Source organism: Stomoxys calcitrans, chromosome 3 (assembly GCF_963082655.1).
Source record: "Stomoxys calcitrans chromosome 3, idStoCalc2.1, whole genome shotgun sequence".
Lineage (NCBI taxonomy): Eukaryota > Metazoa > Arthropoda > Insecta > Diptera > Muscidae > Stomoxys > Stomoxys calcitrans.
The window spans coordinates 76,718,659-76,790,747 of record NC_081554.1 but is presented as its reverse complement, the minus strand read 5'-3'; the positions used below and the strand labels follow the sequence as shown (position 1 = coordinate 76,790,747).

At 37.9% G+C, this 72,089-nt stretch overlaps 3 protein-coding genes across 7 annotated transcripts; 1 reads left to right on the top strand and 2 right to left on the bottom strand.

Moving 5' to 3' along the window:
* Window positions 1–41,945: 41,945 nt before the first annotated feature.
* On the top strand, window positions 41,946–50,402 carry LOC106094708 (uncharacterized). Of its 5 annotated transcripts, none has more exons than XM_059365287.1 (4): window positions 41,946–42,047; window positions 42,577–42,668; window positions 47,953–48,051; window positions 48,182–50,402. In XM_059365287.1, the coding sequence occupies exons 1-4, from the start codon at window positions 42,030–42,032 to the stop codon at window positions 49,452–49,454; spliced, it is 1,482 nt and encodes a 493-aa protein (XP_059221270.1). In that variant the 5' UTR covers window positions 41,946–42,029; the 3' UTR covers window positions 49,455–50,402. The 5 variants fall into 5 exon arrangements, with proteins under 5 accessions (XP_059221270.1, XP_059221272.1, XP_059221273.1 ...); XM_059365290.1 differs by lacking the exon at window positions 41,946–42,047 and adding an exon at window positions 42,184–42,266; XM_059365289.1 differs by lacking the exon at window positions 47,953–48,051.
* A 5,843-nt stretch (window positions 50,403–56,245) lies between these two features.
* Window positions 56,246–57,232, bottom strand: LOC106094706 (probable RNA methyltransferase CG11342). Its single transcript, XM_013261939.2, has 2 exons — window positions 57,168–57,232; window positions 56,246–56,966 (listed from the first exon to the last, which is right to left on the bottom strand). Exons 1-2 carry the CDS (start codon window positions 57,184–57,186, stop codon window positions 56,281–56,283), a joined length of 705 nt encoding a protein of 234 aa, XP_013117393.1. The 5' UTR covers window positions 57,187–57,232; the 3' UTR covers window positions 56,246–56,280.
* A 6,737-nt stretch (window positions 57,233–63,969) lies between these two features.
* LOC106094707 (uncharacterized) lies at window positions 63,970–65,142 on the bottom strand. The gene is made up of 2 exons (XM_013261942.2): window positions 64,175–65,142; window positions 63,970–64,109 (listed from the first exon to the last, which is right to left on the bottom strand). The coding sequence occupies exons 1-2, from the start codon at window positions 64,921–64,923 to the stop codon at window positions 64,001–64,003; spliced, it is 858 nt and encodes a 285-aa protein (XP_013117396.1). The 5' UTR covers window positions 64,924–65,142; the 3' UTR covers window positions 63,970–64,000.
* Window positions 65,143–72,089: the final 6,947 nt, after the last annotated feature.

Below are 72,089 nucleotides of genomic sequence, written 5' to 3'. Positions count from 1 at the left end.
TTACATTAAAATAGTAAACAAATTTGATTTTCATATATGTGTATTAAATGCAACGGTACATTCTATAATTCGAAATAATTCCTGTTCTACATCATCACCCAGCAAAAAATCTTGCTAAATTTTCCGCAGCTTTGTAAAGTTCGAGCCACTCAACGCTACATCCAGAGAAAAGTTGATAGCAAACGTGCTCATTTCAGTACCATACAGTATTGACACCGTATGATACAAAAACAATGCCGAATGGTATGGATGAATCATAAAATGATTAGTACCGTTTGGTACTAGCCTTAATGCCGCGCCATACCTTTTTAATACCAATCTTGTATTTTAATATGAATGAAATTTTAGCAGCTTTGAAAAGTTCAAGCCACTCAGCGCTACATCCACGGAAAAATTGATTCAAAACGTGCTCATTTCAGTACCATACGGTATTGATGGTAATACAACACCGTATGGTACAAAAAGTGATAAGTACCGTTTGGTACTAGCCTTAAAACCGTACTGATATTGGTTTTAATTCCAATCTTGTGTTTTAATATGATTGAATTTGTAGCTGCTTTGTAAAGTTCAAGCTACTCAGCGCTACACCCAGAGAAAAGTTGATACCGAACGTGCTCATTCCAGTACCATACAGTATTGATAGTAAAGCAACACCGAAGTGTACAAAAACAATACCGGATGGTATGTATGATTACTACCGTTTGGTACTAGCCTTAATACCGCACTGGTATTGGTTTTAATACCAATCTGTTATTGCTTTTAATACCAATTGGTTATTGGTTTGAGCACCAGACCTTTATTGATGGTGCATTAAATTCACTGGTGAAATTACCAGGCAAAGCCACAAATGAATCAATCCACTTCTATGCATGCATTTCAGCGCTTGAAGAAGCACAAAATGGAGATTGTTAGAATCATTACCATTCCGAAGTTTGTTTAAAATCGTCACAAATTCTTTCATTGAAGGTCGTGCCAAAACATAAAATCAATGTTTCTACATGGGAGTTCCATTTTCCTATGCAGGGGAGTAATGCAAATGCAATGCAAGTTTACCCATGAACATTCCACTAAGGAACATGGGAAAACTTCTCATATATTAATGAGTGCAGTCCGAATCAAATTTAAGCTTAATGATAAGAGGCCTCCTTTTTATAGCCGGGTCCAAACGGCTTTGAAAGCCCCGTCCGAACGGCTATGGAAAAAGTTTTACATCACAAATGTTGCCAGCATTAGGAGGGGAAACTTCCGCTGAAATTTTTTTCTGATGGTCTCGCAAGGATTCGAAGCCAGGCGTTCGGCGTCATAGGCAGCCATGGTAACGTCTGCGCTACGTTGGCCTCCTGCAGGGGAGTAAGCACCTGCTTACGCTAGTGCACCAAAAATGCGCTAATTTCAGCAGTAATTTTTTTTTGTATCAGAATGATCCAGGCATTAGAATTAGTACTTTCTTCCTTTTACCAATTGCTAAAAGTAGCGCTGAATTCAGCGCAAGAAACTTTACTTTACATTATTGCTACAAGCAATTTTAAGAATGCTTCCAATTTTAAGAAAATTTTTTGCTGGCCTTTGTCTCGTCGTTTACAATTTTGGTTTCTACAGCAAACTTGCACTCGATATACAGAACCATTGTGACTGTGGTTTTCAGTTTGGATTCCAACTAGACTTTTATATTCAACAAAACCTTGGGTTTCCAAAGTAAACATTCATTAGGGAGAAATACATGCTAGGTTTGCCAAGAAATGCCTTTAGTGTTTACATGCCTGCTAGTGTAATGCTGTGCAAATTTGCATTACTATAGCAGGCATGTAAATTTTGTATTTGTCTCTAATGAATGTTTACTTTGGAAACCTAAGGTTTTGTTGAATATAAAAGTCTAGTTGGAATCCAAACTGAAAACCACAGTCACAATGGTTCTGTATATCGAGTGCAAGTTTGCTGTAGAAACTGAAATTGTTTACGCCGAGATAAAGGCCAACAAAAAATTTTCTTCAACTTGGAAGCACTAACATTTCTGTGTGCATACTGTAGGCACTACCCTGAAGCTTATAGTAATTAGGAAGGAAAAGTTTCTTGCGCTGAATTCAGCGCTACTTTTAGTAATTGGTAATAGGAAGAATATACTAATACTAATGCGTGGATCATTCCGATGCAAAAAAAAGGTACTGCCGAAAAAAGTGAATTTTTGGTGCACTTGCGTAAGCAGGTGCTTACTCCCCTGCAGGAGGCCATCGTAGCGCAGAGGTTAGCATGTCCGTCTACAAGTTTGCTGTAGAAACTGAAATTGTAGTCGCCGAGACAAAGCCCAGCGTAAAACATTCCGATTCAAGTTTAAGCTTAATGATAAGAGGCCTGTTTTTTATACCCGAGTGCGAATGGCGTGCCGCAGTGCGACACCTCTTTGGGGTAAAGTTATTACATGGCAAAGTACCTCACTTTAGCATTAGGAGGGTATAATCACCGCTGAAAATTGTTTTTTGACGGCAAGAAGGTTTCGAACCCAGGCGTTCGGCGTTGTAGGGGACATGCTAACCTCTGCGCTACGCTGGCTTCCACCTGCTATTGTAGCAGTTGTTATTCGCCAAACATTTTCTACACTGCTACACATGCTGCAATTTAAGTTTCTATGACTTTAACCCAAAAAATTTAAATTTTAAGGATTTTTCATGTTTTCTTTTAGGGCCAAAGCTCCGACTCCAAAAACTACCACTTCAGTCAAAACCTGCAGATTTACTCCATAATGTCAAAACGCTACAATTTTATAGACTGTAAAAAATCAACACCATATGGCAACACCAGGGCGATGCGGTTTAATATTGTTTAAATATTTAAGAGAAATTATTTATTTTATTTATTATTTTTTTTTTTTTTAAGAATTTTGTTTTATTATATTCAATATGAATCGAAGTCAGTTAGCTCAGCTTTTAGTTTTTCACACCCTCCACAAACATAAGCATCATTCTTTTTTTGTTGAATTTCCCTTCTCTTCCATCCTAGCAGGAAAGCAATGAATATAATTCTAACAAAACATTGAATTAAAACAAATTTATATCAAAAATTCTTACAATAGCAACAACAATAACACCAACAACCATAACAACAACCAAATAGTATTAAATCAATAGGACTAATAATGAGACAAAATGAATGAAACCAAAAGACAAAACAACAACAAACACTGCAATAGTAACTAAACTACCTCAGAAGAAAAAAAACAAAAAGAAATGCAATGCAATAGTTGAGACTAAAACAACAAAACAAATATACGATTTTTCTCAAAAAAAACAAAATTAAATGTTAAAACAAAGTAAACAACAAAATCACTAAAAAATAGGATTAAAATCAAGAAAATTAAAAAAATATATTTCTTTAAATGTTTACATCAATTTGGTATTTTTGTTTAGTTTTTTGTTTTTTATATAATTTTAATTTGATAACAAAAAAAAAATCAATAAAAAACACTAAACACAAACACATACAAAATTTTAAGTTTTGTAAAACAATTTATTTCTTGTTAAAAGAAAATCATTTATTTTGGGCCTAGGAAAAAATGCAAATTTTGAAAAAAAGACAAAAACAACCATAGACCCTTTCCCCCCATACCCTATTATGAGAACCTACAGAAAATTCAACCGAATGGCACAACCCAACACTTTTAGGCTTGACATTAACAACAATATTTACCAAGAACTTATGTAAAAAATCGCTAAGAACAACAAAAACTCTTTTTGGATTTTATACAAAATTATTAAAAAAAAAAAAAACAAAAAACAAAAAAGAAGCATAAACTCTTTAAAACAAAAAAAACTTTAAAGGAACTCCCAAATATAAAACTTTTTGGCTAAAAAATAAACAAAAACATACAAAATATTTAGGCATACAAAAAAAAAAGAAAATTAAAAAAAAACACACAAAATCTAAATTATGGTAAAATTTCAATGTAAAATTTAAAAATATAAACTTAATTTCGGCTAAAACAAAAATTAAAAAAAAAAAACTAATGTTTCGACTTAAACCCATAGGCAGGCGTTTTATTTAGATAGGTTTTTGTAAATATTTTTGGCAAAATTTTTAATTTCCCCCATACAAAAAAAAAAAACAAAACCTCCACAGGAAAGTTATATGATATGAAAATACGAAATTAATTTTTAAAACCCCCAAACCTAACCCCTCTCCTAAAAATGAAAAATACAATACCAGAGCGTTTAATAACAACAACATACGCCATTTATATATACTATATGAAGAAGAAAAAAAATATATACAAAGAAATTATTTAAGCATACACAAAAACAAAATTGTAAAATATTTTATGATATATGATACTATACGAGAGTAAAAAACCAAGTATACTATTGCTACACATTAAAAAGAAAACAAAAAAGTTTAGTAAGGTTTTTATTTTTTACAAAAAACAAAAACAAATACTGGCCAGAGTGGTGGTGTTCTTTTTTAATTTTTGGCTATTTAAGAGAACCCTAAATTATTAAAAAAAAAATAAAACAAATAAAGGTTGAAAATCTATTGAAATAAAAACAAAACCATAGTGAAATTTTAAAAAGAATTCAAAAGAAAACTTGAATGCTATACAACATCAAAGGACACAAAAAAAACAACCCCCCAAGAATTTTTGGCTTTAGGATTTTATAAACTTTCCAAAAGAGGGCCTTTGAAAAACAGTCTCTGTCCATTAAAGGCTTTCTCCGGAAGGTTTATAACAAAATTTTTATTGAAAGTAAACAAAAATAATAATTAAATAAATAAATAATAGTTAAAATCTTAAAATAATTTAAATGTTTAGGCTCTAAACCTTAGTAAACATAAACAAAAAACTAACCTAAATTGGTTAAAAATCAACAGCAACAACAACAACACACTTTTGGCAAACAAAAAACATGTGTAAGAAAATTTCGAAAACAACAAAAAAAAAAGATTGAAGAAAAAACCAGAAGAAAAAATAAATACTTAAAGAAACTTACAAACAAACAAATATATATATACGTATAACACAAAAAGAAAAATTATAAATTTAGGCATTAAATGTAAAATTTAAAAACCAAAAAAGAAAATCGAAAAAACTTCTACCCCTTCAAAAAACAAAACCACAACAAAAATTATGGTGAAATTTCAACAACAATACAAAAAAAGAAAAGAAAACAAAAGCATACAATTTCTTCAATGTGTTTACAACCTTACTTTTTTAAGGCTTAACAAATAATTTCTTTGTAAAATGTTTAATAAAACAAAACCAAACCAAATTCAAAACAACACAACAAATATTCCACAAAATGTCCCCATTTTGGTTTCAAATGCAAGAAAAAGGCCCCAAAACCCCCAAAGGCGTAATGTTACTATGCCCAAAAATATTTTCGCCCAAAACGAAAAATGCCTCAATACCTCAAATCGGCCAGAAAGCCCAAAAACTAACGAAACGAAAAATAAAATCGAGTGAACGATTTTTGCAGTAAGAAATCGTTATGCACGAATTGTTTACTTTAAAGCAGTGTTGGGCAACTACACACATACTATTTCTCGTTGTTGTGTACGTGAACAACAACATAAGTGCATGCCCTGCAAACATTTTTGATTGCCAAACAATCGTACGCGAATCTTGTAGATGAAGGTAATGATCGCCGTCAAAATAAGTGGAGGCCACCGTAGCGCAGAGGTTAGCATGTCCGCCTATGACGCTGAACGCCTGCGTTCGAATCCTGGCGAGACCATCAGAAACAATGTTCAGCGGTGGTTTTCCCTTCCTTATGCTGGCAACATTTCTGAGGTACTATGCCATGTAAAACTTCTCTTCAAAGAGGTGTCGCACTGCGGCACGCCGTTCGAACTCGACTATAAAAAGGAGGCCCCTTATCATTGAGTTTAAAACTTGAATCGGACTGCACTCATTGATATGTGAAAAGTTTGCCCCTGTTCCTTAGTGGAATATTCATGGACAAAATTTGCAAAAAATTTTGGAAATAAGTCTGCAATTTTCGAACTGATAGAGATATCTGAAATTGTACAAGGTTATAGCTAAGGTTTTAAACAGTTTATATGGAAAATTTCAGGACCCTAGAATTTCCAGGGGCCCATTAGTGGGCCTTCAAATTTCAGCCCTAAAAAATTTCGTTTGGGCTGTCAAAAGCGCATTGGCGGTCCGATTTTCAACATTTTTTTTTGGAAAGTGATTAAAAAGCCCTATAAAAAACAGGCCAAAATGTGCGGAATATCTTTTATAGTTTCCAAGAAATTTGACAAACAATTTTTTTTTTGAAATTTTCCCTGGTATGGTCTCTTATTTTGCTGCTTGTAAAAGCATTTCCGAACCGATTTAAAATTTTTTAACTGATTTGGAAAGCTAATAAAATGAACTATTTTTCCTCGCGATATATGCTAAGGTCCGATTCTTCAGTCAGTTATGGGAGTTACAAATCAAAAAATGTGAAAAGTAAATTTTTTTTATTTTTTTTTCTACCCTCCTCCATAGGGTGGGGGTATACTAATTTCGTCATTGTGTTTGTAACACCTCGAAATATGCGTCCGAGACCACATAAAGTATATATATTGTTGATCCTTATGTCATTTTGAGTCGATCTAGCGATGTCCGTGCGTCTGTCTGTCGAAAGCACGCTAACTTTCGAAGGAGTAAAGCTAGTCTCTTGAAATTTTGCACAAATACTTCTTATTAGTGTAGGTCGGTTGGGATTGTAAATGGGCTATATCGGTTCATGTTTTTATATAGCTGCCATATAAACCGATCGTGGGTCTTGACTTCTTGATTTGGCTGAAATATTGCATGAGGTGTTTTGTTACGACTTCTAATAACTATGTCAAATATGGTTCAAATCGATCTATATCCTGATATACAATACAATAGCTGCCATTTAAACCGATCTGGGATCTGAACTTCTTGAGCCTCCAGAGGTCGTAATTATTATCCGATTTGGCTGAAATTTTGTTCAACGGCTTCTCCCATGACCTTCAACATACGTTTCAAATATGGTCCGAATCGGTATATAGCCTGATACAGCTCCCACATGAACCGATCTCTCTATGTTACTTCTTGAGCCCCTAAAGGGCGTAATTCTTACTCGAATTGGCTGAAATTTTACACAATGCCTTCTACTACTACTAAGGTCTCTAACATTCAATTCAATATTAAATCAATTCTTTTCATTCATCCCTTGTTTGCTTAATATAGATATAGGAAAAAGAAGTCGACAAATGGGATCTATGGTGGAGGGTATATAAGGCCGGGCCGCTTTTACTTGTTTGTTTTACTCGTCATATTCTTCATACTAAATACCAAACGTCATATATAACAAATGAGAATACTTTTTGGTGTTGTGGAAGTTGTCTACTCAAAACAAGACATCGAATAACATAATTCAATACAAGTGCGGTTAGGCACCAGTCATGAAAAAAAATGGCGAAAACTTAACTCAGGCGATTTAAAAACAAATCTTCTGGAAGATTATAACACAATGGGTTGCGTAATAATCGTCGCGAAGGGTTGGTAAAACTTTCGCACACGCAATGGATTGCCCAATGATAACCTAGAAGAGTGTTTCACAAGTCATACGGACGATTATAACGCAATAGGTTGTAAGAGAATCATTGCAAAGAGTTGCATAAACATCCGCACATGCAATGGATTGTCCAATGATATGGTAGAAGAGTGTTTCGCGACTCATACGGAAGAACAATTGAGTAAAAATCTTCCAGAAGATTGTTTAAAGCATCGCGGGGACGAACGTTCTTTCAAAAATTTGAAAAATGTTTGTAGGATGGAAACAGTGTACGCATGTATTAGCGTACCCAACACAACTTTAAAGTCGCATTTGGAGAATGGATTCTTGCAAAATTCATTCATAAAAATTTCGTTTTTGGGCCTTTTTACATTTCTACATTCATATAATGCCCAAGAGCCTATGATATTGCCCAAGTTTGTGTAACAAAATTAACATAGACCGTATTTGACACTAAAGATATGGGCGAAAATGTTTTGGACGAAATTTTTTTGGGCGAAATAACACTACACCCTACCTATTATACCCTACCCATTATAATTTTACCAAACAAAAAAATCCTAACCACCAAATCATTTCAAATTAAACACATGCATACATACAAAAAACACCATGTGAACTCCCCCTTTCAAAATAAAATATATTAAGTCAAAAAAAAGTATATGTATTTTTATTTCTGTTTTCTTGCTCTTTGTTCATCTAAAAATTAAACTCCACTCCCAGAAAAACACACTTTATGATCATTTAATTTTATGTTAAATTGTCTTTGTAAATGTTCTTTTTTTAAGTAATTTTTTGTTTATATTATTTTTAATTATTAATTGTTTATGTCTATATGAATATATGTTTATATGTTGTAAAAATTAGTTTTTAATTAAATTTACTCTATCTACTACATATATACACAAGGACTACAGAAAACTTTATTTGCTTTTACTATTATTATTATTATGTATTTTTTTTAATTTTAAGTAATAAAACAATTTTGTTAAAACTCTAAAATAAAATAAAAACAAAGCTAAATATAAACAACATGAATATACGTACAAAAGAAATAAAAAATTCAAAAATTATAGTAATTAAACAAAAACACTAAAATCTATGCAAAAACAAGATTAAATAAAATTTAAAACATTTTTGTTAAATTAAAGTGTAAACATGATAACAACCCATCATGATGTACTTTGTTAAAAAAAGAATGAAAAAAAAACCCCAACCTCTATTATTTTTTGTTTATTTTTTAATAAATTTTCATAGAAAAAAAAATTCACCAACAAGAGCCTTGTCTAATTTTTTTCGCTAGGATCCATATACATAACGATTTTCGCAAACAATAGAATAATTGGCGACATGTATTGATTGATAAGCATGAAAGTCAAATATTTGATGGAACCATCTAATAGCCGGTGGGATGTTCAAATTGAAAATTTGGAAAAATTAACGAACTGATATTATTTGGAGTGTCATATTCATACCTGCTTTTCGTTTTTGTATCCACAACCTAAGTTTGGGGGTATATTCATTTTGTCTTAGTGTTTGCGACCCTATAAAGTATATATACTAGCTGACCAGTGTTCTACGCTGCAAGCTTAAGTTTGCGGTCCCCTTTTGATTCAAATTTGAATATAACTTACATATATTCATATGTAACTCTCAAATTCCTTTCATTAGAATCCAATATTGTTTCTTTTGGTATACATGTCCATTTGGGGCATGATTTTGGGGTGGGGCGTCCCGCCTGGGAATAGATCCCAAGATTATATAAATGATTCCTATTCTACTTTCAATTACCTTTCGTATTAGTCCCATATTGTTCCACACGGTGTACATATTCATTTGGGGCATAATTTTGGGGTGGGGCGAACCCACATGTTTATATAAGCTTCGTATTCTACTGTCAAATACCTTTGGTTTATATCCCATACTGTCCCGATTGGCTTACATGTCCGTTCCACGTGGTTTTTGAAGTGGGCAGAAACCGGATCCCAAATTTTTATATAACTTTTGTATTCTACTTTCATTTACCTTTCTTTTGGTACCCATTTCGCCCCAATTGGTAAACATGTCAGTTTTGGCGGTTTTTGAGGGTGGGACGGTCCCCTGACACTTGGAGTCAAATTGTTATAAGTTTGTACTCTACTCTTAAATACCTTTCATTTGATACCCATATTGTCCCAATCGGTACACTCAACGAAATTTTTATTCAAAGCAGCAAAAACGTTTGCTTTAACAACAGTTTTTGTTTGCTGAAAAAGGAAAAACATACATTACATCTGTTTCAGCAAACATAATGCTGCTATTTTAGGAAACAAAATTCGCTGTTTTAAGTACAAAAATCTACTGAACTATAAAAAAATATGCTGAAAAGCCAATAGAAAGGCCAATACTTTTTTTGGACTACCTACGTATTGTCCCTTCTTACTCTCCGTTTCTCCGAGGAAACCCATTTGTTTAATTTTTCTGATATTTCGGCTTTAAACACAACAACAACAATCCATCTTTCATGTTAAGTAAAGTAGAACAATAACAGTGCAAAGATATTTTAAACAGGGAAATGCCGCATACGTTCTATATACCTTTATACAACACGTGACGAACACGTGTTGTGTATTATTTTCAATAACGATGACCCTTCTTGCTTTGTAATAAAACGCAGCGCACATGAGCCTGAGCTCAACATTTTTATACAACCAGTGTGTACAATAAACAACAACAACAAAAGGATAACATTAGTGTGTTCTGAAAACGAAGAATTACTGCTGTAATAGTAACAAAATTAAAAACCAACAGTCAGCAGACAGTGTTTGCTATTTTCAGCTGACTTTTTTCTATGAGTGTAAACGTTTTCGCTTGGGTGGATTTTAGGATTGGGTGGCTCGGTTATTTGGCCCCTAATTTTGTGTTTTTGCGTTACCTTAACGGGGCATACAAAAATGAAATCTAAATATTACCCGATTTGGCTTAACTTTGGAACTATAATTTCGGTCTGTAGCTTAATATAGTCCCCATTTAGACCGACCTCCTGATTTACGGTCTTAGATCCATAAAAGCCGTATTTAACATAAAATTCAACACAGTGAGCTGTAGTTTACATCAAACCATTTTTGGGTGTAGCCCCCATATAGACCGATCTCCCGATTAAAGCTTTTCATCCATAAATAACGAATCTATTACACATCCTTTTTGAATAAGATGCAGATTGGATCATATTTGAATATAGCTGGTATACGTATACATGGATCTCCCGTTTAGATCTCATTTATTACCCGATTTGGCTAAATTTGGATCAGTGAATTGGGCCGAGTTTAGTCCATTTCAGATCATTTTTCGATATAGCTGCAAAAGGTTCCGAATCGTGAATATACCCAAACTGGTGGGTATCGAAAGTTTGCCCCGGCCGAAGTAAATACCTTTTTACTTATTAAAATAAGTGGTTCGCCATAAGTGGGCTTCACAGAATTTGTGATTTCCAAGCTAAACCAATAAAAAATCTCCCGTGGTATTTCAAGGTTCTGTATAATGGGCATCTTCTTCAATTTTTCACACCAAATTTCAAGATCTGCATAGAAGAAATGTATAGAAGTTTTGATCTTCCCTTTCTTTCTCACAAAATCTGAAGTTTCTTCTTCATATAACAGCACGTGTGGTGTTAATATCTCATGGATTGTGATTTTAGTCTATCAAGTTGCTTGTAAGCCCAGAGAACTGCAAGCGGTATTGTTGTTGTTGTGTAGCAGTGTGTTGTACACTGGGGCGGCAGCTCTTACCGATGAAATACTTCATCGGTACCTTCTACCGGCTCCCATGGGATTGAGCGGTGGTGTTATTCTGATTTGCGGTACACTAATAAAAAATGACGTGTTAGTATCTATAGCCACCGCAATTGATGCGGTGTACTCGTACATATATTTTCATGCTTCGAGTACCATCGATTTTAACATCGTATATGTCCATGGCGGTGTTATGAGTAAATGTAAGACGAGAATAGAAACGCCGCATCAACACAACACATTGAATGGAATCCTAATTGTGGCATTGCTTTTGCAACGATGAGAAATCCTATTTATTTTGACAAATATATATATTACGATTGGTAATATTTACCAATCTACCCTCTACCATAGGATGGGGTTGTACTAGTTTAGTCATTCCTTTTGTAGCACATTGATCTGCAACCCAAAAAAGTATATAAAGGGGAATATTTTAAGATTTTTTACATTGCTCACAAAAAGTAGTCTAAAGGCGTTAAATCGCACAATCTAGGCGGCCAATTGAGCGGTCCCGAATGTGAAATAAAATGTTTACCGAATTCGGCTCTCAATAAATCCATTGTTACGCGTGCTGTGTGGCATGTAGTCTTGTTGAAACCACATGTTATGCAAGTCAACCTCTTGCATTTTGAGCAAAAAAAAGTTTGATATCATCTCACGGTAGCACTCACCATTCACTGTTACGTTAGGATTCGTATCATCTTTGAAGAAGTACGGTCCAATGATGCCACCAGCCCATAAACCGCACCAACCTGACTTTTTCTGCTTGCATTGGAAGCTCTTGCTATGCTTCTGGCTGATCTTCACTCCAAAATCGACAATTCTGCTTATTTCGCTGAACACGATGAAGCTATGAATTTTCTTAACAAAGCACGCATTTTGATAATAAATTTCAATAATTTGCAGGCGTTGTTCGTTTGTAAGACGATTCATGGTTAAATTATAGATCAAACTGAAGATGTTTGACAGTGAAACAAAACACGAAACGTGCGTTTGCTGTCCAAAAAATCACCCTCTATTTGATATCACTGAATAACTTTCTTTCTTAAAAAAATTGGTTCAGATTTAGATATAGCTCCCAAATATATGTTCGTTCGATTTAGACTAACAATGCAATAACATCGTCATTGCAAACCGATTCTCACGAAATTTTGCACGCGGGATTCTCTTATGACTCTCTACATTAATGATGAATTTGTTAGAAATCGGTCCATATTTAGATATATCTCCAATAAAAAGTATCGCGCAATTTTCACTTCTCGCCCCGTTGTCGGCGCATTTAACAACTGATCTTATCAAAATTTTGCATAAGGGTTTCCTTTCCAAATCCCGAAATACCCATGGATTTTGGTACAAATCGGCTCGGTTTGGGATATAGCTCTCATATATAAGAGTGTCCGATTTCGACCAATATTGCAATAATGCGGCCATTTGTTAAATGATTTGTCTGAAATTTCGCAAACCGATTTCTAAAATAAATTTCTTGTCAAATATATACCGATCTCCCGATTGTACTCTTTGAACCCTAGGTGTCCTATAGACCAAGTATAGTTCGATTTGGCTGAAATATTTCTCCTGAATCCGAATCCGACTCTATTGCTCCCATACAAACTGATCTTACGACGTTATTTTTTATAACAAACAACAAGTAAACGCATTATGTTCGGCCGTGCTGAACTATGGATACCCACCCCAATGGATTTATTTATTATCCTATTTTGTTAAAAATCACTATATCTATACAAAATGTCCCCGTATATGCCGATTTTGATAATATTCAGTTCAGGTGCCGAGAAGCCGTATACAAATCACAGTTTCAAATTTCAGGGAAATCAGGTTATTAATGAGGACCTTATGGCTATGATCACAGATCGATCCATTTGCCAGCTATATGCAAATAAGGACCGTACGCGGTTCGGATGCCGCATGATTCAGTGCAACTCCATGTTCCAAATTTATAGCAAAATATGGTCTGATCTGGAATACATTTGGTTCGACCAAATGGGAAATTTAGTTGAACTCACTGTTCTAAATTTCCGCGAAATAGGGAAATGTGGCTGTTTATGAGATGAAGACCCCAAAATCGACATATCGGGCTATATGGCAACTATATATAAATGTAGCCCGATCTGGAACATGTTCAATTCAGACAACGAGAGGCTTAGACAAAATGGGGCTTTTATCCTAACATGTACCGACCTGGACCATATTCGGTTTGGATGTCGACGATCATAATAAAACTCACTGTTCCAAATTTAATCGAAACCGGGTAATAAATGGTTTTAGGACCTTTAATTGGTATATTGGTCTAAAAGCCAAATATATCTTAAAACAGTCCAACCTCGTCCATATTCGTTCCGTATGTCGACAGGTCAAATAAAACTCACTGTTCTAAATTTCAATAAAATCGGGTGTTAAGCGCGCCTGTTATGGGTCTATGTGACAGCTATTTCTAGTTATGGCCCGACATGTACCATGTTCCGTTCAGTTATCTGGAAACCTAGTGCAATTCGCGGTCTTAAATTTCAACGAAATCAGATAATCGGAAAGCGGCTTTTTTAAGCTTAAGACCCTAAACCGGGAGATCGGTCTAAATGGCAGCTATATCTTAACATAGTTCGATTTTGCTCATTCAAGATCTTAACCTGAGAATAGACAAAATACGAATCCTTGCCGAACTTCAGCTCAAAATCTAAAATTTTGAATGCCGTAGCGTGATTACAGCAGATGGACGGACAGACACATGGACATTGTTAAATCGTCTTAGAATTTTACGATTATTAAAACATAGGGGAGTGGTATTGAAAACAATTAAGGATTTTGTAAGTAGCACGGTATTCTTAAATTAAAATTTTCCTTTTAGAGATTACTATATAGTTTTTAGAGCGCACAACAAGCCGATTACTGGCTTATGTGTATGTCCATAGTGGCATGGGGCTGATTAATATCTGCACCCTCTTTTCAACCTAACCTAACCTACGATGATCCAGAATATACATATATACTTTGTAGGGTCAGAAATGAATATTCCAATCTGTTGCAAACAAAATGAATAAATGAATATACCCCGTAATCGTATGGTGGCGAGTAAAAAATCCATGGAGTTTGTTGCTTGATCCTTCTTAGTTTCTGCCTAGAAAGAGAAACCGTGCCAAGAATTTGATAAATGCAATCAATGGTGGATGGTATACAAGATTCGGCCCGACCCAACTTTTCTCGTTTTGACTTTAAGACGATACAATTTAAAATTGGTTGAAATCGGTTCTCTTATATGTTTTCGAAGACGGTTTTACGAAAATTATTTTTTTCCAATTCGAAAATAAGTTTGTTAAACAAAAAAGTGTATTTAGAAGGTTTTTATTTTATCGGAGCGGATTTTGAGATTGGAAACCGCTCCGCGGGTTCTAAAAATGACGCTCCCACTCCGGCAAAATTACACTACACTCAACTTCGCTCAGTTCCGTATAACTCATCCCGATTCTGCTTATAACGCATCCCGATTCCATAAAACTTTCTTAGAATTGAAATCAACATACAAAACCGATTAAGAAAAAAATTCCATTGAATTCCAAGAAAGTCTTAATAGTCGTTTCCTAACCTAACCTACATACCTACATGTAGTTATACAGTTTCTTCTACTTTCTATGAAAAGCGTTAAAAATTAGACATGGCTCATCTTACTTAACCAAACACCACAAATCTCATTCACACCATAAATAATAGTCTGTTGTAAAATAAAATAAATGCATTGCATACAGAACAATTACGCTAAATTTCAAGAAGCCTACGGCAAAAAAAGCCCGAATCTAATTTAACTGCTCTTGGCTCGAAAAAGTATATAAATTGGAAACCAAACAATGTATGGTTACTGAAAATCGATATTTTTACCTTGCTTCTAATCTTCTATTCCAACTTATTAATACATATATATATTATTCAACATGTTACATCTTCAATGTAATCTTCTAAGTATTCATAAGTAACAACTCTTCTAAAATCAGTATGTAGTTCCAAAAAAGATCTAAAATACTTTTTCTTATAAAATTGATAATTCCTTAACATTTGACGATTAAAAATTCAACTGTGAATGAAAAAATAAATAACAAATTTATATTTTCAATCATTTTCCTTACCAAACCTGTTAAGGATCACTTTACTTTCCGCTCATTTTTAAAATTTTAAATTTTCAGTTAACAACTTTACCATGAACTTGAGCAGTTAATGTAAAATCAAATCTCACACCAATGAATATTAATGTAAAAATTAAATTATATTAATAAAAAAAAACCCAACAAATCTCAGGTATGCCATAGAGTAAAGTTAAAAAATCTATAATAATAAAAAACCAACCATAAGAATAAGGAAACAAAAACACACACATACACATAGACATTTTTAAGTACCAAAATTCTTCATATTCAAATAAAATAACCCAAATGTTACAACATATGTTTTCGTTGATTATTATTTTATTATTATACCCAATTATTTATTTTTATTTTATATTCATTTGAACCCTTTTGCTTGTTTCTGATTTCAGTTAGTTATTTAAAATAACTATAAAATTTCCTAATAATTTTTAGTATGTACTATTATCCATTGAAAACAAAAATAAAATAATACAAATAAATTTTTGCAAAAGAAAACAAAAAACAATAGTTAAAAGAAATATATATTTCACAATTTTCACTTCTCGCCCCGTTGTCGGCGCATTTAACAACTGATCTTATCAAAATTTTGCATAAGGGTTTCCTTTCCAAATCCCGAAATACCCATGGATTTTGGTACAAATCGGCTCGGTTTGGGATATAGCTCTCATATATAAGAGTGTCCGATTTCGACCAATATTGCAATAATGCGGCCATTTGTTAAATGATTTGTCTGAAATTTCGCAAACCGATTTCTAAAATAAATTTCTTGTCAAATATATACCGATCTCCCGATTGTACTCTTTGAACCCTAGGTGTCCTATAGACCAAGTATAGTTCGATTTGGCTGAAATATTTCTCCTGAATCCGAATCCGACTCTATTGCTCCCATACAAACTGATCTTACGACGTTATTTTTTATAACAAACAACAAGTAAACGCATTATGTTCGGCCGTGCTGAACTATGGATACCCACCCCAATGGATTTATTTATTATCCTATTTTGTTAAAAATCACTATATCTATACAAAATGTCCCCGTATATGCCGATTTTGATAATATTCAGTTCAGGTGCCGAGAAGCCGTATACAAATCACAGTTTCAAATTTCAGGGAAATCAGGTTATTAATGAGGACCTTATGGCTATGATCACAGATCGATCCATTTGCCAGCTATATGCAAATAAGGACCGTACGCGGTTCGGATGCCGCATGATTCAGTGCAACTCCATGTTCCAAATTTATAGCAAAATATGGTCTGATCTGGAATACATTTGGTTCGACCAAATGGGAAATTTAGTTGAACTCACTGTTCTAAATTTCCGCGAAATAGGGAAATGTGGCTGTTTATGAGATGAAGACCCCAAAATCGACATATCGGGCTATATGGCAACTATATATAAATGTAGCCCGATCTGGAACATGTTCAATTCAGACAACGAGAGGCTTAGACAAAATGGGGCTTTTATCCTAACATGTACCGACCTGGACCATATTCGGTTTGGATGTCGACGATCATAATAAAACTCACTGTTCCAAATTTAATCGAAACCGGGTAATAAATGGTTTTAGGACCTTTAATTGGTATATTGGTCTAAAAGCCAAATATATCTTAAAACAGTCCAACCTCGTCCATATTCGTTCCGTATGTCGACAGGTCAAATAAAACTCACTGTTCTAAATTTCAATAAAATCGGGTGTTAAGCGCGCCTGTTATGGGTCTATGTGACAGCTATTTCTAGTTATGGCCCGACATGTACCATGTTCCGTTCAGTTATCTGGAAACCTAGTGCAATTCGCGGTCTTAAATTTCAACGAAATCAGATAATCGGAAAGCGGCTTTTTTAAGCTTAAGACCCTAAACCGGGAGATCGGTCTAAATGGCAGCTATATCTTAACATAGTTCGATTTTGCTCATTCAAGATCTTAACCTGAGAATAGACAAAATACGAATCCTTGCCGAACTTCAGCTCAAAATCTAAAATTTTGAATGCCGTAGCGTGATTACAGCAGATGGACGGACAGACACATGGACATTGTTAAATCGTCTTAGAATTTTACGATTATTAAAACATAGGGGAGTGGTATTGAAAACAATTAAGGATTTTGTAAGTAGCACGGTATTCTTAAATTAAAATTTTCCTTTTAGAGATTACTATATAGTTTTTAGAGCGCACAACAAGCCGATTACTGGCTTATGTGTATGTCCATAGTGGCATGGGGCTGATTAATATCTGCACCCTCTTTTCAACCTAACCTAACCTACGATGATCCAGAATATACATATATACTTTGTAGGGTCAGAAATGAATATTCCAATCTGTTGCAAACAAAATGAATAAATGAATATACCCCGTAATCGTATGGTGGCGAGTAAAAAATCCATGGAGTTTGTTGCTTGATCCTTCTTAGTTTCTGCCTAGAAAGAGAAACCGTGCCAAGAATTTGATAAATGCAATCAATGGTGGATGGTATACAAGATTCGGCCCGACCCAACTTTTCTCGTTTTGACTTTAAGACGATACAATTTAAAATTGGTTGAAATCGGTTCTCTTATATGTTTTCGAAGACGGTTTTACGAAAATTATTTTTTTCCAATTCGAAAATAAGTTTGTTAAACAAAAAAGTGTATTTAGAAGGTTTTTATTTTATCGGAGCGGATTTTGAGATTGGAAACCGCTCCGCGGGTTCTAAAAATGACGCTCCCACTCCGGCAAAATTACACTACACTCAACTTCGCTCAGTTCCGTATAACTCATCCCGATTCTGCTTATAACGCATCCCGATTCCATAAAACTTTCTTAGAATTGAAATCAACATACAAAACCGATTAAGAAAAAAATTCCATTGAATTCCAAGAAAGTCTTAATAGTCGTTTCCTAACCTAACCTACATACCTACATGTAGTTATACAGTTTCTTCTACTTTCTATGAAAAGCGTTAAAAATTAGACATGGCTCATCTTACTTAACCAAACACCACAAATCTCATTCACACCATAAATAATAGTCTGTTGTAAAATAAAATAAATGCATTGCATACAGAACAATTACGCTAAATTTCAAGAAGCCTACGGCAAAAAAAGCCCGAATCTAATTTAACTGCTCTTGGCTCGAAAAAGTATATAAATTGGAAACCAAACAATGTATGGTTACTGAAAATCGATATTTTTACCTTGCTTCTAATCTTCTATTCCAACTTATTAATACATATATATATTATTCAACATGTTACATCTTCAATGTAATCTTCTAAGTATTCATAAGTAACAACTCTTCTAAAATCAGTATGTAGTTCCAAAAAAGATCTAAAATACTTTTTCTTATAAAATTGATAATTCCTTAACATTTGACGATTAAAAATTCAACTGTGAATGAAAAAATAAATAACAAATTTATATTTTCAATCATTTTCCTTACCAAACCTGTTAAGGATCACTTTACTTTCCGCTCATTTTTAAAATTTTAAATTTTCAGTTAACAACTTTACCATGAACTTGAGCAGTTAATGTAAAATCAAATCTCACACCAATGAATATTAATGTAAAAATTAAATTATATTAATAAAAAAAAACCCAACAAATCTCAGGTATGCCATAGAGTAAAGTTAAAAAATCTATAATAATAAAAAACCAACCATAAGAATAAGGAAACAAAAACACACACATACACATAGACATTTTTAAGTACCAAAATTCTTCATATTCAAATAAAATAACCCAAATGTTACAACATATGTTTTCGTTGATTATTATTTTATTATTATACCCAATTATTTATTTTTATTTTATATTCATTTGAACCCTTTTGCTTGTTTCTGATTTCAGTTAGTTATTTAAAATAACTATAAAATTTCCTAATAATTTTTAGTATGTACTATTATCCATTGAAAACAAAAATAAAATAATACAAATAAATTTTTGCAAAAGAAAACAAAAAACAATAGTTAAAAGAAATATATATTATATACAAATATAAATGGAATGACTTTTTCTGATCGATCACATTATTGACTGTACGTTTTATACAACGGTTTTAATTTCATAATCGTATACATTTTTGTTTAGTTCAAATATGTATGTAATTAAATTAATCTAAAATGAATGAAAATAAAACAAAATTATATTTACCCAAAAATATAACCAATTGGCATTTAATTTATTTATTTTTCAAAATTCAATTCAATTTATTGAATGATTTTTCCAAATTCATCTCCCTTCCTTAAAAATAGGAATTACAAAATTTAACAAATCTTCTAACAGAACTAACCATAAAAATAAATTACAGAATATTATGTAATTGCTTATGGTAAAATTGGAACTAATATATATACTTAACGAATTCCGTCTCAATTAAATGATACCAAATGATGTCCAAAACGAAATTCATTGGTAAAAAACTTCGAAACTTTTAGAGATATGAATAAATAATTGAGTAATGCGATATTCAAAGAACATGGATTAAATATTCTTTCTAAGGATATGGCTGCTTATTCTGGTGTTTCACAGGGCAGCCACTTACTACAATACATATTTTTGGAGTATTCACAACTCCCACTTTGTGACCATCTCTCTTTCGTTGCCCATGTCGCTAGAGACAACCTCACGGATTCCAGTTTTTCTAGAATGTGTAAGGTAATTCGTAATCTCACAAGCTCGTCTGCTCTATAATTCCCTGGGATATATCTTTGGCCGGCACCCAGACCAGATAAATATTGAACTATTCAACCATCTCGTTGAGAGATCTGCGACAGTCGAAGGCTGTTTTTGAATTTAATGGCTGTATGAGAAGATATTCGTGCCAATCATCGCTATGACATTATATCATGCCACTCCCACACTTTCCAATTGAAAGGATATACGCTTGATACACACTTCAGTGGTCGGGTAACCTTCTCGAAATGAACAGTCATAGTTGTACAGAGTACACCCCAAAGCCCATCTGGTCGTCTAGTTTGAAACCATCCGTATAGAAGTCTATGTAATCCGTGTAAAAGTCTATGTAATCTGTGTAGAAGACTATGTAACTTCTATCGTAGTTCAAGTATACTGTACTACTATTCCTGATCTGCAGGTGCCTGCATGGGTGCACTTTTGGTGTCACATGCAGGCACCTGCCGAGTTGGCTCAGTGCAGGGCTCCAGGTTAATACAATGCGTCTACCAACGCCCCAACATATTTGGACGTGTTCTCCCCCTTGGTTAGGAGCTTATCACTATCTTAAACTTCTTTCTTATCTATCGGTCACAACACTTGGTTGCAATGCAACTCCATACATCGAGCTTGCCCTCTACCCGTGATTTGGGTCCAAACCATAGTCACTACGTTATCGCCCCCTGGGGCCCACTATAGTCAGGCTGGGATCGAAATCCAGCCTAATAGGACTTTGGTACTTTTTATCAAAAAGCGGTCCAGGTAATGTACAATAAACATTGCATGAAACATCGGGCATTGTATCAAGGATAACACAGTGTTCGTTGCCGCCACATGAGAGAAAGCCCCCTTAGTGATCGCAGTGTTCGCAGCAATTTGTCTAGCCACAATGTCCGAAGGCATTACATGTTGACCTCATTGAGGCTGTGATGCACTAACAAGTCATCATTTAGATCCGGCTGAGTATTGAACAGTAGGTGGACTTTGGATCGCTACAACACCATGAAGCATTATAGACCTGACAACTGCAGTATACACCCAGCGCATAACACGCGGTTTTAACTCTCAACTTTTGCCAATGGCCCTATTGCAGGTGTATGTATATGGATTTCAATTTCCCGTCTCTCACAACACCCAGGCATTTTGCGCTTTCAGTAGATGAAACATTCTCTTCTCCCAAGTAAACAAATGTCACTGTGCGTTACTTGTATTATTTACGCCTAGACCACTTTCGGTAGCCCACTTTGCTGTTGCACGTAGAGCTTCCTGAAGTATATCTCTTAGAGTTCTAGGAAACTTTCCTCTAACCGCAATTGCCACGTCGTGAGCATATGAGACCTCTTTTTAATCTTTTTACTCCAGAGACAATAATATATTGTTAATTACTATATTCCAAAGTAGTACAGTACACCTCCTTAAAGCGTTCCTCTGCTAACCCATTTTCGTTGACCTATAGATCCTTAGCATGCCGCAATGCATCTTTGAGTTAGTAAGTTACTAAAAAACCTTCTTACTGCAGTGTTGATGCCTAGAAACACCAGCTTCTTTGTAATTGACGTCGTCTACAGATTATTGAAACCACCTTCAATGTTAAGAAATACTACCATTGTATATTCCTTGACAGCGAGAGGCATATATAGGCAGCTAGGTCGTGAAGGGATCTTTCAGTAGACTTGCCCTTGCTATATGGAAGCTGTTGCCGTGACGGGCAAACTTCAGGAAAAAGGATGAGTCTTCAGCATAAAGGATGAGAGACTAAAAAATGACAGACGAAAATCTTTTACCTTCGTGTGGTAAGGTTTTCCTGCTTTCGACATGCTGATACAAGCAGAGTATACCTACGTTATTTTCGCCTCGGACACAATTTCTTAACAACGTCCGACGAATGCATTTCAGTGGCAACCTCTTCACGCGCCACGTTTTTCATATTGGAGAGTATCCGGAGGAAATATGTGTCTACGAGTAGTTCCATTATTTCCTCGGTAAACATTGTCCATACATCCTCTGACTTCTGAATGTATCCTGTAATAGGTTTCGAGGATATAATCTTCCTTAGCCTAGAGGCCGCAGATATATCCTCCCAAAGCTGCAGAATTCCACCCAAGATTTCTTTTCAGACATTTACAGCTCGCCTTTGTATTTTCTTACTCAGCCTTATAATCGTTCCAGCCGTGGGGAGCCCTTGTGGTTTTCGCTCTGTTGATGAGTCTTCTCCAATCCTTCTTTAGACCAATCAGTTATGTGGTCCATCATGGCGGTCGCTAAATGATTAAAATTAGGAAAAGATACACGTGATGTTGGTAGTAGGTTGCAAATTGCAAAATTCTCCCATGAACATTCCACTAAGGAACAGGTGCAAACTTCTCACATATTAATGAGTGCAGTCCGAATGGCGTGCCGCAGTGGGACACTTCTTTGGGGAGAAATTTGGAGGGGAAAACCACCGGTAAAAAATTTTTTCTGATGGTCTTGCCAGGATTCGAACCTAGGCGTTCAGCGTCATAGGCGAACATGCTAACCTCTGCGCTACGGTAGCTCCGCTGGTAGTAGGTTAGGTTACCAAAATGTCGTCTTGATATCCGCTGAAACCCTTGTATGGCCCATAGTATTGCCTCAATCTTCTTTCCCCTTCAGCAGCAGCTTATACACAGAAATCCATCTCTTCTACTTTAAAACGGTCCATCAACGGACTTCTCATACATTTTGAGGCTAGCATAAAATCCTTGGGTCTACCCGGATTCTTGCAACCGCAGTGGAGCATGGAAAGAAAGACTTCAATGTCGACGACACAATAAGTAGGCCAAGTAGTCTAAAAAACGTACTTTCTGCCTTATCCTTAATGTACACATCGATGGACTGGATTCCCAACACCTCAAAGCCTAGTGCGGCGGTGCTCATGGCACTGGGAATGAATCTTAGGGCCATTCGGTTAACCCTGTCCATATCTATCACATGCGTCACGTACTCTGTCACCAGACATGGCAGCCATGCGTAAGCGCCAGCCACATCACCGCTGAGTGCAACCAATGCATTAATGTAGGTTTCATAACCAACATATTACCCACGAGCACCGAATGGAGTAAAAGGTCGCAAATGTCTTTAAATCTAAGATTCCCTATTAAGATACCAATTGAACTCACTATTCAGAACACACAAAGGAATTTGGCAGTTTCTGACACTTCTGTGCCACCCCTACAGAGAGGAAATTCTAAACTGGAAAATTCTTCTCCTCCATGTAAACAATACTAACTCCGACTTCCTAGGGTCCTCAGCTCAGGAGCCCGTACATCCGAGAGCCCTAGGTTAGGTTAGGTTGGACATACACATAAGCCAGTTTAAAGTTAGGAATTCCGTGCTACTTACAAAATCCTTAATTGTTTTCCATGCCACTCGCCTAAGTTGGTTCATGGCTGGTATTGTGTCCCCTCGTAAGTACCGGTGTCTTTTAGCCGCGAAAGCCGGGCAATGGCATAGGAAATGCTCAAACGTCTCATTATCTTCCCCACATGCCCTACAAATGCCGCACCTATTTTGCATAAGTAATCTCAAAGCTATACTGACCTCCTTCTTACCTCCTTTCAGTAATACCCATAGACATGCAGATTAAGAATGAGGCCGCCACTGCGGCTATGAGACTTAAGGCGATGGGAGAGTGGAAAGAGAATAGGAGCAGGTCACACCATCGCCGTTAATCGTGGTAACGATAGGCCGCCTGGAAGGAGTGGAAGGGGTTTCCGATGGGATACCTGAGAGACACTTGAGGTCAAGGGCGGTGCACAGCTGCCAGCGGTACAGTCTTGGATTGACGGAACTCTGTTATTGCCATCTAGAAATTCATGTTACACAGATGGGTCATAGCTAGCGGACAGAGTAGGCCTACACTGTAAACCCACGAACTGAGATCTGTTTTCAACTGCCTGACCATAATACGGTCCTGCAGGCGGAGATCAGGGTGATGACGGAAAGCGTCAGGTGATGTGATGTTAACGCTAGGATGTCAAGTATTAACATCTTTATGGATAGTAAACTGACCATCAGGGCAATAGCAACAAGGACAGTATAGTCACGAACGGTCTTGAAGTCTAAAAAAGAGATTCAGGCCTTCTCTGAGGATGGCACGGTTGGTTGGCATGGTTGTCGGGTCATAGGGGAGTAAGGGGGAATGAAAGAGCATACGAATTGGAATGAAGGCCAGAGAATTGGGTCGACGCAGTCCGAGTGAGGTGAGGAACACTGTATGTAACACTGTGGAGCAGCGACAGTATGTAGGGCATTTGAGGAAGACGATGAGACGTTGCACAGTGGGATAGAATCGAATGAAAGATGATCTCGATAACACTTCATATCGGAATATATTGAGATATAGCCGCCTTATAGACCGATCTACCGGTTAAGGCTCTGAAGACCATAAGCCCATTTTTATCCGATTTCGTTGAAATATGAAATAGAGAGTTGTTTTAAGCCTCCCCAATCAGACGCAAATATGGTTCAGATCGGACTATATTTAGATACTCGTATAGACCGATATGCCGAATAAGGGTCTGTAGCCCATTAAAGCTTTTTTTATTACCCGATTTCGCTGAAATTGGAAATAGTGAGTTGTTTTAAGCCTCCTGATATCCAACCCAAAAATAATTCAGATCGGACGATATTTAGATATAGCTGCCATATAGACCGGTCTGCCGACATAGTGTAAAAATCCCGTAAAAGGCACATTTATTACCCGATTTTGCTGGAACTTAACACAGTTACTTATATTAAGCCTCCCGTTATCCTACCAGACTTGAGTCAGATAAGACTATATTTAGATAAAGCTGCCATATAGACCTATCTTCCAATTTAAAGTCTATCTTCCAAAACAAAAAGCGGATTTATTGTCTGATTTCGCTGAAACTGTGTCTTGTATAGGAGTTCTCGGGACCTGAATCAAATATGATCCAGACCAACACTTATATAGATATAACTATGGATATGGTAGTTGAGTTGTAATAAAATAGGATGATTTATATATCCATGGTGGTAGGTATTCAAAGTCACCCGATTTCGGAGAAATTTTAAATAGTGAGTTGTTTTAAGGCTCTTTACATCCGACCCGTATATGGTTTAGATCAGACGATATTTAGATATAGCTGCCATATAGAACGATCTGCCGACATAGTGTCAAAATCCCATAAAAGATGCATTTATTATCTGATTTCGCTGAATTTTGACACAGTTACGTGTATTATGTCATCCGACTAGAATATGATCCAGATCAGCCCATATTTAGTTGTATATATAGACCGATCTTCCAATTTAAAGCCTTGATCAAATAAAAAGCGGAACTATTGCCGGATTTCGCCGAAACTGTGAGTTGTATAAGAGGTTTCGGGACCTGAATCGGCTTTGATCTAGATCAACCCTTATTTAGATATAACTTTGGATATGGTAGTGGAGTTGTAAGTTGGATATGGTAGTGGAGTTGTAAGTTTTTACTTGTTTTTATACCCTCCACCATAGGATGGGGGGTATACTAATTTCGTCATTCTGTTTGTAACTACTCGAAATATTCGTCAGAGACCCCATAAAGTATATATATTCTTGATCGTCGTGACATTTTATGTCGATCTAGAAATGTCCGTCCGTCTGTCCGTCCGTCTGTCCGTCCGTCCGTCTGTCTGTCGAAAGCACGCTAACTTCCGAAGAAGTAAAGCCAGCCGCTTGAAATTTTGCACAAATACTTCTAATCAGTGTAGGTCGGTTGGTATTGTAAATGGGCCATATCGGTCCATGTTTTGATAAAGCTGCCATATAAACCGATCTTGGGTCTTGACTTCTTGAGCCTCTAGAGTGCGCAATTCATATCCGATTGGAATGAAATTTTGCACGATATGTTTTGTTATGATATCCAACAACTGTGCCAAGTATGGTTCATATCGGTTCATAACCTGATATAGCTGCCATATAAACCGATCTTGGGTCTTGACTTCATGAGCCTCTATATTGTGCAATTCTTATCCGATTGGAATGAATTTTTGTACGAAGTATTTTGTTATGATATACAACAACTGTGCCAAGTATGGTTTAAATTTGTTCATAACCTGATATAGCTGTCATATAAACAGATCTGGGGACTTGACTTCTTGAGCTTCTGGAGGGCGCAATTCCCATCCGATTTGGCTGAAATTTAAATGCATGACGTATTTTATTCTTACTTTCAACAACTGTGCCAAATAAGGTTCAAATCGGTTCATAACCTGATATAGCTGCCATATAAACCGATCTGGGATCTTTACTTTTTGAGCCTCTAGAGGTCGCAATTATTATCCGATTTGACTGGAATTTTGTACGACGGATCTTCTCATGACCATCAACACACGTGTTTAATATGGTCTGAATCGGTCTATAGCCAGATACAGCTCCCATATAAATCGATCTCCCTATTTTACTCTTGAGCCCCCAAAAGGCGCAATTCTTATTCGAATTGGCTGACATCTTACACAGGTCTCTAACATATAATTTAATTGTGGTCCAAACCGGATCATATCTTGATATCGCTCTAATAGCAGAGCAAATCTTTTTTTATATCCTTTTTTGCTTCAGAAGAGTTGCCGGGAAAAGAACTCGACAAATGCGATCCATGGTGGAGGGTATATAAGATTCGGCCCGGCCGAACTTAGCACGCTTGTTGTTTTTTCCTATGCCATTGTCTGGCTTTCGCTGCTAACAGACACCGGCACTTAGTTGGGGACACAATACCAAACATAAACTATCTTAGGGGCGTGGTATGGAAAACAATTAGGGATTTTATAAGTACCACTGAATTCCTGACTTATTGTACATTTTCTTTTTCGAGGTTACTTTTTAGTATTTTGGTGGACTTCTGAAGTTCGGAATAGACTTTTTCTATTGCAAGCTATTCCATACCGCAACCTGGAATAGCTTGCAAAATTATTTGATCATTCATTCTGACTGCTTAAGCACGCATGTGGACTTCCCCCTTTTTTCCTTTAACTACTTCATTCAAACACAGAATTATTGAATTCTATGGTTCAATACCACATTACTACTATTTTTTCTTGCATAGCTGTACAAACAACATTCTTCAATAAAAATCCTGATTGTATTACATGTGGTTTTCAATACGAAATCGCTTATATTAAACATTACCCCTTACAAGAAAAAAATCAGTTTGTATAAATACTAAAACCAAATCCAAAAAACTGCAACTTTTAGGCACACACATTTACGAAGAGTTCAGAACAATTAGTCCAAAAACAAAAATATTTCTAATATCTTTATAAATATCTTAATTTGTCAGTGTTTAAGATAGCAGCTAAATTCCAATATTGATAAGTAACAAAAAAAACCCACTAATTATAGATGTGTAAATCAAGTTGTGCGTAAGCTACAAAAAAACGAAATATTTTTAATGATACTCCCCTAGAAAAGTACAAATTTTTTATTTATTTTATATATATATAAATATTGGCTAAAGTGGAAAAAAATTGCATTATCTTAAATTATATAAACTACTCGTTTAGTTTAAAATATTGCCATAATCGCATTACAAAAATTACAACTTAGAAGACAATGACAACAAAACTCTTTCGGATATAACGAGTACAAAATTTCAGGACAACCAAACATCAATTCTTTTTAAGTGTTTCAAAATGTATACTAAAACTTCTTTTTGAGTGTATATACATTTGTAAGAATCAAAATGAGAAATTAATTTATATCAATCACAAGCGTTCTGTTCATATTTAATTATTTAACTCTTTTTTATTTGTTCTTTTATATTTTTGTTTCTGAATGGTGTCTAATCTGCAAAAATGGCAAATGCAATTATGTTAGATTTATCCCTACAATAAATGATCTCAAATGATATATCGTGGCTTCAATTAGCAATATTGGAATATATTTTTTTACATCATAATGAACTCGCCGGGGTTATTAGAATACATAAATTACTTAAAAATTTTCACGTAACCAACACGCAGGGGAAGTCCCCTATATATGCAGTGCATTGCGTTGGCAATAGGAAAAGTTAAGGATTGAAGTGGGGAAGATGTAGGAGTGTTTATTGATATTCGTCTTAAATTTCTGAACGTCAATGTCGGTAGAAAAACATTGGCCGGAAGTCGATTTCAGATACGAATGGTTAAGGCGATAAATGATTTTCCTCTGAAATGTATGGTTTGGTCAACTGACCAATCAATTACAAACGAGTGTGTGTCTTGCATTCCTGGTAAACTTTCTAACGTCAGGGATAAGAAGACGAATAACCCGGGAACACACGCCATGAAAGTAAAAATAGAGCAACACAACGCTACCCGCATTCCTACGATGTTTAAGATAAACAATAAAGTGGGATACTCTACTGTCCCCAAACAACTCAATTTTCTAGAACAGCTCCACAAATAATGTTGGAGCATTCTCTTTGTAACCATCTGTCATTCGTAGCTTTTCTGGCCTAATCCTGAAGACTTGCTTGCAGTTCCCCTGGAATATGTATGATAGATGCTAGCCTCACAAGCTCATATGCTCTACACTCGATTCCACATACGAATGGTTCGGACGAATGAATTTACTCGGAAATGCATGGTTTGGTCGACTGGCCAATCATTTACAAACGGGTGTGAGTTCCTGGCAAGTCTTGTATTCCTGGTGAACATCCTTACGTCAGGGATAAAAAGACGAATAACCCTGAAACAAACGGCATGAAAATAACGATAGAGCAGTAAAACGATACCCACGTTGCAACGATGTTTAAGAGAAGCAATAAAGTTGAATACTATACTGTCCCCAATCAACTCCATCGCCCTCCGTTGAACCCGGTCAAGTAGCTCCAAGGATGTTTTGGAGCTCCTGCCCATATATGGGAGTTATATTCCACCCTTGGCCTGATGTAGTATATATACTACATATTGAGAAGATCAGATCTATATTACATATTGAGAAGACCAGAAGAGGTGAAACACTTCCTACACCGCTTAAGAAAGCCCAAACACTTGAATGCTTCTTTCGACACTTCGAATGTGTGTTTTGATCAACGGACATAACATTGTATCTCCATATCCAGTATATCAAGAGCATCTGACTGCTCAATATCTATACTGTCGATAGATATCGACGTTTGTAGTGGGTCAGTGAATCGCTTGTGAGACAAGAAACAGCACTGCGTCTTCTTTGCGTTAAAGTTTACTCTGTTCATTCTACTCCACTCGTCTCATCCATAATTCGTCTCCTGTCCACATTTTCTTGAGGACTGAGCCTATGGTTGCATGAAGATGAATGACACAGACTACTGTCATTGGCAAATGAGTAGACAGTTTTCGAAGTCTCACCCAATAGATCTTCAATGAATATAAGAAAAAGGGAAGGGGAAAGAGAAAGGACAGAGCCTTGTGGCACACCTGCGATCAATGTATGCTCACTATTCCTCAGGACACTGGACACATGCGGTATGGACGATTCTTTCTTAGATGCTTCACTAGCTGCTGTTGCCATAGTACCTTTTGAGTTCCGTTCTGTCCCGCTGGCGCCCACCTTCAACCCAATCCAATTAGACGACACACCGGGTTCCGTTTCTACCCCTTCTCTTCCTGTTTGATTCGTGGTAGGGCGATTTCCCGTCCGCCCCAATCCACCAAATTTTAAAGATGTGGTTGACAGTTTCTCAGATAGGTGTTGAACAACAACTGCTGAGTCTTTTCCTGATTCCCCAGCTCAACGCTTCTTTTCACCTTCAACTGAATCCGTAGGATACAACTCCTTCAGACTTGTTGAGATCTGCGAGACAGCCTGAGTTAAGTACGGTCGCAAACTGAAGGAGGCTTAAGCAATTCCGCAAGGACCTCGGAGTATAAAGATGACAGTCCATTGACTATCCCACTTCAATTGTTCCTAGGTATGCAGCCTGTTCTTTTCCCTCGTCGATAACCCCATCACCAAGCTGTCCTTAGTGGCATTGCAAAATTTTTTTGGACCAATATTATTGTTCGCTTTAGTTCCTTTGGGGATGGGATGCCCTCCAACTGACCGCAGCCGTTTGGCTGACTGCTGTGGGTTTTCCGAATCTAAACGTGTATCCTTTGGGGTAGCCTGTGCAGCGAATCTTCAAGCCCAATTAAGGGAGCCTCTCTCCTTATCATCCGCACCAAGCCTCTCAATAAACTTGAGAGCTGTGCGCCTTTTATTATTCCATTATCCCGGCACGGTACAGCTGTAAGTACCACACAGGCTAAAACATTGAGTTCTGATCTGTGTGGTGTTCATTATTGTAACGAGAAACTTAGCTGCGAGCTACAGGGCGCTTCCACAGGTTGCGGATAGTGAAATACTCCATACGGACTAGCTGCAACGGCAGTCGCGGACATTCAGCGGTGTCGAGCAGAGTTAAAGGTCGGGCGGAACCAGCTCCTTCATAAATACTGAGTGCCTATGATGCTCGATATGACAGTTATTGGCGCCTAAATAACTAATGGTCAACCTGTTGCTGCGGCGATCGGTCCTTTGGACCGAAACGAGCTTGCCCACCTACAGGATCTTGACGAGGATCGCCACCTCCATATGAAAATGTGCGTACAACAACATTATTGCAACCTCTTAGAGAACGTTATGTTTTGCCAGAGATGGCCTAGACAAATTAAAGGCATGCGAAGATAAAATAGGTTTGACCTCGAACCAGGTATCTTCGTCGATCCAGGTATCTGCTGACCAGTCGTTTACCGACTAGTGGAGCATGGCGCAGCCGCACACTATCGCCGATTACACTATCGCAGCTATTATTGAGTAAACGAGTAATTTAAAATTGTTTCCGAAATAACTACCTATTGCGAGTTAAGGCTGGTACTATGTTCGTTTTTCACTGTTGAAAACTCAAGTTTTTCGCGATTACTTTATTGATACACTTCAAAAGCCTTAAGGCCTGGTTGTGCTCTCGTAAACATACCGTAAAAGTAGGAAAACGTGTCAGCTGTTTTGTTAAGCTTTATGAAAACGCATGCAAACGACTACCGAACAATGACAAATGACAATGACAACAAATTACAAGAAGAGAGTAGGGGTAAGCACCAATACGGCGCTGTCGTATCCGCTAATCCATGTTATCACTATGTCGTGAAACTGAGGTCTATTCAGGGATTCCACACACTCCTCCACGCACTTCAACCTCACTATACTAGATCCCACGGCCTTAAGGGCCGCCATATACAAATACTGATTTCGACCCCGCACTCGATGATTATAAGCACCACATCAGTTGAAACTCTGAGCTCCAATTTGTTTGGTGTTCATCATTATTACGAGAAGCTCAGCTGAGAGCTACCGGACGAGTCCATAGGTTGCGATTAGTGAATGGCTTTGTATACAGAATCGCGGACAATCAGCGGTATCGAAGGGAGTGTCTCCGTGAGAGGCCGGGCGGCAACGGCTCTTGCTTAAATACTGAGTGCCTGTAATACTCGATGTAGCAAGGCGATCTATTGGCGTCTCACAAAAATGTGGCTACACATCATCAACCAAAACTGATTTCGAAAACTGTATATCCCTTCCTAAAATTTCTTTGCGTCTATCGTTATGGCACATATGGCACATGTTGTGTGTGTCACAGTATAGTCCCAAACCAGTCTCTGTCTCATGAAACCCCTCCTCAGTCTGCCCACCACATCCATAGTTCGGCTCAGGGCGGTGACTGTCGACCAATCTCCTCGTTGTTAAATGCCCTCTCAATATTCGAGAAGGCCGCCATTGCGTACTCCTTCAGTTAGAGAGAGTCTCACATTCAAGCAACACAGCGTGGAGGTCTTCTCCATACTGCCCTAGAGTTATGTCGAAGTATTTTACTTCATAATCTATTATCTGGAAAAAGTAATCGCAAAAAGCGAACTTTGCAGAATATTCATGCTGAGAAAAATAACAAAACGTCCCAGCCCCTCAACGGTTCAAACAAGGATCATGCAGTAGGGAAGACCTGGTCCTTTGTTCAAAGTCCGCATATAGGAAAACCATCACAAAGTTTCGTGGGCTATGGCTGTATTATCTAGGCGTTTCAACTCCTAAATAGGGCCCCTGGCAGTTTCATTCATTCTGCCGACCTCGTCGTTCGATTTCACTGGAATAGTTGTTGTTGTAGCAGTGTGTTATACACTGAGGCGGCAGCCCTTGCCGAAGAAGATCTCCATTGGGTCAATCCGGTACGTACAACCGGCTGCCATGGGACTGTCGCCGGAATAGTAGTCAGAGTTAGTTGAGCAACTGGACTCAAAGGCTAACGTTGAATTATGCATTTCCTTGTAGAAAAGAAATATGGCAGCTTATAAATCGACTTTATCAAATTTGAGATCATTAACTTTTGATTTGGAAAAACATTTTTTTATGATGCTAAGAGTATTGAAAAAAACAGTAATATAGAAAAACTTGAATTACACATTGCGATCAAAAAATAAAAATAATTGGCTCTGTATTACGTGAATGTTCTGAACTGCTGAGTAAACCAAAATTTACGAAAAGAAAGTTGGCTATATAAAAAAAAAATTTTTTGTATTTGTATAAAAAACAAATTAAATTAGAATTTACTTTTCATCCCATTCTTAGTTGTTATAGTTCTCTGATTTTATGTCATATAATCTAATATTGAAAACTCAGGGCATATTAAAGACTTGTAATTGTAGAAATAGCATATAACCACAAGTAAATAAAACTAAGTCTAGGCTTACAACAACCATCAACAAGTATACACATGCATTTAAAATTCAATTTTGCATTAAATTCTTATGATTTATTATCTTATTCTTAATTTTAATTTATTATTTTTTTGATTTTTTAAAACAATAATAAATAAATAAAGAAAAACGAATATGAACTTCTCAGGAATTATTTAATAGAACAAACAAAAATAAAAATATTAAATATAACAAAATAGAAATACAATTTCTATAAAACCATAAAAAACAACTTTTCGATAATTGTGCAATATATTAACAAACAACCCTAAAAAGGAAACAAGAATATACGTAAATAGCAACTACAGTTTATAAAAGCAGCAAACATCAGCCTTGGTGTCGAACGTTTTAACAGGAAGTATTGAAAGTTCATATGTATGTAAAAAAAAAGCAAAAACAAAATTCATTGAAAGGCAAATGTATGGTAATATGAGTAAAAACAACAACAACAACATTGTGAGTCAGCCATAAGTAGTGAGTTTTAATTTAGAATTACTTTAATTTTCTTTTCTTTTTCATGTAACAAACAATACATATAAAGAAAATTTATATTAAGCTGTGATTTTTTTAAAAGAAATAGTAAAAGAAGAAGAAAAAAAACCAAAGGTTTATAAACCAACCATGTAAAAAAAAAACATAAATGCAAGAATACTTTAAACAAAACTTATGTTTTTCTTTAATTAATTAATTTTCCTTAAATAAAGTCTGATTGTAAGCAAAATAAAATCGAGAAAAACTTAAACCCATACATTTTTACACATTTTCTAAGTTATAAATGTTTTATGATAATTTAAAGAATATTTTGTTTCCAACAACAAAAATGTATAAAAACAAATTCCAAATACTTTGGGATTGGAAGTATTTAACCTTTTTTTTAAATACAAGATACTAATATGTTATCTTCCGACAAACACACACACACACACACCCTAAAGTATGTATTTGGAAAATATATGTAAAATTGAAGAATGATTAAGAAAGTATATAGAAAAAACCACCCCAACCTTACACCTATCAAAACAAAACTCACCACATACATAGAAATATGTTTAATAAAGAAGCAAAAGAATACTAATTGGTCTTGAATGGATGTAATGGCATAAAAACAGAAAAAATTATATTGGAATAAAAGGAAACTTCAATAAACTTGTTGCTATGAAAATAACAAAAACTCAAAACTGTGTTTAAATTCTTTATGCAAAACCAGTAGAAAGACAGTAAGTGAATCCACGACAAACTTTGAGTACCATATCATGTATGAGTAGCATAAAGACTACAATAATGACAATAAGCAAAAACGCATTTGGTTTGTGTTGGCCATCTTATATTCTATTATATAACAAGTAAAAATGTGTTAAGTTCGGCCGGGCGGAACTTTGGATACCCACCACCTTGGATATATATGTAAACCACTTTTCATCAAAATCCTGTGAAAATTGCATAGCTTATGTCCCAAATCATTGTTCTATTGTGTGTAACAAAATATTGGTCTTTTTAGTAGCTATATCTAAAAACAAACCGATCTGAACTGTATAAGACACGGATGTCGAAAAGCCTAATATAAGTCACTGTGTCAAATTTCAGTGACATCGGATTATAAATGCGCCTTTTATGGGGCCAAGACTTTATATCGAGATATCGGTCTACATGGCAGCTATACCCAAATCTGGACCAATTTGGGCCAAGTTGCAGAAAAATGTCGAAGAACCTAACACAACGCACTGTCTCAAATTTCAGCGACATCGGACAATAAATGCGTTTTTTATGGCCCCAAAACCTAAAACCGAGAGATCGGTCAATATGGCAGCTATATCAAAATCTGGGCCGATCTTACAGAAGTACGTCAAGGGGCTTATCTTAACTCACTGTCCCAAATTTCGGCAACATCGGACAATAAATGCACCTTTTATGGGCCATAAACCTTAAATCGAGAGATCGGTCTATATTGCAGCTATATCCAAATCTGAACCAATCAGGGCCAAATTGAAGAAAGAAAGTGACAATTTCAGCAAAATCGGATAACACCCTAAATCTGAGTATCGGTCTATATGGCGGCTATATTTAAATCGGGACCGATCTGGGCCAAATTGACGAAGAGTGTCGAAGGGCCTAACACCACTCACTGTCTCAAATTTCAGCAAAATCGAATAATAAATGTGTGTAATAACACCCTAAATCTGAGGATCGGTCTATTTGGCAGCTATATTCAAATCGGGACCGATCTGGGCCAAATTGACGAAGAGTGTCGAAGGGCCTAACACAACTCACTGTCTCAAATTTCAGCAAAATCGGATAATAAATGTGGCTTTTATGGGCCTAAGACCCTAAATCGGAGGATCGGTCTATATGGCAGCTATATCCAAATCTGGACCGATCTGGGTCATATTGAAGAAGAATGTTTAATGGCCTAACACAACTCACTGTCCCAAATTTCAGCAAAATCAGATAATAAATGTGGCTTTTATGGGCCTGAGACCCTAAATCGGAGGATCGGTCTATATGGGGGCTATATCAAGATATAGTCCGATATAGCCCATCTTCGAACTTGCTAATGGACAAAAAAAGAATCTGTGCAAGATATCAGCTCAACATCTCTATTTTTAAAGACTGTAGCGTAATTTCAACAGACAGACGGACGGATATGGCTAGATCGTCTTAGATTTTTACGCTGATCAAGAATATATATACTTTATAGGGTCGGAAATAGATGTTTCGATGTGTTGCAAACGGAATGACAAAATGAATATACATCCATCCTTCGGAGGTGGGTATAAAAATGAAATTGTTGCACTTTGTTTGTTTCTTAGTTCCGTATAGACTCAAAAACAGCTGAACCAATTTTCATGAAATTTTCACAGATGGTAGAGTTTGGGCTCCCGGTGAAAATAGGGTACTACATTTTTTTATATCCAAAGGGGGGGCGGACCCTCACCCATACCCCAATTTTCAAAAACGTCAGATCTCGGAGATATGTGCACCGATTTAAACGAAATTTCGTCTGCCACCTTATGGTATCACAAAAACACGAAATTGGTATAAAATTTTTGGGTCCATCCCAAAACCCACCCGGGCGGACATGTTTACCGATTGGGACAATATGGGTATTTAATAAAAGGTATTTAAGACTAGATAACGAACTTGATATACAAATTTCACCCAAAATGTACGGGGCGGTACCCCACTCAAAAAAAAACCCCAACAGGGCTCTTCCACTACTTTGGACAATATGGATATCAAATGAAAGTTGTTTAAAGTAGAGTACAAATCTGACATAAAAATTTATCCTTTCGAGTCTGAGGGGCCTCCCCAACCCTCAAAACCCACCCATCATCTGTTATAAGAATTTGGTCCATGGTGTCTACGTGGCCTCCTTAACCCCCTTAAAAGGACGTGAATGTCCAACGTCACACAATGGGTATCAAATGAAAGGTCTTTGGGAGTTGACTTGATATCTGGTATATATATTAGGGATAGAGTCTGGGACTGGCCCACCCACTAGCTACCCTTCAATAGGACGTGTAGTTCGAGCGGGTTAATATGTGAGTTAAAAGAAAGGTCTATGTCAGTAGAGTTCCAATCTAATTTTGATATAACGATTCAACTGTCTGGGTCGCGCTCTGCCGTTCAGCCGGACATGTAGATCTCTAGAGCGACCGTCTCCTCCCAATAAAAACAACACCAAACTATCATTTAGGACGACCGAGAATATATTGTATTCAAATGAAAAGATGTGTCAGAAGACAATCGCCCTCCATACATCCTACCCAAAACAAGGAATTAAAAATAAAATATTAAGCCGATCAGTATAGAATTGGACACCAATAAAAGGTCTTTGGCTGGAGAGTACACTTTTTATCCTGAAATTGGGATAGACACTACGGATCTTTAAAAATGTGGTATCGCAGTGGTAGCTTTGAAATATTATTTTGAATATAGATAACTAAAACAAACAAAAAATAAATTAGGTTAGGTTAGGTTGAAAAGAGGGTGCAGATATTAATCCGCCCCATGCCACTATGGACATACACCTAAGCCAGTTATCGGCTTGTTGTGCGCTCTAAAAACTATAAAGTAACCTCTAAAAAGAAAAATTTAAGTTAGGAATTCTGTGCTACTTACAAAATTCTTAATTGTTTCCATGCCACGCCCCTATCTGTTGGACGCGAAAGCCGGGCAATAGCAAAGGAAATGCTCCAACGTCTCATCATTTTCCCCGCATTCCCTACACATGCTTTCTAAAATAGATCTCAATCCCTGGGTTCTTACTGTAGACCCCCAGCCCCACTCTGTCCTCTAGCTTTGATCCATTCGTGTAACATGATGGTAATACTAGGGTTCCGTCAATCCAAGTGTGTACCGCTGGCAGCAGTGCCTCGCACTCGGCTTCAAGGCTCATTTCAGGTATCCGATCGGAAGCCTCGTCCATTACTTCTAAGGTTCCTAGCGTCACCTCTATTATACCGCGAAAGTATGACCTGCTCCTATCCTCAATCCATTCTCCCATCGCCTTAAGTCTCATAGTCGCAGAGGCTGCATCGCACTTAATCTGTATGTCTACGGGTAGGATATCTAGAATAGACTCTAGTGCCCTAGTGGGCGTGGTTCTCATCGCTTCTCCTATGCCAAGACAATGGTCTGTAAGTTGCACTTTTTCTCCATAGCAGTCCGCCAAACTACTGAGGCATAAGTAAGTATTGGTCTAATCACACTCCTGTAGAGCCAGTAGACTATCCTCAGATTCAGGCCCAATTTCTCGCCTACGGCCCAAGAGAATGTTCCATTTACTGAAAGCGCAAAATACATTGGTGTTTCGCAGGATAGGAAATAAGATATCCAGGAATTATAGCTTACGGGACTAGAAACTACCCTACTCATTCCAGGGGAACTGGAATCTGTGGGTATGCTTCTAGCGACATGTAAGCCAAGATTTCAGGATCAGGCCCGAAGGGCAACGAATGACAGTTGGAAGTTACGGTTGTGAACACTCCAAAATTATGTAGCCAAATCTAGACTTGACCGCTAGACTCTATCGCTTTGCTGTCGCTGGCTAGTACAGATGTCTCAGTAATTGTATTCGTCATGACAGGTCACTGACTGGTCGGACAACAGCTGACAGACTGAAAGTTGCAAGTAACGAATTTTGCAGATGCTGTGGGGACGTCGAGAAAGAAGAGACTATAGAACATCTGCTGTGTGCGTATGTCCCTCACTGGCAGTCAGAAGGAGCAAGTTCGTTCTGGTCCATAGGACTATCGCTGCCAAAAGATGATGGCCATTGGCTTTTTAAAGGCGCCAATAATAACTCGCCTTTTCATATCGAGCATCGTAGGTACTCAGTATCTAAGCAAAAGCGTATGAAGCATTCCAGCTAAACTTGCAAGGATAACGATGAACACCTTGCAGATCGGAGCTCAAAGTTTCAGCCCTTGCCGGGTTTGGCGATGAACCCTACCCTTGCTCCTACCATGCCTTCGGGATATATGGGCGTCTGTGCTTAATGCGTTTTCATCAAAAGCTTTCATACATCTTTCGTCGTATCTACTCTTAAGATGGAGCTACATGCTATGGGCGCACATTAAAAATTCAAATTCCACAAGATCAACGCGCAAAAGTTAAACAGCTTTTAACTTTGACGAATGAACTCGAGGGGCAATCTGTGTTGCCATACGTGAAACAACAAAATTCTACCCCCAACGAAACTACCTTAAGTAGCAGCAAATGCCGTAAATTGAAATGTCAAAGTGAATTTAGAAATAAACTTTTTTTACAACTTATCTTCTACAAATGTGTTTTATATTTGTATTTTCATCATTATAACACTCTTTTGCTACTTATGTGTGGAATATCGGATCAAATAGAACATCTGTTTAATATTTTAGAAAAATATCACAGCTGTGATATGAAGCCTTTGACATTTAGATTACCTGCAAAATCAAAACATAAAAATTTACTCAGCTATTCACATGACCTCACCTTATTTGTGCATCCTGACGTAAAATAGTGTTTTTTAAGGCGTCAAAGTTAAAAATTATATTGCCTTTGTCCTTGTCATATCCTAGGCGAAATTTTCGTTACCGATGCCCATACTTAAAAATTCGCTTGCAGGTACACAGCTCAAATGAACTTTTCTTTCCAACAACCATGATAAGCATTTTCTAAATCGGTCTATAAGCTTCCATAGATTCCATACCCGATTAGTCTTCTACGGCCTCTAGAAGCTTAAATTTTTGCCTCAATTGCCTGAATTCTGTTGTTTTCTTAACTATATCTCCATAATTTCGTTTGATTGACCTTAATTTTTCGTTTTAAAAATTAATATTGAAAATGAGTTGACATTAAACCATTGTTTGAAACAAAAATAAAAATTAAAAAATCCATTAACATTTTATAACTCTTTTAAAGTTGCGGTCTGGCCAGACCACGTCCGCTCAACAACGTAGAAAAAATGTTCGCCCATCCTAGGGTTAAAGTGGTTATCGTTTGTTTAACAACAATTCTGAAAAAAGAACATAATACTAGCCCTAACAGAGTCACTAATGACTGTATTAAGATAGCAGATACATATATGTTTGCCATCATGCAAAACATGCAATATGTTTTTTAATACCCATTGTATGGAGATTTGGCCAATGGCTAATTTTCTCATTTCTCAATTTGTACTCTCTATCGTTATATATGAATATCCTATTATAAAGTAATTTCATAGTGTTGCCATCTTTATCTTGTTGTGTTAATATTTTATTTGACGCTTAAGCCTGGGTACACTTAACAAGGTAAGGTTAACTACGTGTGTTGGCGGAATTAAAAATAAATTAAATTAACAATATTTAGATTTCTCGGCAGGTTTTTAAGATGGTTTATTAAACAATCCGCACTTAACTTCGAGCAAATATGTCCAAACTGTTATAACTATGGTTGACAAATGTCAACATTATTGCAAATTACCCAAAATCTGACAAACATATATATGGGAGCTATATCTAAATCTGAACCGATTTAGAGCAAACTAAGTTATTATGATAGTCGCCAAGGAAAGCGTTGTGCAAAATTTTGACAAGATTGGTCAATAAATGCGCTTGTAGTGGCTCTAGAAGTGAAAATCGGTCGATGTACATATGCGGCAGCTATATCTAAGTATGAACCGATTTCTATGAAATTCATCAGTAATATTAAGAGTCAGAAGAAAAACATTTCTGCCTAATTTCGAGAGAATCGGCTAACAAATAAGCACTTTATTTCAATATTTCTCAAAATCGGACAAACATATATATATATATGGGTGCTATATTTAAAACTAAACCGATTTGGAGCAAAACCTCTCAGATATTGCGGTAGTTGTCGAGGAAAGCGTTTTATAAAGTTTTGGCAAGATTGGTCAATAAATTTGCTTGCAGTGGCTCTAGAAGTGAAATTCGGGCGATGTACATATATGGCAGTTATATCTAAATCTAAATCGATTTCTATGAAATTCGCTTATAATGTCGAAAGTCATAGGAAAATTTCTCCTGCCAAATTACGAGATGATCGGTTAATATATGAGCATTTTATTGCAATATTTCTGAAAATCGAACGAAAATATATTGGGTTGCCCAAAAAGTAATTGCGGATTTTTTATAAGAAAGTAAATGCATTTTTAATAAAACTTAGAATGAACTTTAATCAAATATACTTTTTTTACACTTTTTTCTAAAGCAAGCTAAAAGGAACAGCTCATAACTGACAGAAGAAAGAATGCAATTACAGAGTCACAAGCCGTTGAAAAAATTTGTCAACGCCGACTATATGAAAAATCCGCAATTACTTTTTGGGCAACCCAAAATCGAATCGGAAGAACATATATATGGAAGCTATATTTAAATTGGAACCTCTACACCGTTTTTTTCTAATTTCAATAGGTTTCGTCTTTAGGCGGAATAACACGCCTGTACCAAATTTTAACACGATCGGATTAAAACTGCGACCTGTACTTTGTACATAAATTGACATGGACAGACGGACATAGCCAAATGAAATCAGAAAGTGTTCTGAGTCGATCGGTACACTTATCAATGGGGGTATCTCTCTTCCTTCTGGGTGTTACAAACAAATTCAATAAGTTATAATACCCTGTACCATAATAGTGGTGTAGCATGATACAATTAAGAGGTAGCGTCATTAACACAGCAGTAAAAATCCACCCCCAACGAAACTAACTTGAGTGGCAAATGCCGTAAATTGAAATATCAAAGAGGTTTTTGAAATAAACTTTGTTTTACAACTTATTGTCTTCAAATGTGTTTTATGTTTATATCTTCATCATTATAGCACTGTTTTGTTGCATATGTGTGGCATAGAACACCTTTTAAAGATTTGAGAATCACAGCTGTTGTATCAAGCCATTGACATTTAGATATACTACAAAATCAAAAATTGTACTAGGCTGTTCGAATGACCTAACCTTATAAGTGCATCCTGGTGGTGTAGGCAAGATATGCTCATTTACAGGTAATGGCAGTTGCCCAACAACAAAATATTGAGTGCACTATCTGTCCAAATCAGTGATAAGTGCAACTCTGATTTTATGTATTTTACTCTGATTTTGTGTATGTGGCACGCACACAAACAAAACTCGTTGACAGATAGTGGACTTCGCGAGAAAAAATTGTACTCAGCTGTTTACGGTACAATACCTGGTAATTATGTCATGGATGCAGGGTATAATGATGCTGGTAATGTTTTCAAGTGTTGCCATATTGACTTTTTTGCCTTTTCATTCACTATAAGCAGAGTACTACTTTTCCGCCTATTTTTAGCCAACGTTTCACCGACGTTGTTTTTATATGCAGTTTGACAGCATTCCGCTTGAAAAGCTGAACAGAATACTCAGCTTAAGACAGAATTACTTCAGATATACAAACCATGATAATCCAAAAATTCGTTGTACTCGATAAAAGTCCTTTGCAAAACATTTTTACAAGACTGCACTGAATAACAATAATAAAACCAGACTATTATCGCACTTGAATGTACTAGTACTTGAAAGTTTTCAAATAAAACAGGGCCATTGTTAATTTTTACACAAACGCCAAGCCGTTTGGGCAGGCATAATCAACGACGGCATCTAAATTTTCGCGCGGCGGCATGTGAAGCCGATTGCTTTGTAGCGGCATCGTTCTCTGCCTCAATTGACAACTGTACAATATTAATTTTCCATATTAAATCATAAAATCTCAAAATATTTTCATTAAAATACCATGAATTCAGCCACAAAAGTAAGTTTGATATGCAGAAACTGCCTAAACAAAGTGGTTTTCGACCGAAAACAGCAAAAAATCCAAATTAATATTTTGTGCGGGAAACTGAGCGACGTCGTCAATGTCACTACTCTAACACAACCACCAAAACAACTCTCGGCAAGTGTCAGATCGACGAAACTGAATTCCTTAGGGCGGCCAAGAGGAAAGAACGAACAACAAACAAATGCAAACAAAGTATTTATTTAAAAACATTAAACCCTCATCGGTGGTAGGGGACGCCAACCATTCCAGCCCCATTTGTGCGAGAAAGGAGCCGTACAAAGCAAGTGCTGTCACAGAAAGCACGGATCTTGTTAATATCCAACAATTATACAAAGGACAGACATTTGTTTACAACCCAGGAACAAGAAATTAGTGTTTAATCGAAAAGGCCAATTTGCATACTAGTTGTTTGCTTTATTTTGATAACGATTTTTCGTTTTGTTTACATGATATGACTTTGCTATTGTTATTGTACCGAAATTGTTTCACTTCTCTTTTTCAGGTGGGTGAAATATTCACTGCTGCTGGTCAGGCCTTTAGTCGTTTAGGCGATTTAACTATGCAATTACATCCAAATGCAGAATCGCCAGCAGGGTATGTAAATTTATTTTAATTCGATCATATATATAATTAATAATAGAAAGTACTGTACGGAAATGTATCAAAATGCAATAAAAAGTAATCAACACTAAATATTAGCTAATTATGTAGGTAGTTATTAATTTATTATAAAAAGCTACAGCATTTCACTTATAAACGGAAAAATTGAATACACATTTCTTTAATTGTCATCACAACGCCTTAAGAGCAGCGCAAACTTTACAATCAGTTTAAAACTTTACATTTTCCAATGTTCTAACATTTTACAATAGTTTATAAAGTTTATTTCATTTGTACTAAAATTATGAAAGTTTAAAAGCTTCTTATGTTAATGGCCATCTCAAAGTAAAGATTCCATGGTGGATCCATGTAATTTTCTTAAGCTCTCCGGTTGTAATTGTAGCAATACATTGTGTTTTCATTCATTATTCGTAAGTTTAGCTGCCGTTAAACATACCAAAAATTGCAAATTGTGCAAGTGGACATTCTACTAAGGAACAGGGGCAAACTTCTTACATATCCCTGAGTGCTGTCCCGTTTAAGCTCAATGATAAGGGACCTCCTTTTTATAGCCGAGTCCAAACGGCGTGCCGCATAGCGACATCTATTTGGAGAGAAGTTTTTACATGGCAAAGTAACTCACAAATATCGTCATCATTAGGATGGGATAACCAACGCTGAAAATTTGTTCCTGATGTTCTTGCCAGGATTCGAACCCAGGCGTTTAGCGTCATAGGCGGGCATGCTAACCTCTGCACTACGGTGGCCTCTCGTTAAACATACACATCTAGGAAAACAGCAACTTGTATAGGGTACGTCTAGTTGTAATTATAGTAGATTGAATGAACAAAAAATTAAGTTAATCTTGATCCCAGATAAACAGAAATTGAGGCAGCTTAGTTGTTGTTGTTATAGCAGTGTGTTGCACACCTTGACGGCAGTCCTTGCCAATGAAGGATTCCCTCTGGTAAATCCGGTACGTACAACCGGCAGCTTAGTGTTGTTGTTGCGATCCTCGTCAAGCTCCTGTAAGTGAGCAAGCTCGTTTCGGTCCAAATGACCGATCGCCGCGGGAACAGAGTGGCCATTGGTAATTTAAATGCGCCAAAAAGGCTTCTTGCTTGTCATAGAAGTAAATTTCTTCAGCGCATGGTCCCAAGAATCGCATTCACTTGAAACACGTTACCGCTTACACTACAATATTTGTATGAATGCTCTTTAAACTGTCTGATGTAGATACACTTCTGTTAACACAATGGGCAGATGCCCACATTTGTTAAAGTGCTACCACCAAACGACTACAGAACCTGTTGCTACTTTTGAATCTTATGTTGTTGTTGTTACCAAATTTTCATGTGGAGGTGGCGATCCTCATCAAGCTTCTGTAGGTGAGCGAGGTCGTTCCAGTCCAAAGGACCGATCGCCGCGGGAACAGGGTGGTCATTGGTAATTTAAAGGTACCAATAACTCGAGCATCCTAGGCGCTCAGTATTTGTGTAAGAGCCGGTGCCACCCGACCTCTCACTGAGACTCTCCGCTCGATAATATTGATTGTACGCGAATGCAGTTACAGCTACTCCGGATGGAGCATTCCACTATCCGCAACCTGTGGATGCGTCAGCTAGTATCCAGCTAAGCTATCAAAGTTTCGGTTGTTGTAACATTGTGTTGTGTTCTATCTGCTTGGTTCTGCTAAATATCCAGATAGAGGAACTCGGCAAATAATGGAGATTGCGTCCAAAGGGTTCTGGGTCTGAGTCGAGTGGGCTTGGATGGGTGGTTAAACGGGTGACTTGCTTCGTGTGGTCACTGGTCATAATCGGAATACACTGCACGTTGGCATCAATCCTAGGTTTATAAAAGTTAAGGCGGCTGCATAAGGCGGAACGCAATTGAGCCAGAACTTGCTTGCTGCAGGATGTCAATTTCTTAAGATGCAATGGGAGGTGGTCGTTGTCCAATTCACCCATATTCATGCGGCAGCTGTTCACCTCATCTGCGACCGTGACTGCATGAATGTTTTCCAGACCGTCGCTTGGTCTAGATGTAATATCTTGTACCTCTTGCTCTAGATCATGAAGATCCACCTTGAGGCTTCTGGGTGGTGGATACATATCCACAAGATGGTGATATGGTAGGTCCCCCTGAAATTTTGTGTTTGGAAAAAATTTCACTAATTTTTTATTTTTTTTGGAAAAAATATCAATGGCTCGATTATGGTTTATCGCTCAACTATAGTTGCGTTGCCAGGAGATAAAACCATAAAATGAAAACTAATACAAATTTGGAAATTTTTCACAATTTCATTCACATATCAGTGTTTTGAACGTTCAGCTACCGATTAATTGTAAAAAATGTAAACTCAACTGAAGTTGGGTTGTAATCCATAATCGACCCATAAAAATTTCATTATTAAGCTTTGGAAAAAATTTCATTGAAATTTTGTTTTTTGGAAGAATTTTATTCAAATCATTGAGAAAATAGTTGTGTAAAATTTTGAGATCGTTTGGTAAATGTGCATGCAAAGGCTCTAAAAGTGAAAATCGGCGACATATATACATGGGAGCTATATGTAAATCTGAAACGATTTCTATGAAATTCACTAGTGGCCAGAAAATTCGTGCCTAATGATTGCAGTATTAGTCCAAATCGGACGAATATATATATGGTAGCTATATCCAAATATGACAGATTTCTTTCAATTTCAATAGGCGTCGTCTCTAGGCCAAAAAAAATAATGCCTGTAATACATGGATATTACACCTCCACATGCCACTATGGGCATACACCTAAGCCAGTCCCGGCACTGGATAGCTGTGAGCACCACACAGGCTAGAACATTGAGCTTCGATTTGTGTGGTGTTCATTGTTGTCACGAGAAGCTTAGCTGCGAGCTACCGGACATTTGCGCAGATTCTGATCGCCACCTCCACATGAAAATGTGTCTCTTACAACCTATGCCAGTAATCGACTAGTTGTGCGCTTTAAATACTAAAAAAGTTAACATCGAAAAAGAAAATTTAAGTTGGAAATTCCGTGCTGCTAACACAATCCTTAATAAGTGTTTTCCATGCCACACCACTTAGTTGGTTCATGTGTGTGTGTATTGTGTCCCCACCTAAGTGCCGGTATGTGTTAACCGCGAAATGCTCCAAAGTCTCATCATCTTCCCCATACATACCCTACACATGCTATCACTTGCCGTACCGATTTTGTGGTTTTGATACCGAAACCTAGCGAGTTAAGAAAGGGGTAATCTTATGAAATTTTGATTGGCGTAAAGTGGACGAATGATATTAGTTAAAAACATGTAAAGCGTGCTAAGTTCGGCCGGGCCGAATCATATATACCCTCCACCATGGATCGCATTTCTCAAGTTATTTGCTCAGTATCTCTTTATAACCAAACAAAGGATAATGGATAAAAATTGCCATGCTATTGGAGCCATATCAGGTTATAGACCGATTCAGACCATATCAGGTTTGGATGTTGGAGACCAAAATGAAAGCCAAATCTGATAAGAATTGCTCTCTATAGGGGCTCGGTAAGTAATATTGACAGATTGATTTATATGAGAGCTATATCAAATTATAGATTGATTCAGACCAAATTTGGCACGCATGTTGAATAGGAAAAGTCGTTGTACAAAATTTCAGCCAAACCGGATAAAAATTGCGGCCCCTATAGGCTCAAGAAGCATAATTGGAAGATCGTTTTATATTGGAGCTATATCAGGCTATGAAACGATGTCGATCATAGTTAACATTGTTGTTGGAAGTCAAAAAAAAAAATTATACAAAATTTCAGCCAAATCGGATAAGAATTGCGCCGTCTAGAGGCTCAAAAGCCAAGATCCATGATTAGTTTATATGCAGCCGTGCCAAAACATAGACCGATATGGCTGTTTACAATCCCAACCGAACTACACTGATAAGGAGTATTTGTGCAAAATTTCAAGTGCCTAGCTTTATTCCTTCGAAAGTTAGCATGCTTTCCACAGACAGACGGACGAATATGGCTAGATCGACTTAAGAATAAATCAAGCATATGCAATATATATATACCAAGAATATATATACCAATATTTCGATTTGTTTCAAACGGAACGTCAAAGTTAGTACACCCTCATGCTGAGGTGGAGGGTATAAACAAATTTCTCTTTATATAAGTTTATGTTTTGGGGGGAAATTGGCTTGTCCAAAGTCGACAATTTTTTATTGCTCAAAAAATCAAACAAAAAATTTTCTCAAAATTCTGAAGAGAGATTTCTGTCAACCGTTTAAGAACGCTTTTGGTGGTTTCTCAAATAAAAAATACGTATAGCGTTGGAAATTTTAATCAGTTGCATTCATTATCAGTGTTTTTAACATTCAGCTACTAAGTAAATTGTAAAAAAGAATTCAATAAAGAAATAAATTTTTTTGTGATAAATTTGTCCGTTGGCAACTCAACTGAAGTTCGGTAGCTATCCATAATCGAGCCCTTAAATCCACTTTCTTCGCTATTTGTACTATACTCATAAATCGATCGTTTTCATCAAATTTCACAGTCGAATTTGTCTTATGTAATACGAAAAATGTAATCGAATTTTCGCCTTCGACAACTATAATACCATTTTAAAAAAAATTCGACTACGCCATCGCCAATCAGAATAAGAGGGATTAAGATATTTTGTTTAAATAAAAGCATATAGGATTTTTTAAATTTTAATATCAGAATAAATAATCATTGAATGTAAAGTTGAGCCGGATAGGACTCATTGATATGTGAGAAGTTTGCCCTTATTCTTTAATGGAATGTTCATGGACAAATTTTTATTTTTATAAGGTACAGTACTTCTTTTTATAGGGCAAACATTGGCGAAAGCGATCCATAATGAAGGGTGTACCCAACATTTGCACTTACAAACATGTTATATATTATTTTATAGTAATTGTGTCATAATGATTTTGAAACAAATTTAAGATTTAAGCGCAATCTAAAATTATATTTAAAAAATACTTAAAATTCCAAATGGCACAACAACCAAAGTTTGAAAAACTTTAAATGTTCAAAAACTAGGCTTTTTTAATACCATAGATTTTGCATGAAATTTATTAATTTCAATTTTTATTTTGGGTCTCTATAATGTTTATATTGTTGCATCCTTTTGCAATTTACTAGCTTAATTTTAATATATTAGCCAATAAAAATATAAACTAATTACCTTATTATTTTCTGTTCTCTCGCTATGTCCGTCCAACCACATGATTATCCATTATAACCGAAAATATTGCAGAAAATGGACAGATGAAGAAATTGATATGTTACATGCATCAATAATCCGTTTCTCAGATGATTTAAATAAAATCAGTTTAAGCATAAAGAATAGAACAGTGTAAGTTGTAATTGTTCCTCAACTAACCTTAAACCTCTCACGGGGATATAGCGAGAGGGCAATTCTCTTGAATACTAGCACATGGATAACTAACTAGTTTTACTTTTCTCTCGCTTCCTTTTGACTACAGAACGCAAATTAGGCAAGCTTTGAAGAAGAAGGCTTTTGAAGATGCCGGCATACCTGCGAAACAAGTACCAGTGCAACAAGTACAAACGACAGTGGCAGTACAGCAACAGCAACAGCATCAGGCGACTCATCAGATACTGAAGCATCATATTGTGCAGCAACAACAGCAAATAACACAGCAGCAAACAGTTATCGGTACGGGTATAATAAATGCCCAGCAGACACAGGCGCAGCAGTCACAGCAACAGCATCATCATCAACAACAGCCACAACAACAGCAGCCGCCGCAGCAGCAACATCATCAGACGACGCAGCCACAAACGGTGCATATACAAAATATTCAACATATTGTACCTTTGCAACAGCTACTGCAACAACAGCACTCCTCCACGACCTCCACTCCCACACAAATTATACAAACAGCTCCGAAGCAAATCATAATACAGGCATCGCCGCATAGTGGAGCGACCTCATCGGCAATGGGAGGCGCAACTAATATTGTGTCGCTTAGCAATGCAACAACAACGGCTAATCTAGTGGCAGCGAATTCACCTCAGCTGACACAGCCTCAAATAGTCCATTTGCAACCTCAGCAACTGCAGCAATTACAACAAGCCCAGGCACATCATACGACGACCACGACGACAACTGTAACGTTGCATCAATTTCAGCAAATGCAAGCCCAAAAAGCCTTATTAGCTGCCCAACAGCAGCAGCAGCAGCAACAGCAGCAAGCATCAGCAGTTGCTGCTTCCACGGTAGCCTCAACGGTTACACAAGCAACTCCCACAGCGCCACCAGCAGCAGCTGCAGCAACGGTAACCACAGTAAACAATGCACATCTAACACCACCTGCCCCTACCACAGTAACAGTAACTGAAAATATTGTATTGCAACAACCGAACACAACGGCACATGTGGTAAGCGGTCCCATCAATGTGGCCGCAAATACAACCACGCTAGCCACGGTTAACAACACAACAAATGCAATATCAACCGCTGCAACCAATAGTTTGGTAACAAACACCAACGCCAATACAAACACAATGGTGGTCACCCAATCGTCCACAATAGTATCACCGGGAGGTTCTAGTGTAGTCCCAACCACCTTAGCGGCACAGCCTGTAGCAACGTCGGTGGCTCTGAAGTCCGGTCCAGATGTTACAATGACCTTGAACCGCATCAACACGACAGAGCATGAAGTTGATGTCGAGGAATGCCTGCCAGCCGATGTTGTCAAATTGGATTTTGCTGGCGAAGAGGTGGCCGGGTGAAATTTTACCCCGAAGCCTTCACTCCTTAGAGTGACACATCGACGTTCGATAATATCGCCGACCATAAACACAGCAACAAGTTCGCTTCAGCATTCATCGGTAACACCAGCCCCCCATCAGCGTCAGCTTATAGAGATAGAACCAGGACGTCATTTATCATCATCCCCCGCTAATTTAGAATTAGCAAATGTTATGCAGCATAACGTTGTCACAGCAGAAGAAGAAGCTAATTGTCATAACCCCTCAGATGTCATCGATGAAGATTTTTACTTTTAAGTTCTCTATGTATGTTCATCAAACCTCTGCAAACCCAGTGGTATCGCGCTCGCCCCTTTCTCATCTTTTCGATACACTTCCCAAATTGCTTCCCATATATTTTTCCAAAAAAAAGAAGAAAAACAAAAACAAAATAAATTATTCAAAAGAAAAGTAGTGTTTATACATAATTTTCAAAACTTAAACTAACAATTTTTTCTCTCTTAAAGTACCACCATGTACTTTTGAGTAGACACGTTAACAATCGCTAAAAAGTTATGCGTTCAACAATTACTTATGATTATATCATTTCTTTTTAGAATTTATGTTTAATTTATATAATTATTTACAAAAACTGAATTGTATTTTTTAGTTTAAACCACCCCTCCCCCCCAATTACTATCCCCATTATGTTAGATTTTCCTTGGTAGTAAGTTGTCTCGAGTTGAGACCAGAACAACAACAAAAACAACAGAAATCTAAAAATCATGTTTAAATCTTAATGAACATAACATAAACGTTATATAAGAAAAATGATAATTAAATAATTTTAAAAACAACAAACAAATATTAAAACAAACAAAAAAAAAGAGTTTATAATCACGAAGATAAAATGTGTTTTAGGGTCTTTAATTAGTGTATAAATGTACAAAATAATAAAAAAAAGAACATAATAAAATTATATCACTGAAAGTTTAATTATTTTTAAAAGCTAAAATTTACATTTATTTCAAACTAGCTGGTCTGGTGCGCTTCACTACACTTTAAAAGATAGCTTTTGCAAATATATACTGCTGTGTTCTGTGGTTCACTTTCACATTTTCCCTCAAATCAATTTTTATACCCGCCACCATAGGATGGGGGTATACTAGCGCAGTGATTTCGTTTGTAATTATGATGGAGGTCGAACGCGTAAAGCTAGCCGCTTGAAATTTTGCACAGATACTTAATGTTGATGTATGTCGTTGGGTATTGCAGATGGGCTAAACCGGTTCAGATTTCGATATAGCTCCCATATAAACCGAACCCCGATTTGACTTCTTGAGCCCCTGGAAGCCGCAATTTTTGTTCGATTTGGTTGAAATTTTGCACATAGTGTTTTGTTATGACTTCCAACAACTGAGACAAGTACGGTCCGAATCGGTCTATAACCTGATATAAGTCCTATATTAACCGATCTCCCGATTTGACTTCTTGAGCCAATGGAAACTGAAAATTTTCTCTAATTTGGCTGAAATTTCGCACATAATGTTCTCTTATGACTTCCAAGAACTGAGCCAAGTACGGTCCGAATCGGTCTATAACCTGATATAGCTCCCATATAAACCGATCTATCGATTTGATTTTTTAAGCCCGTGGAAGCCGCACTTTTTGTCCAATTCGGCATAGTGTTCTCTTATGACTTCCAACAACTGGAACAAATACGGCCAAAATTAGTTTTTAACCTGATATACCTCCCATGTAAACCGGTCTCTCGATCATCCATGTTCGGTTCTTTTAATTTTTACAGGTTTGACATATATATATTTTTTTTTTATATACTTTCAAAATCATATCATATGACATACAAAGTTTACAAAGATGTATAGGTGCTTCTTGTGTCAAGTGGAAGGTCCTGATAGACCTATCATTTGTCCCGGTCACTCTTCATGTCTCATAAAGTTTTTTTTTGAATCGTCCCCCAGACTCTTGTCCTAAAACTGGATATCTGATTCAAAATCCACTCCCAAAGACCACTTATTCAAGTCAATAAATTCCTTTATCGGCAAGGGCTGCCGCCTCAGTGTATCACACACTGCTACTACAACAACAACTTGTTTAAGTTCCCGTTCCGTCTACATGACCACTTGTTATTTTTATTGGAGGCGACCTAAATAATATCAAATTTGTACTCTGCCGTCAAAAATCTTTCATTTGAGTCTCTTATTCACGCGATGTTGAAGTTTAGGTCATGACCGAAATACTTTTAATCTTATGAATATCAAGTTCGTACTCTGTCATTCCCGATCGACCTACATGTCCTTTTGTAATCTACTCCCCAAGACCTTTCATTTGATACTCATTTTGTGTCGTTACACATACCTATCCGTGTCTGGTGTTATTGTGGGTGTGGTGACTGATAAGACCAAATTCTTTATATTACTCTACTTTCAAATATTTTTCATTTGATATCAATATTGCCCCAATCGGGTTGCCCAAAAAGTAATTGCGGATTTTTTAAAAGAAAGTAAATGCATTTTTAATAAAACTTAGAATGAACTTTAATCAAATATACTTTTTTTACACTTTTTTTCTAAAGCAAGCTAAAAGTATCAGCTGATAACTGACAGAAGAAAGAATGCAATTACAGAGTCACAAGTTGTGAAAAAATTTGTCAACGCCGACTATATGAAAAATCCGCAATTACTTTTTGGGCAACCCAATATATGGGAGATTCCGAAACACCTGACCAAATTTTGTATATCACATTCGTACTATACTTTCAAACACCTTTCATTTGATACCCATACTGACCCAATTTGTTAATATATCCTGTTGGGAGGTGCGGCGGCACCCTTGGACCCTAGAAGTCGAATTTGTATACAATATATGGAACAAAATTATCCTTTAAATATTATTTTCGCCAACTAAAGAGCTTTTACCATGGCATGATACGAAAGTGGAATATGTATGTCGCCTGACTTTTAGTATAACAATATTAATGTCTTTCTTTGAATCCCATATGAACTTGATTGGTCTATGAATTCGTTCGGAGGGTTTAGGGTCATTTAAGTTTGGACGTTAGATGTACTCCATTCTTTAGAAACTTAATTAGAGCTCGATAATCTCATGAGGATTTTGGGAGTGGGAACGGCCCCATGGTAGTGGTCGGTGGGTTTAGAGGATGAGGTGGACTCCCAGGAACGTGGTCCCGAATGAGGGTGTCAATTCGTGCTCTACTTCAAAATACTTTTCAATGGAGCCCCATATTGCCATGGTCGATAAATGTGTATGTCTGATTTAGGGATGTTTTAGGGAGAGGGTTGATCCCCCAAACAATTGGCCTCAAAATTGGATATAAAAAAATAAAAAAAAAAATTTCTTTGGGGGATGTTTTGGGGGAGGGGCGGCCTCCAAATACTTGGTCGAATATTCAGATTTGTATTCTATTACAAAAAACCTTTATTTGAGCCCCCGATATTGCCATTTCCAGTAAATAAATCCTGTTTGGGGGGTGTTTTGCGGAAGGGGTGGACCCCCAAAAACTTTGTCTCGAAAATGGGTATCAATTACGTGCCCTACTCCCCAATTTCTTTTATTTGAGCCCCATATTTCCATAGTCGGCAAACATGTCTAGTATTGAAGGCTGTTTGAGGGATGGGGCTGCCACTGAGTGACTTGGCTTCGAAAATATATATGTCAGATTCGTGTTCTACTCTAAAATACCATTTTTAAGCACCATCTCGCAATGGTCAGCAAATACGTCTTATTTGGGGGATGTTATGAAGGTGGGATGGCCCATAGACACTTTTTTCCGAATGATTATATTATATTCGTGTCTGCCCCCAAAGATCTTTCATTTGAGTCCCATATTGCTTTGATCGGTAAATTTGGGGGGGTCTTCGTGGAGGGGCGGCCCCCTAAACACTTGGTCCCACATTTTGATATCAGATTCTTATTCTACTCTTAAATAACTTTTATTTGAGTGCCATAGTGCTATGGGGGGGTGGTCCCCCAAATAATTGGTTGCACATTGGATATCAGATGAGTTTTCTACTCTTTAATATCTTTCATTTGGGTCCCATATTTTCTTGATTGGTCTATATATTTATATATATTGGATGGATTTTGGTGGTGGGGCGGTGCCCCTAGGCACCCCGCCTGAAATTTGGATACCAAATTTTTGTTTTTAGGTTACTGTGGGTTAGGTTAGGTTGAAATAAGGGTGCAGATATTAATCCGCCCCATGCCACTATGGACATACACCTAAGCCAGTAATCGCTTGTTGTGCGCTCTATAAACTATAAAGTAACCTCTAAAAAGAAAATTACAAGGTTACTGTAAGTGTACAAACAAAATTTCGCTTAAATCGCCTTACGCGTATCCGAGATCTTGTGTTTTTGAAAATTAGGGTAAGGGGTATGGTCTGAACCAAGAAGAACCTTGTGAACGAACCGTTCTTATGGCCCTTACTCATTGAAACTATTTGATACGGTCAGTCACACCAAACTTTTTAATGACGTTATCGAGTCTGATCTCCCAAACTCGACGACGATGTGGATTAAACAGGGATAACCCGAAGAGGGTGTTATCTCCCCCTTTTTTGTGGCTTTTGCTTGTCAATGGGATTTTCAGATCCTTCAAGTAGGAAAGAGTAAAGGCCGTTGCGGCTTTCTTTCTACTATTACGGACTTCGTTCAGGGGCCCTAGAGAAGCTCTCTGGATGGGCAATAAACCAATGATATTGGCCTAAATCCCAGAAAAATGAGTTGAGCCATAATACTCACTATCGACCGACCACTCGACTTCATAACCTATGACGCCAGGCGTTTATCAATCACAAATAGGCCGATTGGATCTGCTTCAGAGAGTACCAATCGGCTGCGTCAGTGAGCTGACACACCCTTCAAATGTCCGACACGAGATAGCTGTGAGCACCACACAGGATGGAACTTTGAGGCCCAATCTGTGTGGTGTTCATTGCGTCCACAAGTAGCTCGCTGCTCCAAACGGAGTAGCTGCAACGGCAGTCACGGACAATCAGCGGTATTGAGCGGAGTCTCAGAGAGAAGCCGGGCGGCATCGGCTCTTGCATAAATACTGAGTGCCTATGATACTAGATACGGCAAGACGAGTTATTGACGCCATTAAAAAACCTATAGTCGGTCTTTTTACCGGAACGAGCTTGATCATCTATAGACGTTTGTCAAGGATCGCAACATTGAAATGTGACTACAACAACAACAAATCCTCAAATATACTAGTTGCTGAGAGGTGTTCATCGCTGTCACGAGAAGCGTTTGTCAAGGATCGCAACATTGAAATGTGACTACAACAACAACAAATCCTCAAATATACTAGTTGCTGAGAGGTGTTCATCGCTGTCACGAGAAGCGTCTACAAGTTACGGATGGCGGAATGCTCCATACTGAGTAGCTGCTACGTCAGTGGCGGACAATCTACGGTATAGAGCTAAGAGTCTCAGTGAGAGGCCGGGCGGCACCGGCTCTTGTATAAAAACTGAGTGCCTATAATGTTCGATATGGCAAGGCGAGTTATTGGCGCCATTAAATTACCAATGGCCACAACATTCCCTTGGTCTTTGGAACAAGCTTGACCATATGTGTATGTACTAGTTGTTGAGAGGAAATTCCGAGACATCATTAATGCAGAAGCCGCTCGCTTTGTACCTTCCGCTCGAATATTCCAATACCGAATACCTAATTTTCCGGAGAAGGCAATGGTACTTACAGAGGAGCGTGGTGGGATCCGTTGCACTGACCTCGCTTTGTACCTTCCCCTCGAATATTCCAATACCGAATACCTAATTTTCCGGAGCAGGCAATGGTACTTACAGAGGAGCGTGGTGGGATCCGTTGCACTGACCCCACTAAACCCAGAATCAAAGAGCTGAATCCGGTAACAAGGTAGTCAACGAACATAAGTGGAATATGTGGCTCGAAGCAACGTAACTTATATACCGGTTTAAGCAAGCAGTGGTCTACTATTAAGTTACTCCCGAACCTCGTAAGCAGGGAGGACAGGACCTCAGTCACTTTTGGCGACGTAACTGCGAGCGAATCGAAGAGATCTACTAGGTTGTTCAATCACCAATTTATTGAGCATCCCGAGAATGACAAGGCAAGGTGTTCTTACGACATGGTGTTGTTTTAGCTGTGTATGTTGTTGTCGTAGAAGTTTGTTGTGTTCTATCTTTGGTCTGCTTGATTCTGTTGAGTGTCCAGACCTCTGCGACTAAGATGGGGTGCCTCCACAGGGATCTGGGTTTGAGTCGAGTGGGTCTTGGTAGGCAGTTAAACAGGTGACGTGTATCGTGAGGTCCCTGGTTACAATCGGGACATACATCTTGCACGTCAGCACCAATCCTTGCTCTGTAGGAATTGAGGCGGCTCTATATGGCGGACCGTAATTGAGCCAGAACTACTCTGGTTTGCCGGGGGAGATCAATTTCTTCAGGTGCAATGGGAGGCGGTCGTTCTCCAAGGACTACATTCACCCGGTAAACATTTAGCTGCGTACTGTACACTGCGGCGGCAGCCCTTGCCTATGAAGGACTCCATTGGCTCAATACGGTACGTACAACCGGCTGCAATGGAAATGTGAACTTAATGAGTTTTTAACTTGTTATGATATCTAGAAGCAGAATCTTTGGAAAGCTTCCGCAGAATCTTTGGCCAAATCACATATATGCTAAGGGGCGCAATTAATCCAGATGATTACCATTTTAATCGCATACTCTTTTATGGGACATATGGGGTATGGAAAAGTATTTGCTTTTGATAAAAAACCCAGGCCACTTCACATTTCAAACTCAATTTCCTTTTTTTCCTGTTGTATTGTAATTATTTTTTTAGCTGCTGTAAAAACATATTTTTCTTTTCCATTTCGTTGGACAAGATTCATAGACTTTTTTCCTTTTCAATACATTTTCTACATAATTTTGTATTTCATCCTCCACTTGAGTTCTCCATTGCAATTCAAGAAATAAAGGGAACATCTCACCAGCTTTCTTCAATCTCCTTTCGGCAGTCTGATAGCATTTCCAGGGCTGTGGTTCGACAACGAATAGCTTAGCTAAGGCGGATAGTTTTCGCAGGAATTCTTGAAGTCCAGCATCATGATGATTCAAATGTATCCACATTGTAATAGAAAAACAACAAATAGCATCGAATTTTAATTTTTGATGGTTTTTCAAAAAAGAATTAATTTTTTCAAAATCAGCGTTGTCCATAACATCTACACAATCGAAGATAATGGAATCCGAGTCAATTTCGTCTTTAGCTCTTTTAATGAGCCTATCATCAATATCTATGCCATATATTATCACCTTCCGATGTGGCATTAAATTGGATAGGTATGTATGTAACAGCTTAGTAAATACTCCTGAATTACATCCAACATCCAATACTAGGTATGGTTCATTACCTACATCGTCATCTGAAACCCAATGTTCACTTGATAGGAGTTTAAGCCGTTCTTCGGCCGAATTAAATTGGTAATAATTTATGAAGTTTCCATATTGCACGGCACCAGGATCTGTAAAGATAATTTAAGACAAATTTTTGATAAAATGTCAATTGTCAAGATTTGACTTCGCAGTCTTTCTTTTATCCGACAACGGATTATGATGCGGACACTATTTCCTTCCAATGGATGGAAGGAGTGGGTTACATTTTCTTAAAAAAAGTTGGCCATGTCGAATAAAAGGAATTGTAGTGAAATACAAGCTGTGCTTACCTTCTTTACGGAAATTCATTGCTCCAGAGATATAAAAATAAACAAAAAATTTGACAGTAGTTATAACAGCCCTGTGCTAGAGCAAATATTTCTTCTTCCTTTTCTTAATGTGAATGCCGTTGTTCATCAAGGTAGATTTATAAGAAGTAAGGTCAGGCACCCAGCCGGTTAAATTTTATTCAAATTTGTGTCTGCAAGAGCTTTAAAAGCTTAATTCTGAAACCTCACTGGGAATAAACTTCCAGGGAATTAATTTCTCCCTCTAATAAAATCCTCCTATTCTGATTGAATGGGGAGAGGAAAAACTTACTTAAGTTGTTATATTTTGGCTTAACATTTGATTATTATTTTTGGAAAAAAGTACATAAAATGGAAAAATACGTAAAAAGAAGTTATAAAGGTTGTTAAAAAAAAGTTTAGAAACACACATCCTGCACGTTGGCGTTTTCCCTTGCCAAAAGGAGTTTCGGTGGTTTAATCTAACGGACCGTAAAGAGGTTTGCTTCTACTTCGTTGTCATGAATGCTGTGGTGGTCTGCCTGATAAGCCGCTTTATGTAAAGGCCTAATTTAATGCAGCTAGAACTTGAAGATCTCATCGACTTTTCCGGGCGGCAGCCGCTTTTCTTAGTGGTTGGGATGGCTTCTGGACATATTTATGACGAAAAAGCAACTTAAGGATCTATTCCTACTTCTTTGGAGTAAACAATTGATGGCCTGAAGTACAATGTTGTAAATTTGCCCACGAAAATTAAGGAACAGCAGAAAGTCTTTTTGCATGTCATTGAGTGCTGCGATTCAACTCAGGATCACTAATAGAAGGTTAGGTCACATGCAAAAACATAAAGTGGATAGGCTCAAGAGATATTCATTTACAGGAAGTGGCAGTTGCCCAAAAACAAAATATTGAGTGTACTATCTGTCAAAATCAGTGATTAGTGCAATTCTGATATTGAGTATGTTACTAGTTCGCGCAATTTTTCTTTGTTTGTGTGTGTTGTGGTTCTTAACTATAGCACACACCATGGAGAAACAATTAAAGGTGGTCTGAATTGTACAACAACCACAAATCATATGGTGCAATCCGGCATTTTGCCATCAAGCTGATCGACGGTTTGCCAACACATACAAAGAAATTTGTTTGCGCGTGAGCAGAGATTATGCGAGAAAGAAGATGACAACAAAGAGAATGCAATAAAAACCTGACCGGCTGTTAACAACTGTTCGCGTGAGACCACCTTGTTAAATCCACCTTGATAAGTAACGATCGATTTAAACAATCGCGTTCCTAAATTTCAAAAATTCCCGTTCAAAAAAGATATACATAATTCGCAATAGATAGATTTCGAATGATTTTGCTCGTTCAGGTATAAGGTAATTCAGCCCCTGGATAAATTACCATACATGGCGAAACAATTAAAGGTGGTCTCATTTGTACAATAATCACAAATTATATGGTGCAATCTATCATCTTGTCATCAAGCTGATCGCACTAGAGAATACCAGCTGTTAGCGTGATACAACCTTTTTAAATCCGCCTTGCAGTTCAGGCTTATGTAAAACATCTTTTTCAGGATTGCAATGAAATGTTTTTCATAAATTAGTGTGGCTACCCGCATATATCCTCTATTGTGAATGACACAGGAAACTTGAAACTTTGCCCTGTTATGTTATTGTTGTTTCTTATGTTTACTATAAGTTGAGTAAGAAAAAACAAAATTATAACAAACATTTCACTGTATGATTGCAGCTTTTAGATTCAAACAGTTTTATTTTTTTTTATTTTACATTTTTGTTTCACACTGCTTAAATACGGAATATTTTTTTCGCACCGCTTAAGTACATCAATTTATTTAATAAAAATCTATTGCCAAAAGACGTAAAGATTCATATATGATAACATGCAGTAATGTAATTAGGATTGTAAGAGACCCAATAACATCTCTGGTATTAAAATTAATTGTTTTTCTAATATTAGCTACCCTGTCATGGTACTGTGAACAGGGTGCTCTTGAATTCCACAACTTACAGTGACGGGAACACATCCGGTTGGTGTCATGGGTAACACCAACCGGATGGGTAACAAAATTTTTAATATGTGCAAGCGACAAAAAGATTGACAATGTAATAAAATGCAGCCATGTAGTCACAACTGCGTGTATTTAACATCTCTGTTCTCGATTTTATTTGGGTTATTTGTTAGGCACTGGTTGTTTTATTAACTACTCAAGATTTCCGCAAGAGGTCTCTGTGTTTAAAATTGTGTTAATGTGTTTGTTGTTATGTATGTCGGACGACGTCATCTTACAAACATGCAACATTTTATATGATTATAATACTTCTAAGGGGTAGGGGACCGAACCAGATATGCAGAAGTGACGAAAGGGTCTTGCATATGTTATGTAACTGGGCTAGATCCAGAGGTCTCAATGTTAACCCAGAGAAGATTGAAATATGCCTGTTTACGAGGAAGACGAATGTGGGCCAATTTTACGCACCACGTTTCCTCAACGAAACGATTTCGATACCCGACAAGGTCAAATACTTAGGTGTGATCTTGGACAGGAAACTGAATTGGAAGTATCTCATTTGGGAGCGTACTGAGAAGGCTCACAGATGTTGGGCAGTATGTAGATGAGCCGTCTACTCGAAAAGGGGCCTGAATCCGAGGATAGTCCACTGGCTCTACAGGAGCTTGATTAGACCAATACTTTCTTAAGTATTGGTCTAATCAAGCCTTTCGGGTTAACATGTCCGTACGACTTTTTTACAACTTTCGGCGTGGATTAACTCAACAACAGTGCATCGATGAACTTAATCCAATTTTTGGCGATGAAGCTGCATCAAGGACCAGTGTTTATCGATGGTATGGTGAATTCAACCGAGGTCGTAGTTCACTCCAAAACGAATTTCGTAAAGGTCGTCCAAAATCAGTTGTTGTTCCAAAAACCATTGATGCTGTGCGCCAACTGATATTGCAAGATCATCATGTGACCTATCGTGAGATTGAGACAACCTTAGGCATTAGTGGGACCAGCAACATTCAATATTGCATGAACATTTGACCGTCCAAAAAACTTGTTTGCGTTGGATCCCACACAATTTGTCAATCGCTCAAAAACAGGCTCGTGTCGATTGGTCGAAAGAAATGCTCCAAAATTCGATCGCGGTGCTTCGAAACAAGTCTATGCCATCGTGACAGGCGATGAATCGTGGATTTACGCGTATGAGCCTGAAACTAAACAGCAGTCGACTATTTGGGTGTTACAAGATGAGCCAATTCCAATAAAAGTTGCTCGAGCACGAAGCACGTCCAAAAAATTGGGCATGTCGCTATCGTACCACTAGAAAAACGCAGAACAGTCTATTCTGAGTGGTAGTACACAACCATTTGTTTGCCAGTTGTCTTCGAAGAAATCTGCGAGCTCTCACACATCGGCTCAAACAACTGCATTTTTATACCCACCACCGAAGGATGGGGGTATATTCATTCTGCCATTTCGTATGCAACACATCGAAATATCCATTTCAGACCCTATAAAGTATATATATTCTTGATCAGAGTAAAAATCTAAGACGATCTAGACATGTCCGTTCGTCTGTCTGTCCGTCTGTCTGTTGAAATCATGCTACAGTCTTCAAAAATAGACTTTGCACAGATCCTTTTTTTTGTCCATAAGCAGGTTAAGTTCGAAGATGGACTATATCTTGATATAGCCCCCATATAGACCGATCCCCCGATTTAGGGTCTTAGGCCCATAAAAGCCACATTTATTATCCGATTTTGCTGAAATGTGGAACAGTGATTTGTGTTAGGCCCTTCGATATCCTTCTTCAAATTGGCCCAGATCGGTTCAGATTTGGATATAACTGCCATATAGACAGATCCTTCGATTTAGGGTCTTAGGCCCATAAAAGACACATTTATTATCCGCTTTTGCTGAAATTTGGGACAGTGAGTTGGGTTAGGCCCTTCAACATTCTCCTTCAGTTTGGCACAGATCGGTCCAGATTTGGATATAGCTGCCATATAGACCGATAACTCGATTTAAGGTTTTGGGCCTATAAAAGGCGTATTTATTGTTCGATTTCACCGAAATTTGGGATAGTGAGTTGTATTAGGCCTTTCGACATCCCTTTTCAATTTGGCCGAGATCGGTTCAGATTTGGATATAGCTGCCATGTAGACCGATCTCTCGATTTAAAGTCTTGGCCCCATAAAAGGCACACTTATTGTCCGATGTCGCCGAAATTTGGGACAGTGAGTTAAGTTAAGCCCCTTGACATATTTCTGCGATTTGGCCTAGATCGATCAAGATTTGGATGTAGCTGCCATATAGACCGATCTCTCGATTTAAGGTTTTAGGGCCATAAAAGGCGCATTTATTGTCCTATGTCGCCGAAATTTGGGACAGTGAGTTGTGTTAGGCTCATCGACATTTTATAATGGAGGGTATTCGTTAAAAAAAAAACACTTTCTGTTTTTTGGGGACACTCTAGTGTCCCTAGCATCAAGCACTCAATCTTCTAGAGGTTGAATTTACAGCATTTACGCCTGTTCTAACATACCTGCTTTTGCACCCTCCACCATAGGATATACTACAATAATTTCGTCATTCTGTTTGTAACTACTCGAAATATTGGTCTGAGACCCCATGAAGTATATATATTCTTGATAGTCGTGACATTTTATGTGGATCTAGCCATGTCCGTCTGACCGTCCGTGCGTCTGTCCGTCCGTCCGTCTGTCCATCCGTCTGTCCGTCCGTCTGTCCGTCCGTCCGTCTGTCCGTCCGTCTGTCCGTCCGTCTGTCCGTCCGTCTGTCCGTCCGTCTGTCCGTCCGTCTGTCCGTCCGTCTGTCCGTCCGTCTGTCCGTCTGTCCGTCCGTCTGTCCGTCTGTCCGTCCGTCTGTCCGTCCGTCTGTCCGTCTGTCCGTCCGTCTGTCCGTCCGTCTGTCCGTCTGTCCGTCTGTCCGTCTGTCCGTCCGTCTGTCCGTCCGTCTGTCCGTCTGTCCGTCCGTCTGTCCGTCCATCTGTCCGTCTGTCTGTCCATCTGTCCATCTGTCCGTCTGTCTGTCCATCCGTCCGTCTGTCCGTTCGTCTGTCCTTCCGTCCGTCTGTCCTTCCGTCCGTCTGTCCTTCCGTCCGTCTGTCCTTCCGTCCGTCTGTCCTTCCGTCCGTCTGTCCGTCCGTCCGTCCGTCTGTCTGTCGAAAGCAACTTAACTTTCGAAAGAGTAAAGCTAGCCGCTTGAAATTTTGCATAAATACTTTCTATTAGGTTAGGTCGGTTGACATTGTAAATGGGGCATATCGGTCCATGTTTTGATATAGCTGTCATATAAACCGATCTTGGGACTTGACTTCTTGAGCCTCTAGAAGGCGCAATTCTTATCGGATTGAAATGAAATTTTGCACGACGTGTTTCGCTACGACTTCCAACAACAGTGTTAAGTATGGCGCAAATCGGTCCATAACCTGATATAGCTGCAATATAAACCGATCTTGAATCTTGACTTCTGGAGCCACTAGAGGGCGTAATTCTAATCCGATTTTAATGAAATTTTGCACAAAGTATTTTGTCATGATATCCAATAGTTGTTCCAAATATAGTTCAAATCGGTCCATAACCTGATATAGCTGCGATATAAACCGATCTTGAATTTTGACTTCTTGAGCCACTAGAGGGCGCAATTTTGATCCGATTGGAATGAAATTTTGCACGACTTGTATTGTTATGATATCCACCAACTATGTCAAGTATGGTTTAAAACGGTCCATAACCTGATATAGTTGCCATATAAACCGATCTGGAACTTGACTTCTTAAGCCACTAGAGGGCGCAATTCCTATCCGATTTGAATGAAATTATGCACGACGTGTTTTGTTATGATATCCAAAAACTGTTTCAAGTATGGTTTAAAACGGTCCATAACCTGATATAGCTGGCATATTAACCGATCTGGGGACTTGACTTTTTGAGCTTCTAGAGGGCGCAATTTCTATCCGATTTGGTTGAAATTTTGCATGACGTATTTCGTGACGGCCTTCAACAATTGTGCCAAAAAAGGATCAAATCGGTTCATAACCTTATATAGCTGCCATATAAACCGATCTAGGATCTTGACTTCTTGAGGTTTTAGAGGTCCCTATTATTATCCGATTTGACTGAAATTTTGTACGAGGAGTCCTCTCATGGCCATCAACATATTACGGTCTGAATCGGTCTATAGCCTGATACAGCTCCCATATAAATCGACCTCTCTATTTTACTTCTTGAGCCCCCAAAGGTCGCAATTCTTATTCGAATTGGCTGACATTTTACACAGGTTACACAGGTCGCAATTCTTATTCGAATTGGCTGACATTTTACACAGGTCTCCAACATATAATTTAATTGTGGTCCGAACCAGACGATATCTTGATATCGCTCTAATAGCAGAGCAAATCTTTTCTTGTATACTTTTTTTGCCTAAGAAGAGATGCCGGGAAAAGTACTCGACAAACGCGATCCATGGTGGAGGGTATATAAGATTCGGCCCGGCCGAACTAAGCACGCTTTTACATGTTTGTTTTAAATGTTTTTTGTTTAGAAAATAAAACTCCCCAAACGTTTATGATTTTACTATTCACACTTTCATGAATTTTTTTATTAACTCTTCATAGATTTTCTTAAAATTATTAATTGTTAGATGTATGTTTTTTCAATGTTCTTTGGTATTTTAGCTGTTATTATCTCATTTCTAATGAGTTATTTATTTTGCATTATTCAAACAATAAAAAAATTAACGTCTAAACTAATAAATGACATTTAAAATTGTACCAAGGCCATAACAATCAGTGATATTCATAATAATAGCGATAGGGATCTACAACAGGAGTCTCGCCAGCTGCAGCGGGCATGCCAGCTGTTTTTGGTACCGGGCGTATGACGTAGGTACTGCGCCTGAAATGTTATAAATATGGTGACTCAATAATCTATCGCAAATATCACAAAAAAATCCTTCTTACCTATTATGATCTCCTGCATGAACCTGAAAACTGGTCTCCTCATGATGGTCGTGAGAAAAGAGTTTTTTAAGGGCTATAATGCTTGCAATGGTCAGCGCCACCTTACTTATGACCAAAGCCTTGCCAGCTATGGCGGCCAAAGCTTTTAAGCCGATTGGGCCCGCTATACCCATGGCTGTCAGCAAGGCGGCAATGACATATTTAATATGACCGCTATCTTTCTTGTGTTTTTCCTTGTGCCCTTTTTCGTCATCACCACCTCCTAGGCGAGCCACGCTCATGTCGACTTTGAGCGCATGAGTGCGCGCCAGTTTATCGATTTTCGATAGCAAAGCTCTATCCAAAGGTGCCAGGTTATTTAAAGCTCTCGCATCGGCCAGAACACCAATTATGCTCTGTTTCTCGGTTTCGTTTTGTTTCTCCAGTACTACACCATCGAATATTTTTATGGAATCCTGTTCGATGGCTCGACCCAGACCGTTTAGGGCTTTCTGCTTTAGGCAGCTCATGAAATCATCTTTGACATGACAGTCGTCATAGACTCGTCGTATGATTTGAAATTCTGGGCCCAGCCACGAAAGTGTGGCTGAGGTTTGCGTGGCGGTTTTTGGTGCTGTGTTTTGTGAGTTAACATTTGTCTTCGATGGCGCTGTTCGGTGTGTCCTTTGATGAGCTTCGCCAATGTGAAGATTTGTAATCACACAGCATACCAATAATACGAAGGATATAAGTCGCCTTCTGCAGGACATATTAAAATCCTTTTCTGTTTTTTTTTTTTTAAACGCTTTCACAAATCCACGTATCTTCGACCTTGACCTTATAATATTTTAAAAAAATTTCAAGGTTTGCTTGCTTTTTTTTAATCCTTTCACTTCACGCTTTCTTGCAACATTCACTGGATTCAATGTACAAATATTTATATGCGCTGCTTGTTTCTATGCTTTCCACCTCTCCTTAGGCTTGGCTTGAGATGATGTTCTCTGGTTTCTGATTTCTAAATGCAACTGCAACTGTGTGTTGTGATGCTACCGGCTTTTATAAATTAACCAGTTTCTCTTTGGTTTTGCTAATCAATGATATGGAAAAGGTTGGCGTGTTTCTTGAGCATCTCAAATATGCTCCCCAATGAATGAAATATTCAAAAACGAAAACAGAGCCAAGTGCATGGTTTTCTATTTCTTCATAATATTCCATTAAACAATTGGTTTTTAATGTTGTTAAATGTTTTTTCGACTTTTAATTAGTTTGATTCATCTGCTATGCAGTCTATGCAGGTGTAGCCAATCTAACTGTTGCTGGGGGATCAAAAAAGCGATAAAGATATATAAAAGTGTATAAATTGGACATAGACTATGTCCTGACAAATTAAGATTTCCGGGAATCAAATTTTGATTGATGGTGAGTGTAACGACAAGTTACCTCTGGTGCTTAGGTTCAGCTCACTGGGGGCCAGGTTCGTCCCAGAACTTTATTTGATCTTTGACTGAGAGCGTGAAATGCAAAAGAAGCACTCCCTATTATAAGGCACAATACGCGGGTTGGTGGCTAGGATTCACACTCTAGTACACGGCACCGTTCGGGTTCACTAGCTGACGGTACGAGAAACGGGATATTCGGGCACGGTAGGTCATACCCTAATATGCAGTATGATGCGGGGTTTGGTGTCAGGGGGCACACCCTAATACACGGTACTGTTCGGGTCCACAGGGGAACGTTGATAAAAGTAGAGTTTCGGGTGCTGAAGCAAGAGAGTGGCATAGAGGCACACCCTATTACACGGCACAATACGCGGGTTGGTGGCTAGGAAGTACACCATAGTACATGGCACTATTCGGGTTAAGTAGGTGACGGCACGAGGAAGCGAAAGAGGGCACTCTCTTGATAAAAATTGGGGCATCGGGCGCGGTGGCAAGGAGGCACACCCTATTATACGGCACAATACGCGGGTTGGTGGCTAGGATTCACACCATATTACATGGCACTATTCGGGTTAACTAGGTGACGGCACGAGGAAGCGAAAGAGGGCACTCCCTTGATAAAAAGTGGGGCATCGGGCGCGGTGGCAAGGAGGCATACCCTATTATACGGCACAATACACGGGTTGGTGGCTAGAAGGCACACCATATTACATGGCACTATTCGGGTTAACTAGGTGACGGCACGAGGAAGCGAAAGAGGGCACTGCATTGATAAAAAGTGGTGCTTCGGACGCGGTGGCAAGGAGGCACACCATATTATACGGCACTGTTCGGGTTCACTAGCTGACGGCACGAGGAGGCGAGAGGGGGCATTCCTTTGATAAAAGTGGGGATATGGATTTGGTGGCCAGGAGGTACACTTTATTATACGTCACAATACGCGGATTAGTAGCAAGGAGGCACACCCTTCTACACGGCGATCAATACCTGACGGCACGAGGAGGCGAGAATAGGGATCTAAAATACGATTTTCGATTAATCGATTTATTGACTTTTTGTGTAAAAAAGTAGAAGTCCACATTTACTGTTAAAAAAAGTCGAATAATCGACTTTGAAGTCGAAAAGTAGAAAAAAGTCAAAAAGAGTCGAAAAAGCCTGCTAAAAAAAGTCAAATAATCAAAAAAAGTAGGACCGAACTTACACACAGGTGTTGGAAGTCATAACAAAACACCATGTACACAAGCCAAATCGGATGAAAATTGAGACTTCCGGGGGCTTAAGAAGTCAAATCTGGAGATCGGTTTATATGGGAGCTATATCACAATCTTAACCGATATGGCCCATTTGCAATCCTCAACGACCTAGATTAATATTTCGAGGTGTTACAAACGGAATGACTAGACTAGTATACCCCTATCCTATGGTGGTGGGTATAAAAATAAAACTTCTTGCCGATATTATTATAGACGGAGCCGAGCAATCTTTCGCCTATTACGGCTTCTGCATTTGTTGTAAATGCCTAAGCATTTCATACATCCCCGAGGTTGGCAGGAGGTAAAGTGTGGAAAAAAAAATCAATCTTTTTAGTCGAAAAGCCTAACATAAGCCACTGTGTCAAATTTCAGTGAAATCGGAGAATAATTGCGCCTTTTAGTCTATATGGCAGCTATATCCAAATCTGAACCGATCAGAGCCAAATTAAAGAAAGATGTGGAAGACTCTAAGACAACTCACTGTCCCAAATTTCAGCAAAATCGGATAATAAGTGTGGCTTTTATGGGCCCAAGAATCTAAATTGTAGGATCGGTCTATATGGCAGCTATATCCAAGTCTGAACCGATGTGGGTCAAATTGACGAAGGGTATTGAAGAGCCTAACACAATTCACTGTCTCAAATTTCAGCGACATCGGACAAAAAATGTGCCTTTTGTGGACCCAAAACCTAAAACCGAGAGATAGGTCTATATGGCAGCTATATTCAAATCGGGACCGATTTGGGCCAAATTGTTTAAGAACGTCGAAGAGCCTAACACAACTCACTGTCTCAAATTTCAGCGACATCGGACAATAAATGCGCCTCTTATGGACACAAAACCTAAAACCGAGAGATCGGTCTATATGGCAGCTATATCCAAATCTTAACCGATCTGTGCCATATTGCAGAATTATGTAGAGGAGCATAACCTTACTCACTGTCCGAAATTTCGGCGACATCGGACAATAAATGCGCTTTTTATGGGCCCAAAGCCTTAAATCGAGAGATCGGTCTATATGGCAGCTGTATACAAATCGACCAAAAGCCTTAAATCGAGAGATCGGTCTATATGCAGCTATATCCAAATCTGGACCGATCTGTACCATAATGCAGAAGTATGTCGAGGGGCTGAAGATAACTCACTGTCCCAAATTTCGGCTACATCGGACAATAAATGCGCCTTTTATGGGTCTAAGACCTTAAATCGGAGGATCGGTCTACATGGCAGCTAAATCCAAATTTGAACCGATCTGAGCCAAATTGACGAAAGATGTCGAAGGGCCTAACACAACTCACTGTCCCAAATTTCATCAAAATCGTATTATAAATGTGGCTTTTATGGGTCTAAAACCCTAAATCGGCTGAACGGTCTATATGGGGGCTATATCAAGATATACACCGATATAGTCCATCTTCGAACTTAACCTGCTTATGGACAAAAAAAGAACCTGGGCAAAGTCTCAGCTCAATATCTCTATTTTTAAAGACTGTATCCTGATTTCAACAGACAGACGGACGGACATGGCTAGATCGTCTTAGATTTGTACGCTGATCAAGAATCGTTTATAGGGCCGAAAACGGATATTTCGATGTGCGTTGCAAACGGAATGTCAAAATGAATATACCCCCATCCTTCGGCGGTGGGTATGAAAATTATCCTGATAAAGCGAGTTCAGCAGAAATCGTTCTAAAAGAGGTGGATGCGCAGATGTGCTCATTAATAGTGTGCATTAACATTGGAGGGCCTTTAAGCAGTACTTCGGCGAATGGATAATCAAAATTAATATCAGCTAGTCTTACGGCACCTGCGAAATGGGTATTATTGGAAGGAAGTATTTTATTGGCAAACTGAGAAGGATTTTGAAATATTCTTTTCTTTACGTTCAAGGTCTTCATTGTTGTTGTAGCCACATTTGCATGTGTAGGTAGTGAACATTGTGAAGCTCCTATAGGTGAGCAAGCTCGTTCTGGTCCATAGAACCGATCGCTGCGGGAACTTTATGGCCATTGGTTCTTTAAAGGTGCCAATAACTCGCCTTGTCATATCGAGCATCATAGGAACTCAGTAATAAAGCAAGAGCCGGTGCCGTCCGGCCTCTAACTGAGATTCTTCACTCGATACCACTAATTGTACGCGACTGCAATTACAGTTACTCCGTGTTGTTGAGCATTCCCCTTTCCGCAACATGTGGATGCGCCAAGTAGCCCCTGCTAAGGTTTGCGTGATAACCATGAACACAGATCGGAGCTCAAAGTTTCAGACCTTGTACTGCTCATAGCAATCCCGTGTCGGCAAGGTATTCGTAAACGCTACGTATTGTTTATATTCCATATCAGTGCGTTCGCTAGACTTAAGTCTAAGGTTGCACATCCATGGGTTTAAACCCATTGTTATTGAAAATATTTTCATTAGACTGATATGATTCAATGAATTAATGATCTCTTGCTTCGCTTCTCTCTCGTTGGTAGTTCTTCTTGTATTTTTTAATATTTGTTTCGGTTGTTGCTATTTAGTTTGCACTTTCTTTAAGACATGCTGTTATTGTTGTTGTAGTTTTCATTTAATTTATAGTTCAGATTTACAACATAATTGCCGAAAGTTCTTTTGATGCACTCTATGATCATCGCGATGGTGGTGGTGGTTTTGAAGAGTAAGCCTGATTTGGCTTTATGAATTAAATTTGTAATCTAGAACAGCATTTTCCATTATGACTAGATGCGTAGCGGAAGAAGGTTATATTGACCATATTCATGTTTTATATGCTGTAGATTGTTGTTTTAGGAAAATTTAGAGAAAATTTAGATGAATTGAGGTTTGAAACGCTTGAGTGAAAAGAAATTGATTTATGACCAGCAAGACATAGGAATGGAATGCATGGAAGAGTGATTATTGTAGGCTTGTGTTTGCAAATTTGAAGGAACAAGCACCAAAATCTTACACATATTAAATTTTGATAAGTACTCTAGGTTATGATAGAATGAATGCAGAAGTAAGCTTTAGCAAAACCGATAAGGTTGTCCTTCTTCTTTGGCAAGGAATTTTGGGGAAAGTGTGGAACAACATAGCTTTCAACCTCTGCAGAAGCCGGTAAGAGTTGTGGATTTTTTGAGGAGCAGAACACTACAAAACTGTTGGAAAAAACCTCTAAATATTGGAAAATTCAACTTTGGAGACTTCAACTTTGGAGACTTCAAGGAGGATCTTTCGGAGGGATAGAAAATCGGAACAAGTACAAAGAAATTTTGCGTGGTTTAGGAGTCTGTTGGAATGTCTACCAAAGGCAAATGGATGCCACAGCCATTTCGAAAGCGAACATGGTAGATTATGATACATAGATAGCTCAAAGCTGGAGGAAAGAAAAGGACTGGGCGCATACCCAACAGACTCAGATTTTTCTGTTGCTTGGACATAATAAATTTCCTGTTGCTTGACATAATGTGATTCTACAGGTGAATATTCGGGACAATTGTGAACATCTTTATGTAGATGCTATTAGGGTGATAGTTAGACAAGTTTACTTCGAATATCGTACCGTAACATTATTCTGACTAGGATATTGCGTTTTAGTCGAATGTACTACAGAATCCGGATCAGAACAAGAGTGTGCCAATAGTTAGGTGAAGCATAAGGGAAATCTGTAGCGCTCTCGGTATAACTGCAGCATTGTGTATGACGGGTATGCCGCTGAAACTGCTGGACGATTATACGGTCTTTCAGGCAGAGGTCAACATTTAATTGGAGAGTACGATTAAGCTCAAGGCTTTACATTGTAGGAGAGTAAGGTCGAGATTCTAAGCGGAATGTTTGGACTCCTTAACTGAATTCTGGCACATGACATAGTGCTAACTTGCGTGGCCGGACACGCTTTTCCGCTGAATGAGAAGACAGAGGAATATGCCAGGATACGCACGTCACAGCGAGCGACTTAGTTGCCGGTCTTGAAATTGTCGAGCCACTGAACATTGTGAACGGGATTGTCAGTGTCGTCGTAGGTGGTAAGGTGGAGATTTGTACATGAATGTCAAAGTCAAATACCCACCACCATAGGATGGAGGTATACTAATCTAGTCATTCCGTTTGTAACACCTCGAAATATTGATGTAGGACCCAACAAAGTATATATATTCTTGATCGTCTCGACATACTGAGTCGAACTGGTCGTGTACGAGCATCCGTCCGATCGTCCGTTCGTCCGTCTGTTGAAATCACGTTAGCTTTCGAACTCGTAAAACGAGCAGCTTGAAATTTTGCACAGATACTTAATATTAATGTAGGTCGTTGGTGATTGCAAATGACCCATTTCGGTTCAGATTTGGATATAGCTCCCATATAAACCGATCTCCCGTTTTGACTTCTTGAGCCCCTGGAAAACGCAATTTTTGTCCGATTTGGCTGAAATTTAGCACATAGTGTTCTGTTTTGACTTCCAACAACTGTCCTAAGTACGGTCCAAATAGGTCAAGAACATGATATAGTTCAAATATAAATCAATCTCCCGATTTGACTTCTTGAGCCCCTGGAAGGCGCAATTTTTGTCCAATTTAGCTGAAATGTTGCACAGTTCCAACAACTGTGCTAAGTAGGCTCCAAATCGGTCAAGAATATGATATAGCTCCGATATAAACAGATCTCCCGATTTGACTTCTTGAGCCCGATTTGACTTCTTGAGCCCTTACAAGCCGCGATTTTTATTCGATTTGGCTAAAATTTTGCATATAGTTTTCTGTTGTGGCTCTCACCAACTGTGCCAAGTACGGTCCAAATCGGTCAATTACCAGATATAGCTCCCATATTTTAGCAGAATCCATTGTGGTGGGTTCCCAAGACTCGGCCCGGCCGAAATTAGCACGCTTTTACTTATTGATAATAAAATTGTTGCAGCAAGGTACCATGGACGTCAAAAACAGGTCTGTTCGCGTACTTTTTCCAGTAAAAATATGAAGAAGAGCAAGAACAGCGTTTACTTGAACTAACCAGTTGTTTTTCATAAAAACAAGTAAAAGCGTGCAAAGTTCGGCCGGGCCGAATTTTATATACCCTCCACCATGGATCGCATTTGTCGAGTTCTTTTCCCGGCATCTCTTCTTAGGCAAACAAGGATATAAGAAAAGATTTCCTCTGCTATTAGAGCGATATCAAGATATGGTCCGGCTTGGACCACAATTAAATTATATGTTGGAGACCTGTGTTAAATGTAAGGTAATTCGAATAAGAACTGCGCACTTTGGGGGCTCAAGAAGA

Coding starts and splice junctions, on each gene's coding strand:
- LOC106094708 (XM_059365286.1), top strand. CDS start 42,526: ATGACTTTGCTATTGTTATTGTACCGAAATTGTTTCACTTCTCTTTTT. Junction 42,669..47,952: donor AATGCAGAATCGCCAGCAGG/GTATGTAAATTT, acceptor AAAATATTGCAG/AAAATGGACAGATGAAGAAA. Junction 48,052..48,181: donor AGCATAAAGAATAGAACAGT/GTAAGTTGTAAT, acceptor TTTTGACTACAG/AACGCAAATTAGGCAAGCTT.
- LOC106094707 (XM_013261942.2), bottom strand. CDS start 64,923: ATGTCCTGCAGAAGGCGACTTATATCCTTCGTATTATTGGTATGCTGT. Junction 64,110..64,174: donor CATGCAGGAGATCATAATAG/GTAAGAAGGATT, acceptor ATAACATTTCAG/GCGCAGTACCTACGTCATAC.